Genomic DNA, 72,089 nt, shown 5'->3' with positions numbered 1-72,089 from the left:
GGGCTCTATCAGGATGAAGAGAAAGGAGAAATGAAGGATAAAGGGAAGGGCAGGTTCCAAAGAGAGTATGTAAGCTGCCTACCAAGACCCTTAGACAGGCAATTTAATTAAACAACTTTTTAGTATTAACTAAGGCACTGATGTAGTTTTAAAAAGTGACTTTAAAAGGCAACGATGTAGCAAACCTCAAAGAACACAGAATGTAAATATGTAAAAAGAGTTGGGTGTGTTGACACACTCCTGTAATCCCAATAACTTGGGAGGCTAAGATAGGCAGACTGCAGGTCCAAAAACAGCTATGATTTAGCAGAACTCTTATCTACCTAATAAGACCTTTTATCAAAACAAAAAATAAAAAAGGGCTGAGGGTGTAGGTCAGAGGCAGAATGTTTCTGGGATCAATCCCTAGTAATACACACACACACACACACACACACACACACACACACACAGAGTAAAAAGTAAGAATATCATTTAGTAAATTAGGTTCAAATTGGTAATGAAGACCATAACAGCTGTGGATGTGGACAGCTGTGCAAAGAAGTATATGGGACTTCTCAGAAAAGATAGGTTCAGGGACTGCGAGTAAAGCACAGTGATAGAGATCATGCCAAAGGCCCTGGCTAGCCAGTCTCCAGAAGAGGAGGAAGAAGAGGAGAAGGAAAAATAGATTTTGAGATGACTGCTTAAAATTGGGCAATATTTGGCCCAGTGTGTTTGTATATGCCTTTCATCCCAGTAACTTGGGAGGTCGAGACAGGAAAATCATGGGTTCACAGCCAGTCCCAACAACTTGGCAAAACCCTCCACAGCTCAGTGAGACCCTATTTCAAAATAAAAATTAAAATAGGGCTGAGGTTGTAGCTCAGAGGTAGAATGTCCCTGGGTTCAATTTCCAGTAAAACACACACACACACACACACACACACACACACACACACACACACCCCACAGAGGGCAATATTTGATGCATGTAGGCAAAAGAGTGAGGAAGTACAACCAGTAATAGGCTCCTACAGCTTGACCAGAAGAGAATGCAGAAGATGTTTCAGAATAATAAGAAGCAACCATCAGAAGATGGTTTAGAGTAAAACTGTTAAAAAATTTGGAATAATAACAAATATATTTTTCTTTAATAAATTCTTTAAGACATAATTGTAATGATAAGAATTTTTTGTTAGAGTTTTTCTTCTGTTCTCGGGCAGTTTTGTATTCCTGTGGATTTTAATAATTTCCTATTCACACAGACTTTTCTTGCAACCAACTCACATATATTGTTACATTTGGTGAAAGTGTATTAAAAAGCTTAGTCTGATTTCATAGATATGTAGAGCACAAACAACTCTATTCTAGGACCACATATACGTACCTGCGTAAGAGGAGTTTCAGGTGAGACAGGCTTCAGAAGCTGCAGGGAAGAACTTGCATCTGGGTGAATATATAAGAACACCTCCATCCTACACTATTTTTGTCACAATGCCTGAGTTGGCACCATCACTTGGATTTGAGGGCCCTTCCAAAGATTCTTTGTGGCTGGGCATGGTGGCACACGCTTGTAATCCCCGCGCTTGGGAGGCGGAGACAGGAGGATCACGCAGGTTCGAAGTCAGATGCGCTGGCTTAAGAGACCCTGTTTCCAAAAATAAAAAGTATAAAATAGGTCTGGGAGTGTAGCCCAGAAGTAGAAGGGCTTCCAGGAACCCCAGTACCACCAAAAAAAAAAAAAAAAAGACTGTGCAACTGGAGCTTTGGAAACCTACAAGTTGTTGCAATTTCTTGGCCTTATGACCAAAACTTTGGGAGATGTGTCAGGTCAGAGCTATTTGCTGGACATCTTTCTCACCTGACAACAGCTACCTGCCCATTGAGAATGAGTGGAGTTTTAGGAATCCTTCAACTGCTCACTGTAGATAGTGGGCCGCCCCCACCTGAGCAAACCCCAAGGCTTTGCAAAAGGGTCTGCCTTTCTTACCAAAAAATGAAAATTTTGTTTCTAACTAGCAGAATTGATATAGAATTTCTCTTTTATTCAACTTAATTTAAGTAAGTAAATTGTTTTCTACCACAATTTTTTTTTTTTTTTTTTTTTTTTTTTTTTTTTTTTGCGGTACTAGGGATGGAACCCAGAGGCATTCTACCTCCGACCTACACCCCCAGCCCTATTTTTTATTCTTTATTTTGAAACAGGGTTTCACTGAGTTGCAAAGGGCCTCACTAAGTAGCTGAGGCTGGCCATGAACCATGATTCTTTAGTCTCAGCCTCCCAAATGGTGGGATTACAAGTGAGCACCAGCACACCTGGCTCCATTAGTGTGTTTGTTTGATTGTTTGTGCTACTGGGGATGGGACGCAGGAGCATTCTACCTCCAAGCTGCATCCTCATTCCTATTTTTTATTCATTCTTTATTTTGAAACCAGGTCTCACTGAGTTGTAGAGGGCCTCACTAAGTAGCTGAGGCTGTCCGCGAACTGCGATCCTCCGGTCTCTGCCTCCCAAATGCTGGGATTACAAGCATGCACCACCATGCCTGGCTCTCTATTAATGTTGTTTAATATGATTTTATCGGTGTATTATAGTCTCACATGGTAATGTAAATCGTGTTGAAAGTGACATACATGCACACATCTCTGTGTTTTCCCTTCCTCCTACCCCACTCCCCTTCTCCACATGAATAAGAAAGATAGGTCGTTGTTTTCTTTTAGAAAATAAAGAGGAAGTGAGGAATGGAGAAATACCACAACAGGCATTAGAGGGGATTTGGCTTTGGATGTCCATGTAGTCGTATGCTAGCACGGTAAGAAGGGACAGAGCTTTAGCACTGCACCTCAACTAAGTGATGAGTACTGCCCAACTCTTGCTAATGTGCTTGTAGTTAACTAGGCTGAACACTTATTCCAGCTCAGACAAAGGTTATGTATGGGTTGGACTAAGTCAGATGCCAACTTCTTGACTTTCCTGTTGACATGATTTAAGCCTGAGCAAATCATTCAATATAAATGCAAATAAATGAAAATGTAGGTGGATAATAGAAAAACTGAACTCTGTTTTCTGACAAATGTTTATTGAGCATCCAATTCCATGCCAGTGCTACGCTACACTCAAAGGTTATTGCAGAAAATAAGAGAGACCATGACCCTGCCCTGGCAAACTACTCCCTTGGGTGGGGCCGGAGGCATTTAGCAAGACTCCTTGTCGAGTACAGTAGATGAAATGATGAGAAAGGTTTTTGTGCTGTTCAGTAGATATCTCCCAGGTCCCTTCTGTGTCCAAAGTGCTGGCGCATGTGCTGAAAATACTGCCATGAATCCTACTGGTCAGTATCCCCACTCTAAAAGAGTGAAGAAAGAGAGAATACTAAACAAATCAACAAATAAAATGCAAGATTGATTAAATGGTGATAAGTTCAAAGGAAAAATGCAGTAGAAAGGTGGATGGGACATGCTAAGCAACTGCAATTAGCTAAAGAGTACAGGAAGCCTGACATAGAATACTGGAGGAAATAGCTAATGGAGAGAAGAGAATGAGCCATGTCAATATTTAGGGGAGGATCATTTTCAAAGAGGGAAAGGAAGAGGAAGGAGAGAGAAGCAGAAGCAGAGGGCCCAGTAAGGGTGAAGGCTCCCAGGGGAGAGCATGTCCAGTGCTTCCAGGAATGGTGAGCAGTCCCGGTGATTAGATGTAGTGAAGGAGAGGATCTACTCACCAACGGTATCAGAGAAGCGACAGTAACCCAGACCCTAAATGACCTTACAGATAAATGTTTTATTTTGAAGTCATTACAGCATTCTGAGCATAGAAATAAAGAGATGTCTATTTATAAACGATTACCCAGTAGTTTTCTTGAGTGTAACTTCAAGGATTGCAATTATAGAATCAGGGATATCAATCGTAATACATCGCGATAGTTCAGGGGAATGATGGGAGTCTCATGGAACAGGTTGGTGGTGAGGAAGGAGGTGAGGAGGTGCTGGATTGGGGGTACACCTTGGGAGCAGAAAACAAGAGTTTGTTAACTGGTTGGACATAAGATATCACAGGAAAGGAGAAATACAAAGTGACTACTATTTCTAAAATATGATCAAGAGAATTAAGGAGCCAATAAGGTGACCTAACTAAGGGGAATGGGAGGGGGAAATTCCCTAATGTATACAATATACAATAACAAACATATCAAAGTCAATCACTAAGCCAAACATGAGGAGGAGGGAGGGGAAGGGAATGGGATGGGAACTGGATAAGGGCTAATTGGGTAATTGCATGGATGCTTCTACCATCTTGTACTACACTAAGGTGTATGACTACACTGAACCAATAAAAAAATTTTAAAAAAGAATTAACATAGCCGGGCGTGGTGGCACACGCTTGTAATCCCCGCGCTTGGGAGGCTGTGACAGGAGGATCACACAGGTTCAAAGCCAGCCTCAGCTACTTAGCGAGGCTTTCAGCAACTTAGTGAGACCCTGTTTCCAAATAAAATATAAAAAGGTCTGGGAGTATAGCCTGGAGGTAGAAAGCCTCTGGGTTCCATCTCTAGTACCACCAAAAAAAAAAAAAAAAAAAAAGAATTAACATAGAAAAGCAAGGTTCATAGTAGGGAGGGAGCCAGAGGAAAACTTACCAAGTTCACTATCACTGTGAACTACATTTTGATGCGAGGCTATAATGCACCAATAAAAGCATAAAAATAAAAAAGAGAAAAATGGAGTTGTCATTAAATGGAACAGCCACAGGAGGAGCAACTTTTGGTCAGGAAGGATGGGGAGTTCAGTGTTTGGAATGTAAAGTTCAAAATGCCTAATGGACACTGAAAGAAAGAAGTCAAAGAGAAGGATAGGAAAAGTTCAGGGGAGAGTTGAGGGCTGGGATACAGACACGAGACTCACCAGCACTTAGATGCTATTTAAGGTCATGAATCAAGATAATACTTATAGAGTGGGGAGAGTAATACATATGAGGTTTAATTAAGACTGAGCCCAGCAACTCTCATGTGAAGACACTGTGCATATAAGGTGGGACCATCAAAGGAGGGTGAGAAGAACAAACCATTGAGGGAGGAGGAAAACCAAGAAAATATCTCAGAAGCCAAGAGAGGAAAACGGCTTACAGGAGCATGATGGACTGTCTGTCAAGTGCTGCTGGTAGGTGGGGGAAAGCTAATACAGAGGGGTGACCACTAGCTGTGGAGACATCGGAGTCGGAGGTGTCCACCACAGATGTACTTTTAGAGAAGAGGGGCATGTGGAAGCCTGCTGGGAGTGGGCTCATGAGAGCATAGGAGGCATGGAGTTCCATGCAGCTCTTCGAAGAGTTTTGTGGCTTGAAAAATAGAAAAAGAAACGAGAAGAAAAATGGAGCCGATGGAGAAGGAAACGGCATCCAGATGCCATCCAGATTTTTATTTTTAATATGAGAAACAGCAACGGTCTCTATCCTTAAAAGGAAATGCAAGAACACAGGGACACACTGATTACAGCAGAGAGGGAGATTACTGGAGAAGTGTCCTTAAGTAGAAGAGAGGCTCAAGCGCTCAGGCCGAGGATGTCTTAGTGTAGCTTCCCAAGAAAAATCAAAATCAAGCCTATGTGGTAGCATTTATCATAAGGGCAAAAATCCAGGGAAGCTGTAGTGAAGATAAAGGGAATGTGGTGGGAAAGGAAGGAAAACAGATATAAGAGAATGTTACCAATTTGATTGTAATTTTGTGACAAGCTGCTGTTTCTTGTAGCACAACTTCAGAGAAATGTCAGTAAGTCCCCTAATAGTCCACCATCAAAAGAGGGAGAAAAATTTGTTCATACTCTCATGCTTCCCAACTGTCCAAGTTGTCTCATGAACAGGAGCTAAGGGGAAGGAGGCAGGCGGTGTGCGTGCATAGCAAGGTACAAGAAAGCTGCCACTGACTCAGTCCCCTAGTGGGTGGCTTCTCGAGTGGCAACATCAGGACGAGTGTAGGTCTTTGATTCTGTGAACTGTTTGTTGGTAGGCTGCCTCAGGTAGATGAGAAGAAAAGCGTGCAGACCTGAGAATGGTGCGTAAACTAGAAACAGAACAGAAGGCTCAAGCCTTGGGTAGAAGAATTGATAGTTGATCCAAGATAGCAAGAAAGATGGCAAGATAGTTGGGGATGCAGGTAGGTGGGTGGGAGTGGAATTTGTGAAAATTCTCTTTTGTTTCCTTCTATTTTATGAACAGAATTATCTGAACAGAATTATCTGAGAGTGAGAACAAGGGATGGAGAGGGTTGGAGAATTTACAGAGTGTGGAAGTTAAAATGACTCTATAGGGAAAAGGAGCCATAAGAAGCCCAGAGATCTCAGGAGCACATGTCTAGGGATGCTGTAAAAGTGTGACCGGGAAAGGGATCTTTAATCTGAGACCTTAAGAATTGGCTGGGACTGTTGAATAGGCCCCTTCTTAGTTGCATTCCTTTTTGGAAGAGGGAATAGCTCATGTCCTAAGACCTGAGGACTAGGAAAAGCACAGCACCTCTGAGAATATCTCTGAGGGTAGTGCATATTGAACCAAGAGTAGAAAACTGAGATTATAGGAATGGGTGGGTAAGAAACTTGATCTTATATTTCATAGATTGTATACTTTGTATCTGTAATAAGAAATAAATATTTAAAATATAACAACAAAAATAAATGAACGCTCAGCTAATTATTTTTCATTATTGTTTATTAAGTAGGGGTTTGGTCTTATCTGACAACACTGATAAACAAAATATCGGGTGGATTGGTGTTATTAAAGTGCAAGTCAGTCAAGAGTTAAGACACTGATCAATGTTTGTGAAAATCAGATGCACTGGAAATTATTGATGTCTCTAATGAAAGTCACAATTAGATCTGTGAACAGAAAAGTAAGCATAACTGCGATTCACAAATATGAGAAGTATTCATCATTTTGCCGATAATAGACCCTATTATCTTCCTCTGTAACAGCTTTAAAGCTATTACATCAGAGACGAGCTTAATGATATACTTATAATGCTTAGTGTCCTTAGTAGAAGTATCCTAAGAGCATACTCAGAACTGCACAAACACACATCTATGCACATACATAGATATTCATAACTTTTGCCGAGAAGCTAGATAATGTGAAATGGAAAAGCATAAAAATAAAACCAATTACACTCTTGGCAATATGAGCTCTTTGACTCTACTTAGGCATCTCTCTGAAAATAAGAGCACACATTAGCATCAATTCAGACAGTACTGTGCTTCAATACTTATATCTCAAAAAGGTTTTATTCTTTCCATAAATAATCACTACACACATGGACATAACTGCATCTGAAATTTTAAAGAGTTAAGAGCACATTAAACAGAATAATAAGACTTTATTTTTAAGTATATTCAAAGTTCAGGTATATTAAAATTTTCGGTTGAATTCTCTTCTGTGTATCTCCCATGTCCTGAAATGCATCATTGACACAAATTTTTTTATTTTGTTTAATATTTAGGATGGTATCAGTATGTCTGCCATATTCTCAGAGTTATGCTAAAAGCTGTGGAAAACACAAAAGGTTGCACAGTGCTTGCAGTTGTGGAGATTCCCAGAGTAAACTTGTAAAAACCCATTTTCCCTCCATTCCCCAAGGAAGGTAACTGGCTGGAGCCCATGAGGCTCCTCCAAATGGAGGGGGGTCTTGGAGAACAACCCGTGTCCCGAGCTCATGGCTTTCATCACAAGCCATGAAAATACAGTGGAAAATTTCAGTCACTGCTTGCGCGAGATGCTGCGGTCCATGGAGGGGGCAGGGAAGTGGCGTGCCTCTGTTAATTACTCCCATGGAACTGAGCACATGTCTAGCCAGGGTCTTTTCTTTTACTATTTTCCAAATAACGAGTCGTCTAATTGCTTCAGCTGGAGCAGCCTGGGCTCACGGGCTCCTGGAGTAGTTGGCTGCCAGTGGTCTTTCCCTTTCTTCCCGCCATTTTCCACACCCCGCTCCACTCACCCCTCTTTTTTTTTTTTTTTTTTGTCTAAACTTGATGAAGGTCTGGTTTTCACTCCCTGAGAGTTTAAGTGGTTGAATTAAATCACAACTTGCTTTGGTCAATCATCTAGGGAGCTCTTTGGGAATTGGGGAAACATTTTATTTACGACTCAGCTTTCCACCTGTGCTGACATGGCATGGAATTTACAGCTATATTGAAAGCGTTATAACCAGCACCTCAGAAATTCCACATTCTCTTGAGCTGCATTATTATGGAACATTTGTCAGGCGGCCAATTGCTGTGTCAGCCCCTAATTGATTTATATTAGCATCTGTAGGAACGAGGTGGGGGAGGTGAACCTGGGCCCACTTCTGAGGACCCAATCGCTGCATTTCCTATAGACCCGGGAGGTTTGCAAACAGAATGGAACACAGATATCATGGGTTTTATTTTTTTTTCTGTTTTATTTTTATGCAATATATTTAAAATTATAGATGTTAACAAAGCCAGTATAAACTTTTATTATTTTGTGAAAAGTGAGCTTAAACTTCCCTTGCCACTATCATTTACCTCTGAAGAACACCTGGCTCTAAGAGGTGGGCTTCATTTTTCCCTGGGGCAGAGTGGGTAATAAAATCAAGAAACCCCTTCGAAATTTTCTCTTTTGACAGCCTTCTTTTTTTTTTTTAGAAAAAAAGTAGTTAATTTTAATACCTCATTTTCATGCTTAGACCCCACTCTTGGTGGATTAGAAATAAAAATCTATATTATTTATTTTGGAACACCTGGTCTGAGGTTAGGGCCAAGCTGTGGGAGGCTGGGGAAATCAGCAGAAGGGGCGCATGGTGAGAAGGCACAAGATGCTTATTCACTACAATTTTGGTTCCTGGCACAAACAATCTTGCAAAGCTCTCAGACTAGTAGAGGAGCCCCTAGGGCATCTTGCCCAATGTGCTGTGCCTGTTGGCATCCCTGAGGGACACTATGGTCCTTGCCTCTCCCTAATGCATCTTTTCAGGCCCAATTCACACAGTTACATTGCCAGTCTGGCCTCAGTTGTGGGGCGGGGGGTGGTGTGCAATGATTTTCACCTCACAATTTTGAGTTTGTTATAAGAAGTACAGAGCAGAGATCTGCAGTGATAGGAGACAGGCATGATGCAAATGTGGAGACTCCAGTTCTGCAGAAAGATGCGGGCTGTTCTAGGCCTCTGCCCATAGGGCAACCATAGCCAATGGAAGGAGGAGCCGATCTGTAAAGATCTACTGGCTTGGCAACTGAGGGCTTGGAAGCATCCCTGGGGAAGAGTATTCCAGCATTCCCAGATCCCCATGCATGTTGTTTGCAGTACACACTGTCCATAACACTCCTGTGTCATAGGGCTCCAGGGGGGCATGTGCTTTGGTTAAAACTTGCCTCAGTTATAGGCATTTCAGACTCAGTGTGCCTTGGTCAGCGTGGACATTGATCACACCATGCTTCGACCATAGCTCTCCTTGTTGCCCCTGTGGCTTGGTCTCACCATCTTCTTTGTGTCCCTTTGATAGGACATAGTTTTCTCATGGCACAAAGCCATGATTGCCTTGTCCACGGGGTGCTTCGGTCTTAGTCTTGGCTGCAGTATGCGTTTATTCTCATGCCAGTGTGTGTGTGGATGAACGACAACAGCCCTTGGTCACTGTGGGCCTCTAACTCCAAATGGTTGGTCAGAGAGTACCCAGGCTGTATTTGTCACTACATATATGAGAGTCACCACATTCTTGGCTACTATATACCTTTCCTGGTACATCTAGAACTCGCCCCAACATCACTCAAACAGTATCAGCCCAGTCACAAAAAGAACATGGGCACTGTGGTGCATGCCTGTAATCCTTCCACTGGGGAGGCTGAAACAGGAGTATCACAGGTTCAAAGCCAGCCTCAGAAATTTAGTGAGATCATTCAGCAATATAGTGAGAGCTTGTTTCAAAATAAAAAGTAAATAGGACTGGAGACGTAGCTCAGATATGATAGAATATCCCTGGGTTCAATCCCCAGTATGAAAAAAAAAACAAAAACTAAAGACACGAAAATGAGAATTCACCTATGGATTCCACCTAGCCTATACAGAACATTGCCTATTTTTTCAAATATATTCATTTTCCTTGATCTTCACAACATTGCTGATACAAAGACTATACTAATTTTGTTTACTAATTTATTAATTTTTAAAAAGTGTAGCTTCAAGTAAAATAAAGAACTCAGGTCTTTGTCTTTTAACATATGACCATAAATTCGGCTTTTCACTTACATGAACAATATCAGAGTAAAATAAATGAGGCACGTGTGGGAGCAGGTCTTATTCTATAACAAATAATTTGTTCAAGACTTATACTGGCAGAAAAAGATTTAGGCTTCTTATATCTTCTGTTATTTAATAATAATAAAAAAATAAGAAAAAATTATGGTGGTATCTCTCTGTATTTAACACAGGTGCTAGAATCCATAATTTGACTGTTTTTACCAGTAGGTATTAAGCTGGTCAAAAAGTGGTAATTTAATCATCTAACACATCATTAAAGCATTAGCTTATCTCCTCATACATTAATCTTTTAAATGTGGTCAGGAGAAACCCTGAGTTTACAAGCCATCTTTTTGAGTTCTCAGAAAGCACTGTGTTATAGAAACGCATTGTCTGAGATTTTTCCAGGAATAGGATGGGGATCTTGTGTACAAAGAGAAACGATGCTAGAATCCATAAGCTTAAACTCTAAAAATTACTCAATTGAGAATTAGAAATTATAGCTTCCAGTCACTACATACCTACCATGACCTAAGTCTCCTAAATAGGCCTTTATTTTACTCACTTGTAAAATCCATATGAGATAATATGGTTCTTAGTTATTAAGGTGCAAATATGTTCGTAAAAATGGTTTTTCAATAGCTCATTTTTGCTGGTCTGGGGATGGAACCCAGGGGCATTCAACCTCCACGCTACACCACCTGCCCTATTTTTTTATTCTTTATTTTGAAATAGGGTCTCACTAAGTTGCAGAGGGCCTCACTAGGTAGCTGAGGCGGTCTGCAAACTGCGATTACAAATGTATACCATCATGCCCGGCTAATAGCTCCTTCTTCTAAGCATATAAATTCACTCAATTCTACCTCGCTCCTTTTTTTGAAACATCGTCTTACTAAGTTTCTGAGGGTCTTGCTAAGGTGCTGAGGCTGGTCTCAAACCCGCAGTTTCCCTGTCTCAGCTTCCCATGTACTGGGATTACGGGCATGTGCCACCACCCCTGGTTTCAAGTAATTTCTTTAAATATTGCTCCTGCTTCAACCTATGAATTCATCTTTCAATTTCCCTTCGCTGCTAGACTCCTTGGCAACACCGTCTGCGTTTGTGTCTTCAATTCAGAGTTCGTCTCACTGTAGCCTAGGTTGTTCTACCCCACTGCTTGTCTGACATTGGTGGTAGGCGCAAATGAAGGCTCAAAATGAAGCCTGTTTCTGGCCTGCATTCTGTTAGAGCTTTCCATAATAATGGGCAATGAAAAAAAATATATCTTTGACCTTAAAATCAGGATGATGCGTTTAAATCATGGATCTTCTGACATTCACTGGCCCAGGAGAAGATATTCAGTTCTTTGAGTCTCAGACTTCTCATCTGTGAAATGGGGAAAATATCATCAACACTGAATAATTATCAACTTTGAATAGCATGGCATGTTAATGCTTTTAGAGCCATGCAGGACATTACTTGTAAGACTTCTACTCCAGGAACACTTTGAACATAATAAGATCTTGAGGGTGAAATTATTGTTCTCATCTCTTCTGCCTCCTTGATTCCATGGTCAACTATCATAAGCATCCCATATTTCCTCATTACACCTTTGTTTCACTGGACTTGTATGATGTAACTATAGTCCATCTGTATGTCTGTAACTGCACATTTTGAGTAAACAAAAATATATCATGAGTATGTTCCATGCTCAAGTGCCCCAGACACACCACAGTCTATATTTTATTACTATAACTCTTCTACCCTTCTCTTTCTTTCCTTCATTTCTTTTTTCTTTCCTTCCTTCTTCCTTTATTCCTCCTTCTCCTCCTACTTCCATATCTCTCTCTCTCTCTCTCTCTCTCTCTCTCTCTCTCTCTCTCTCTCTCTCTCTCTCTGTCTCTCTCTTCCTACCTCCCTCTTCCTTTTTTATTTTGTGGTACTAGAGATTGAACCCAGGGGGCATTCTACCTCTGAGCTACACACCAGCCCTATTTTATTTTTCAGTTTTAAACAGGACTTAACTAAATTGCTGAAGGCCTCACTATATTGCTGAGGCTGGCATAAACCTGCGATCCTCCCAAGTATTAGGATTACAGGTGGGTACCACCGTGCCTGGCTGCTCTTTCATTCTTTTAGTATCAAATTGCTAACAATTCTTCCTTTATTGCCAATCAGTTGGCTCCTAATCCACTGAAAAACTAGAATATAGCAGAAGAGAACTTGAACAATGTCACATGTATGTGTACTCACTCTCTTATCAGTATCCTATATGGTCCATTCTCTCTCCTAATACCAGAATAGAACTATTACTCATGTTCACTGTTAAGGCCGCCCACCGGTTCACCGGACCCTGGCTCTGAAACTTCCTTGACTTTGACTCTTTCTCGTACATCAGCAGTTTTTTTTTTTATTATCTAATGAATCTTTCTCATTAACATACATGCTGGGCTTTAATCTATCATCTTACAAAAGAAAACTAAAAAACAAAGCTTTCTTTACCTGGCTTTTATGTTACAGTGACTGCCCCATTTCTCTTTTCTGTTGCACAAGAATGCCTTGAAAGGATTATTTATACTTTTTCTTCTAATGTATTTCTTTATGCTTTCTCTTGAACCCATCCTAATAAAATTTTTGCGCCCATGACTCTGTCAAATGCACTTATTATCAAGGTCACTAATGATCTCCACATTGCTAAACCCACTGACAAGTTCTCAGTCCTCATCTTTCTTAACCTGTTAGCAGATTTGATAGTGTCAGCTATTCCCTTTTCCTTTACACATTTTCTTTTTTCTTCCTCTTATTTTTTTTTAAACTGAGGCCTGAACCCAGAGCATTTTACCTCCAAGCTATACCCCTCGGTATTTTTATTTTGTGGTTTGAAACAGGATATTGTTAAGTTACTGAAGGTCTTGCTAAGTAACCTGCAATCCTCTGTGTCAACCTTCTAACTACTGGGACTAAAAGTGTGAACTACTGTATTCAGCTCTGTTGACACATTTTTAAATTTGGTTTCCAAGAATACTACCTACGTTTATCCTCCTTTCTAACTGGTGGTTCTTCAGTCACGTTAGATGGATTCTCCTCGTCTCCCAGGCCTCCTTCTGTTCGGGGGCCTGCAGCTCAGTCTTGGACCTCCATTTTTTTTTTTGTCTCTGTCCACTTCCTAGGCAAACCGGTATGGTCCAAAGACTTTAAATGCTATCTCTATGCTGATGACTCCTGAGTTTGTAAACTCATCCCAGAATCATACATTCCATTGCCAACTTGACATTTCCGTTTGAAAATTGCTCAGAATTCATGCATCTGTCCAAAACTGAGCTGACATTTTCTACTACAAACCTGATCATCTCACAATGTTCCCCATCTGAGATTAGACATCTGAGAATAATTTTATCCTCAGGAAATACTTTTATGGTCACCAATGACTCTATGTTCTGTCATACCTCACATCCAACGCACCGCAAAGCCTGTTGACTAGAAATTGAAAATATTTAAGTAATGTAATCCTATAATCTCCACTGTCTTCAAAGCTGAAGTGACTATCATATCTTTCCTAGATAATGAAAATAGTCACATAATTAGCCTCCATGATTTTAACCTTGCCCTCTTCAGTCCATTATCAACATAGCCATAATATAAACCTGTTAAGAGACTGGAGGTATAGCGTGCATGCTTAGCTGAGGATCGAACACAGCACTAAAATAGATAATTTGATAAATAAATACATGAAATTTTGATCAGAGGAAAGATCAAAAGCTTTCAAGGCCTCTGCTTGTCCCATAGAAAAAAAGGTCAGAGTCTATGGCCATACCACTCTGAACACACCTGATCTCATCTGATCTTGGAAGCTTAGAAGGGTCAGGCCTGGTTAGCACTTCGATGGGAGAATACAGGTCAGAATCGTTTCCTTATGGCTCTGTTATCTGACCCCTGTGTTACCTGTCTGACTTCCTCTACTCATTTCTGCCTTGGCCACTCCTTCTAGCCCACACTCCTGCAACACCACCTATGTGCCTGCAGCTGTTCACCTGCACCTGTGCACCCGCAGGGCTCTGCACCTGTGGGAAGTAATGAAAAGAGCAGTAACTGTGGGCCAGGGCGATAGCATATCCTGATCTGGGTGCTTAGTGTTTGAAGGAGGCAAAATGAACTTGAACTTCCTGCTGCCAGCTCGGTGACTACAGGTGACAACGATCAAGTCATGTCTAGCTTCTAATAAAAACCTGGTTCTGGACCAGTGGTACCACAAGACAGTCATTAAGTCACTAAAAGAAAGAAGTGCTTTAAAAAGAATAAAAGAGGAAAGGTCAACCTGAAAACAAAAATTCCGAAGCACATGACCAAAACTAACACTAAGAGGCGGTCAGCAAGATTGAATAGTTAAGAGCGATTATTTTAAGATTCTTAAAGATACAAGAAAGTAGCATCTACAGACAACTCTGTGAAACACAAGTTGGCAAATATAACTCAAGAAGAAATGGCTAAAACAAGAAGTATGTAGAGCCCTTGAATATATATAAAATACAGTTAATGAATAAAAAGAGACCCTCTGAAATGCAAATAAAAGAATTTAAGCATTCAGATACTCCTGAGAATCACATAGAACACAGGGAATAAATAAAAAAAATAAAAGATTATTTGAAGCTCTAAAACACATCTTAAAGGGATTTGAGATTTCAAAACCCAGATATATATATATATATATATATATATATATATATATATATAATCAAGGTAAGAATTTTCCAGAATTGAACACATGGGTTTTGGACTAACCGTACATCCTGTATATCAGATATGTTAAATAAAAACAAACCCACATCTAGACCCATCACAGTGAAATTGGAAAGCTTGAAAGATGTGAAAGCCCTTAAAAGCACCAGAGAGAAGAGATGGATCAATAGCAAAGAAATGACAACTAGTGAGTGAATTTCAACAAATGATACTGGAAGACCATGAAGTACTCTCTTTCAAATACCAAGGAAAAACTATCTCAGTTTAATACTTTTTACTACACTAAACCATAATTCAAGTGTGTGGATGAGATAAAGGTACTTTTAGCCCCACAAAAACCATTAGAATGTAGTTTTTGATAGGTTAAAATAACTCCCCCCATATATAGTTCATCAAGAAGAAAAATAGGGGTGGCATGGTGGTGCACTCCTGTAATCCCAGTACTTGGGAGGCTGAGATAGGTTCACAGGTTTAAATTCAGCCTCAGTAATTTAGCCAGACTCTCAGCAGTTTACTGTGAGACATTGTTTCCAAATAAGAAATTAAGGCTGAGAGTGTAGCTTGGATGTAGAATGCTTCTGGGTTCAATATCCTAGCACCAAAAGAAAAAAAAAAAAGAAAAAGGAGAAAAATAAAACACATATATATTTAAGGATATGCCCTTTATATATCCTTAAAATTAGCAAAGAAAAAGATAAGTGAATAAGAAAATTTCAGCAATCTAACAGAGGGGGAAAGTGAAGAAAGCAAAACAAACCAACAAAAAAGTGGGTGACAAGCAGATGTAAAAAATATTTGGCAGAAATAATTCCAATATAAATGATAGTAGCATAAATTCACCGTGATGTTTAATTTTACACGTGAACTTGATCGGGTTAAGGGATACCCAGATAATAGGCAAAACGTTATTTCTGGGTGTGTCTGAGAGGGTGTTTCCAGGAGACATCAGCATTTGAATTTGTGGACAGAGTAAAGATCTAGGCTGGCCAAGGTGGGCAGGCATCACCCAATGCATGGGGGACCAGGCAGACAGAATTAAAAGGTGGAAGAAAATGTATTTTCTGTCTCCTTTGGAGTTGGGACACCCACCTGCTCCTGCTCTTGGGCCTCAGAGCTCCAAGTTTTCAGGCTGTCAGTTATACCTCAGTCTTTAGGCCTTAAGAGTTAAAGTGCCTTTTGACATCTGCTTTCTTTGTTCTCCAGTTGATAGATGATGTAGTATAGGGCTTCTCAGGCTCCATAATTGTGTGAGCCAATTCCCATAGTAAATTCCTCCCTACCCTCCCTCCACTTGGTCTGTTTCTCTGGAGAACTCTGACAATGAACATGGAGATTCCTAAAGGGATGTGCAACAACAGTAAAATAAAGCAAAATAAAGATCAGAAGTGTATTACCAAGTCTGGAAGTTAGAAATATTGGTGATTTTACCAAAGCAGTTTCCATTGAATTAAAGCAAATTCTTATCTCCTGAAGTTGGAAAAGAACTATGCTTCTAAGAAGTTTGAATGAGACAAATAAGACAGAGAAAGGATAATCTAAACATGAGGCTAAGGAAGGTCAATCATTGCTTTATAGAACCCTGATAACCATATTTATAAGACGAAGACATTAGACATCAAAGATGGTGGGGCAGCAACCTCTCTTTCTAGTGACACCTGCAGTCCCTGAATAAACCCTGTACTTTTTAATGTGAAGCCACTCCCTTTTCCTACAGAAATAAAGACCTCTTGACATACCTGGCTACCTGTTTACTTTTAGACCACTGCATATAAATAGAGTTCTCTACCAAGTCCTAGAGGTCATTTGGTGATTTTATTTAAAAACAACCCAGAAGTCTTAAATTCTATTTTGTTTTACATTGCTGCAATAAAATAAGGTATTTATAAGGAAAAGTATAGTGATCACAGTTATGGAAAATCAAGGGCACTGAGCCAGTGGCTCTGGTGAGGACCATATTGCAATAGGAGAGACCACACCCAGACATACAGAGGGGCTACGCTGGCTTTTACAACTCATCCTGAACAGGTATCCAACAACTACTTTAAGTCTTTCTGAGAACGACACCTCCAGTGACACAATCACCTTACACTAGGCCCTGCCTCCATAGGTACAACCACCACTTAACATCACCACCTGGGGCCAAGCCTCCAACACAGGGACCCTGGGCCTTCAGACTCTCTCCACATCATAGCAACTTCCTTTCTTTCTAGAAAAATGTCCTACAGGGTAACTACTTTTAGCGTGTCATTCAATTACATCCTAGCTGACTTTGTAACCAACTATTTCCCTGATTTTCTCACAGTAGTTCATATAGAGTTCTATGGAAAAGTAGCGGCTATGCTTGGTATGAAAGCAAAGGCTTGGTTTTAGAAGAGGAGCTGGATTGTGACAGGTGACAGACCAGAAACAACATTTCAGGGCAATCTCTGTGTTGTCTTGGAGTCACCTGAAGAAAGAATACTTAATGTTATCACATCCATAGCATTATAAGTCAGCACCAAGCCCAAGAGCCACTGGATAAATGTTTGCTGAGCTAAGGATGAGATAATATCATGCACAGAGATATTTAGCACAGGGATACTCAGCTTGCATAGGGCTGATAAGGAGCACTGTATGGTTGAAGGTTGGGAGTGGGGGGTGGGAGAGGGTTAGGATAAGCCTTGAAGGGTGAGCGAGGATCAGTGTGCTGAAGGTCTCAGGTGCTGTCACTAGGATTTACAGTTAGCCATTTAAGGCTTTTAGACAGGGAGGTGACCCATTCAGATCTCTTTCGAAAAGTATTTCTGGCAATAGTGAAGACAATGAATTGAATCAGACACGGGTTGAGAAGACCAGTTAACACACTGCTGCAAGAGACAGATAAGGGACTGGATTTCAACTGGAGCGCTAGGATATAAAAGAAGGCATGAACCGCCTTGAGAAAACTCAGGTGCAAAATAAACGGATGGTGATTACTGATGATTAAACAAGGAAGTATCAGAACTGGAATTGTTTTGGGAAGCGGGTGGAATAAACCGATAATCAGCTTAAGTCAGGGACGTGCTGAGGTGACTATAACACTTCTAGGCAGTCTGGTTAGGAAGCAAACATTTTAGACAAAAAATTAGTGCCAGTTACAGGGGCCTACTAAGCTACAGCATTAAACACACAGCATCATCAGTTATTTAATTATGAGCCTGCTTCTTGTCCCATTGATGATTAGGACAAAGGATCATTTTACTCATTTTCATATTACCTGGGCAAAATACACAACCAAGGATATAAAAAATATTTGACAGCTGTTAACAAGTTTTTACTTGAGTTGTAGATAAGTCAAAAAGAGCTATATGCAGAAATTTCAAAATAATTTCTAATGAGACTGAGATGTAGCCCAGTGGTAGAGTGCTGGCCCAGCATGCCTAAGGCCCTCAGTTTGATCCCCAACAAAAATATTATAATAATCTCATGAAAGTATTTGGTCTTGTGTTCAAATCTAACTTTGGGAAAAAATTTTTTCTTAAAGAAAGTCAAACTCAGCCATGAAACACAATAAAATTTTGTGAAAGAGAAAAAACTGTAGGAAAAAAAAAACCTAAGAATAAAATCCTAAGTTATAAACTGCCCCACTTTATTCTTTAAAATATATTCTTAAAATCTTTTAATTAAAAATGCAATTCTAATAAAATGCTAAGTAGAATACTAAACTTTTCTTGTGTTCATGGATATCTAACATGCAGAAGGATATGCATCAGGATTTGGGATTCAGATTCTTTTTTAAAGAGTTGGAATGGATAATAAACTTAGAATTCTGCAATAAGAATGGAACAGCTGGTGGCGCACACTTGTAATTCCAGCATTCAGGAGGCTGAGACTGGAGGATCGCGGTTCGCGAACAGCCTCAAGTACTTAGTGAGGCCCTCCACAACTCAGAAAGACCCTGTTTTAAAAAAAATAAAGAATAAAAAAAGTAGGGCAGGGAGCCGGGCGTGGTGGCACACGCTTGTAATCCCTGCGCTTGGGAGGCTGAGACAGGAGGATCACGCAGGTTCGAAGCCAGCCTCAGCTACTTAGTGAGGCTCTCAGCAACTTAGTGAGACCGTTTCCAAATAAAATAAATGGGTCTGGGAGTATAGCCCGGAGGTAGAAAGCCTCTGGGTTCCACCCCCAGTACCACCAAAAAAAAAAAAAAAAAAATAGGGCAGGGGGTGTAGCTTGGAGGTCAAATGCCCCTGGGTTCCATCCCCAGACCTGAAAAAAAAAAAAAAAAAAAGAATGGACCAGCTGGGCTTAATGATGTACACCTGCACCTGTAATCCCAGATACTTAGGAGACTGATAGAGGACTACAAAGGCCAGTCTGGGCAAAATAAAATAAAGAGGCTGGGATGTACCACAGTAGTAGAGTGCTTTCCTAACATGTTCAAGTCCTGGGTTCGATATTCAGTACCACAAAACAAATAAACAAACACCAAAAAAATCGACCTTGATAAAATTGTGTTAAAACAAACATATTTGACATTTTCATCAAAAGTTATCCCACCTGATTTCTTTAAAAAAAAAAAAAAAAAAAAAGCTCAGCTGGGCGTGGTGGCACATGCCTGTAATCCCCACACTTGGGAGGCGGAGACAGGAGGATCATGCAGGTTCGAAGCCAACTGTGCTAGCTTTAAGAGACCCTGTTTCCAAATAAAAATATAAAATAGGTCTGGGAGATAGAAGGGCTCTGGGAGGTAGAATAGCCCGGAGGTAGAAGGGCTTCCAGGAACCTCAGTACCACCAATAAAAAAAAAAAAAAAGCTCAAAATATTGGGGTAATTCCATGAATAATGTGGACAAACTCTTTATTAAAATATCAACTAAAATACCTCTGTGTCATTTTAGGTCAAATCTGAAATCTTAAGATTTTCTTATTATACATTAGCTTAAGCAATGTCTCATGGAAAAGATAAGTTCTGGTAACGGGATATTTCTGGAGCATTGGAATTACTCAATTCAAAAGAAACTGTACCCTTCTTTGAAGACTAATAGTTTTTTTGGCAGGACATTATGTAACCCAACGTGTTAATAGAATGCTGTCTTAAAAAACCAGTAAGTTCTAAATTATCCTCTTACACAAGTCCAATCACTGCAGATTCTGAGTAGGAAAGACAGAGTGGGCATTTTACTATAACATTAGTTCTTATTCTCTTTGAAAAATTATCAGTGTAGCATGTCTCATGTAATAGCGGTTATAAATTCACTTTTATTACATTATCAGCAGAACTAAATGCCTCCAGTGTATCCAAATACTAAGCCACTTTCTTTTCTTCTATCAATATTTAGAAAGTACTATGATTGGCTCTATTCAGGAAGTAATTTTTGGTTTCCTTCTGTAGAATGGCTATGAAAATTTAATCATTATGTCCCATAGATTTTTATAAAATATTTCCACAATTAAGGAATGTTTCTTCTCCAATGTCTTAAACAGGTAAATTTATATCTAATAACTACATTGTCATTAGTATCAATAATGGATTTTTAAAAACGTAGAAGGCATAACGCCGGGTGTGGTGGCACACACTTGTAATCCCCGTGCTTGAGAGGCGGAGACAGGAGGATCATGCAGGTTAAAAGACAGCCTTGCTGGCTTAAGAGACCTTGTTTCCAAATAAAAATATAAAATAGGTCTGGGAGTGTAGCCCCGAGGTAGAAGGGTTTCCAGGAACCCCAGTACCACCAAACAAACAAACAAACAAACAAAAAAACATAGAGGGCATAAACATCTACTAAGATATATTATACATAGTGTGGTCTTCTATCAGGCACTGTAGAAAAATTAAACCGAAAATTTTAAGCACTTTCTCAAAAATAAAGCAAGTGAATGTAAGTTTGGTGGTGTACCTTGGTGCTAAATGCTTACTAAGCATGTGTGAAACACAGGGTTCAACCCTCAACACCACAAAAATAAAACATATAAAATATATAAGTGATTTGGTATATAAAATATATAAGTAATTTAACATTTATCTTCTTTTACCTTTTTCTCTTAATTTTATGTTACTTCAGGACATCTTAGCACCTCTAGTGCCTTCCCTAACTTAATAAGAAGTCGCATAGTGAAGTCTCATATGTTATTTTCCCACAAATGTCAAAGAGAAGTCAAGTTCCTCTTCTCCCCCCGGACAACTGAGAATGGACTTAAGTGCCAACAAGGGTACAATCATATTGGTGAATCTAATTTTTTAATTTCAGGCATTGATTTAAACTTTTGTGCTCGGAAAAACTAAATCCTTTAAAAGAACTTCATACTCATTGTAAACCCCAACCGATGTTTGCATCACATCTGGCAATAATGAAGACAAATTAACAATAAGATTTTGAAAATCTGGCAGTATGATAAAGCCAAAGCATACAAAATCACTTCTCTGTTCTTAGTCACTGGTGGTCCAAGGAAGGATCAACTTCCTGTCTTGGGCTCTGGTGTCTAAATTAAAGGAGGAAAATCTTACTGCAATCTGGGTTCAGGCTCTTGGCTCACAATCAACAAAGGTCTAAACCCACTAAGCAGAAAAACTTTACCTCCAACACATCCTCTGAGAAGAATCTGTTTTTTTGCATAGCTGCTTTCAATTTAGTTCAAAGAACTAACAATGGCATACATTCACACCTTCCAGTTTAGTAGACTTTTTAAAGCTTAACATCCCATATTGGATCCTTTCATGCCATTTTGTCTTGGGCAAGAGGGTTTTCTTTAAACTACACATATAAACAAGAATTTACTAAAGAAAAAAGCCCACCTTTATCTCACTTCAATTATTAAAATCAGTACACTCATCCCACTTCATTAAAGTAGGTCGCCTCGTTTTGGAAATATGATTATGCTCATTCTTCTGTGTATAAAGGCCTATCGTGCAACTATATTTTCACTTAATATTATTTAAAACAAATGTTTTATATGTTTCAGTAACAGATTTGAGACTTAGATTTGACAAGTAAGAGCAGCAATGACAAAATTAGGAAAATGTTTCGTTAATTCTTAAGGGATGTTGAAGAATAGCTTAGAAGTACCATTTATATACAAACTGTTCATCCAGCAGAAAATTAAGAAGAACAAAAAAGGATTCTACCAGCCGGGTGTAGTGGCTCATACTTGTAATCCCAGCATCTGGGAGGCTGAGACAGGAGGATCGTGGTTTGCGGACAGCCTCAGCTACTTAGGCCATTTGCAATTCAGTGAGACCCTGTTTCAAAATAAAGAATAATGAAATAGGGCTGGGGGTGTCGCTCAGAGGTAGAATGTCCCTCAGTTCCATCCCCAGTACGGGAAAAAAAAAAAAAAAAAGAATTCTACCAGCATCCTCTTATAACTTGGAGCAGTAGCTAAAAATTCACTCCTACTACAGCCCTTTTAGCAGAAGAAATGGGCAATCAACTACTCCCTGGTTATAATCAATGGATGGTGAATATAAAAGTATTTGGAAAAGGATAAGGCATTAAACCACATAAAGCATTATTATAATTAAGAAAATATGGATTTAGAGTACTGTAAGCGAAGATTATTGTACTAGACTACACCAGACTGTAACATATCATTTTCGTTTGCTTATAGAGCTAGATATAAATTAATGTATCTCAAATCTCTGTAGTTCCTTCTCATTTATAGCGAGCTTTCACATGCACCAACGTGATTTAAATCTGTATTACCACAATCCAGGGAGACAGGCAGAATGGTCATTTTTGCTTTTACTTTAATGGGCTAAATATAATTTTCATCAATCTGAGACATGATAATATGAACTAAGTAAGTTTAAAATGTGTTAAAACTATAAAAATTATTACTGTAAAAATGGGGCGTGGCATCAAAATGACACATTTTATTAAATGTAATGTGCAAAATAAAACGAAGTGACCTCTATTCAAAAAAGGTACAAGATGGGAATTATTTAAAAGGCTTTAGTACTCATTTTCAATAAAAAGAAATCTGGCATTATAAAAATACATAAAATAGTGATGGATTTATACCATTAATTTACATAAGATACTTTTTGAATAAAACACAGTTATAAAATACTTTAAAAGGTATTTTTATATGAAAGTTACTCCCAGTATAAAATTTTTATAACATTTTGTAGTTTGGGTTCATCTATATAAATAAGGCATTCTATCCTTTAAAATTCACAACTCCATTTAGAAACATAGGATTTTTTCTCTTTTAAATAAAAGTCCACTTGAGGTAGTATGTTAGAGCTTTTCTTTGGTCCCATACAGTCTATGTGTCCAAGTCATAGGACTGAAACTTTGGAGTCCTGTAGTTTTCTAAGGTCTGTTTATAGGTACATGTGTGATTTTCCTCCTGAAAATCTGTCCTTTCTTTCTCCTCTTCCTCTGAATCAGAGTCCAAGTCAGGGGAAGAAGGAACCTTCAACTGTAAGGCTGTTGGCTGACAGTCTGATGGCTGTCCAAAGCTTGAAAAGGCATCTAGGTGAGGTCTTCTCAGAGGCTTTCCAAATGTACCTGAAAGAAAAAGAATCCCTTGAGCAGACAAGACCTTTTGCTAGCATGGAAATCAGTAAGATGTATGAAAAATGAAGAAGCATCTTGCCCCTTAGACATAAACCCCCTTTTCCTACAAGTCCACATAATGGAACTCAGGTATATGCACATTGGACTATGGACAGAGAATTTACAGAACGCAGCAGAGGAAGTGTACATCTGCTGGCTGCATCTGTTCTTTAGCTCTTCTCTGTCCTATCCTATTAATCGCCGCACAGTGCTGCTCCTCAAGGTCACTGATACCACTTCCCTGAATCCTCTCTTCTGTACTTGGGAGCCCACAATACTCCATGAAGGGCATTTGGATGATAACATGGAAGTGAACGGTGTTTGAATATAGCAAGTATCTTTCAAGATAATCATCTTGCCCTTTCTTCCTTTTCATTTTTTTTTTACGAATGAATAGAAATAATTACACTATGACCAAACATAAGTTTCTTAAAAGCTGGGAAAAAATTTAAAAATTCTACATAAAGAAAAGGAAAAAAAAAAAAAAAGGCAAACTGTAGCTCATGTTCCCAAATGTGAAAAGAGCATCACAGTTCTTTTGTCCCACTGTTCCCATGCACTAGACCTAAAAAAAAAAAAAAAAATTTCCATGTAATCTTGGTGTCAGTGGGTGTCCACCACCACCAACCGGGGCTTCAAGGCTCTGATGGCCTCCTTTGCCAAAGGTATTCTGACTTGTCTGACTGAGCAGCTGTTGCTAGGTAGGATGTTGTTTTCCACCCTTCTACCACGGGTTCAGTTAGGAGCCACCAGACATACCAAACCACAATCACGCAGAGCACACGGCTCCACCCCAAGGGCTGCCGGAGCCCAAAACCACTTTTTCCACATGGCTGACAAGCTCAGCTCCTAAGTCATTCCCCAAACTCTTGTCTTTGTGATGCCACACACAGTGTTACCCAGGGAGCTGCCAAGGCTTAGTTATAGATTAAGCACATAATCAAGTAAGATCCCCTCCTCTGACTTGGCATTTAGAAACAGACACCGGCTAGTCACATATCATGGGACGCGCATTAGGAAAAACCCACTTCTCACTGGTTTGGCATTCAAAGGCCTCGCCGCTCTCCCACATGTAACTTGGACCAGAGGGCTGGAAATAGGGCACCTCGTCATTTAATAAACTCACCCATGAAAGAATTACTTGAAGAAACTGATGCTGGCTCTGGACTTGTACTAAAATCTACAGAGGACTTGTTCAGACACAAACTTTTCAGGGTGGCTCCTTCATACTGGGAGTGGCCGGGGTTCACTGGTTTTCTTGCATGAGATGGCCAGCCTAGATCGCTGAAGTTCCGCTCACAGGACTCTTCTGAGGGATGAGAACAGGGGTAGCACTCCTTTTTCTTTATATAACTGGGCTCATAGTGGTCCATCAGAGCTGCTCTTGGGTCAGGATTACAACCTTTTAAATTTGGGATTCGCATCAGGAGATACAGTTAGAAATTTGTAGAAATTTCTCTAAGATAACAGAATAGTACTCAAGTAAGAAAACCACACACCTGTATGATAGGCTTCAAAAGGATCTGGGCCATACACATTTCCCTTCAAATACACGGGGCCTGAAGGTCCCAGAAAGGGACAGAGAAACGGATCCATGGCAGCTTCCACGTCGGCTTCACTGCTATTGTCAATAGGGCAGGTCCCTTTAAAACACAAACCTGAGTCACTGAACCGATTCTCCTACAGCTTTTCTGTATTTTTAGGAGAAGTTTGGCTAGAACATGGTATAAAAGGAAAACATACATACATTTATAGTTTTTCCCCTCATTTTATCAAGGCCTACGGATCAGTAACTGAGAAAACCTAGGGCGGCTCACTAAGAGGCAATGATTAACCACTGAGCTGGAGTGTCAGCTTTGTCTTTGGCCCCATTTGGTTTCCAAGGGAAACTGATCTGTGTGTGGCTCCTGTAGTCACAGCAGTGAAGGTTTAGACCATATCCATCAGCACTGTTCCCTTCGCCTACAAAACCAAGGATTGGCACTTGACCAATGATCTGCTAGTGCCCAGCTCAAAGATGAGCTCAGTAAAAAAAAAAAAAAAAAAAAAAAAAAAATCACCTCATGGGTAGTTGAACCAAACAAAATGGAAAGGACCTGCTGGGTAGTAGTGGACACAGCAGTCCAAAGATAAGCAATATGGTCAAGGTGAGGACTGCCTTGAGGGACTGCAGGCCTGGGAGACAGAAAATGAGCAGAGGGAAGTTGGCTGGTTGGGTCTGAGGGAGAAGCAGACATGACGAATGTGACAAGGCTGGGCTTCAGATGCACGTTGGGAGCAGACCCACCTCCGGGCCCAGCATCCCAGAGGCTTGCCACTCTGCTCCCAACCCATCCCTTTAGGCTTCAGAAGTGTCCTCTAGCCCTACTATTTTGGATACCTGCCCTTCACCACCAGAGGGTCTAACCAGAATGCTCACAGTAATGTGAGATCTTCTCTTCTACCTCTATACCCTCTGTCACTGTCTTGCCGAGCACTTTGGTAAGTTTTCTGTAATTGTTTGTCTCCCCTTGGCTAAACTGCAAAATTGAAAACAAAAATACTTCCCTCCCAACGAGGAAGTCTGGCATAGAACAAATACTCAATAAATGCCTGTGGTAAAAGATGGTAAAACGTCTGAAAATAACATCAACAGCTTCCACTTACTGAGCCTCTGGTATGCGCCGAGTACTGTGTAGTTTTCCATTTTTTAAAATTGCCCGGGCAGGAAGTACTGGGACTACCCAGTACTAGGACTACATTGACAGGTCTTGTACCAAACCCGATCCTGTATTACACTGTCTCTATCACTACACTCCAAAGCATAGCACATCTAAAGCAAGGGTCAGAATTAGACATCTCTCACAGAATAAATCGTTTGGCTTTTGAGATCATACACGAAACTACTTTATTGACATTCAGATCCAAAGGACATCTGCAATGTAAAGAAAACATTATATTTCATGGGGCAATTAAATTTGACTTAACTTACTCATCTTTTGTCAGAAACAAAGTCTCTTTCTAACATTTAAAAGGAGGACATAAAACTACATAATTTCAGCTTGCTAGTGATCTTGGGCCAGGACCTAACCACCAGTGTATCAATTTTTCTGTGAAAATTACTGTTACATCTAAGTAATATGATCCATATGATTTCATATTATCCATATGATTTCCAAACTGCTACTATGCACAGTCATTTTAAACACTTACCAGTACTGTCATGCTGTGGTAGAAAGAATCCACCTCCTGAAGAAGTCACAAACTGGTGATGGCTTCCACTTTCGGAGGAGATGTACCCATCCTGTCTGTCGGCTAACGTTCCCTGAGATGACAAATAACTAGGGATATCTGCTGGCAGGTTGGTCTCATCTGTAAATAACAGCATTTCATTAGCCAAGAATAATCATCATTGTCTCACAGGTACCCTGATGAACAGTATAGACTGCTTTCACCTCTATACACATCACACGTGGGAAGATCTACATTAGCTAAACCACCCTGATGTGTAGTATTCAGCAAAAGCTAATCAGGGCTTTGCTATTCTTGAAGTGTGAGTCGATTTCCTACTTTGTAACCCACTGGATGTTACAGGATACCCTGATGAGGCTTTAACAAAAAGTATTAATCTATAAACATCAGTTTTATTTCAGGCCGAGTGTTATTTTTAGCTAACCATATTTCTGCAGCTTGAAACAAATGAATCACCCTGCCGAGATGGGCTCCGAGTGGAAGACACATTCTAGAAGAAAATGACTACAGTACCACAGACACACATGAGCACCGCATGCCATGCCAAGCTTCTGTTTACACACCTGTGTTGGTAATGCTGCAATCCTCGTTTCTGCGCCTTGTGTGGTATATGATGACCACCCACACGAGCGACGTGCCCACCACACAGCAAACCACGGCTATGATCACAACGCCCACGGTGGCCCATCCATCATCGTCCAAGGACGGGGCGGTCATCTGAGGGGAGTCGCAGGTAGGAGCAGGGATCACACTGAGACGCACGTTGCCCCTCTCGGTGCCAAGGGTGTTGGACATTTCACATGTGTATTTCCCAGCATCACTGACATCTGAGTCCACAATAATCAGCAGCTGATTGCCTGCTGCAAAAAAGTGCCTTTCGGTGACCACCAAAGGGCTGTCATCCTTGGTCCAGTTCAGCCTGGGGGGAGGGCTGCCCCCGGCGATGCACTGCAGGACGGCTGTTTCTCCCTTGGTCACAGTTCGGTCTAACAAAGGCCGCAAGAAGGATGGTGTCTCTGAAAAGACACGTTATGTTTTCAATTTCCTAAATAAAACCTAGTTTTTATACCATAAGACCTAGCACTTTTTTGAAGTGTTAGCCTAAAATCTCATATTCCCACAATGTACTAGATATACTTCTTTAAGAGCCGAGAAACAACACACCCTTGGGGCTTTCATTATTACTCATAACACCCGTTAAGGATAATAATTGTATTTTTCTTATCTCAATTTCCCTCAATTTTGCCAAGGTTAGAGAATTGGTGGTGGGGATAAAACATTTTTAACAATATTAAATGTATTTTTAAAAAAGCATAAGAGTGTGTTGGTAGATGAAAAAATCAGAATGCTTATTTTTTATTTATTTTTTTGGCAGTACCAGGGATGGGACCCAGGGGCATTCTACCTCTAAGCTACACCCCCAGCCCTATGTTTTATTATTTATTTTCAAACGGTCTCACTGAGTTGCAAAGGGCCTCACTAAGTAGTAGCTGAGGCTGGCCACAAACCTGGATCCTCCTGTCTCAGCCTCCTAAATGCTGGGATTACAAGCATGTGCCACCATGCCTGGCCAGAATGGTTTTATTTTTAAAGTGAGACTTTCTAGTGCCAGATGTCATATCAATATTGAAACTCATACAATTTATTTTCTTGTTCAATACTTTATAGGTATCTTAGTAGGCTACTTTAACTTGACTTTTGAAGATATATGAATAATAAATGAAGTCACAATTCTCAAAAAATCATTTGTTTAGGTAAAAGATAAAAAGAACCCAGATTTCCAGAATGGTATGGGAAGCTGAGTAGAGAAAGTAGGTTCTTCCCAAATTCCTTCTACATTTGTTTTCTTTTATGATTCTTAAAGTGTTAAGACTGGTTAGACTACATGATGTGCAGAGTAGAGGGTGGAGTCCTTGCAGCAAGGGAAGGCAAGGTACTTTAGCTTTCCCCCTCTCCTAGTAAGGAAGAAGGGGATTCATCTCCCTGGCCGCTGACTTGCAGGTATAATGCACTTCAGTGATTCCAAGAAGCCACCTGTTCTTTCCAGCAAAGGGCAGTGCCTTGTGGATTCTCATTTCTCCCCCTCAGGACTCTGACACTTAAGGGCTTCTGGGTGAGCCAGTATCTTTAAGGCTTACCAATACTGAAGAGCCTTAGGAAACCCTCTTACCTAGAACAGTCAGAGTTGCGTTTGCAGAAATACTTCCTGCGCTGTTTTGAGCCGTGCAGCTGTACACCCCGATGTCCTCTACCTTCACGCCCACGATGAAGAACACGTCGTCCTCGGGCATCACGTGCATGCGCCTCTCCCTTGCGGCTGGGAAGTCTGTGCCCCCATCCTTTTGCCAGGCTATCTGCGGGGCAGGGTGTCCCAGGGCGGCACACTCCAAGCGTGCCATGGCCCCAGCGCGGATGGTGAGGTCCATGGGGGTCTTGGTGAACGAGGGAAGCACTGAAATAAAAATGCAATGCAGGCATCTGTGCAACAGTGTTTCCAGGGTTTGCTTCCATCCCCACCCGCCTTAATTGTTAAAAATGATCCTGAAAATTGTGAGATAGGGGTAATTTCTAATTTCAAGACAAAATTGAAATAGAGAAATGAAATACCTCATTCAGAGTTTCACAGGTACAGAGATGATGGCATCAGGGTGAAACGCGGGTCTCTGACCCTCTGACTGAAAGTCTGCCTGCTAGCTTTTGCTCACTTTTCAGTTGACTCAAGAATTAACTATGAGATCTTGGGTGAATCAATTCACCTTTTCAGACTCTGACCATTCACTTCATCTACATTTTTCTGAAGTTCCTCCCAAAGGCCCTAATATTTTATTTTATTAATTAATTAATTTGTGTGTGTGTGGTACTGGGGGTGGAACCCAGAGGCTTTTTACCTCTGGGCTATACTCCCAGCCCTATTTTATATTTTACTTGGAAACAGGGTCTCACTTAGTTGCTGAGAGCCTCACTAAAAAGCTGAGGCTGGCTTCGAACCTGTGCGACCCTCCTGTCTCAGCCTCCCAAGTGCGATGACTACAACCGTGAGCCACCATGCCAGAACCCTAATATTTTATTCTGGCTTTGGTTATGTGTCCTGTTCTACAATTTAAACTCAAAATGAACTATGTGCCAGGCCTGAGTCATAATTAGCTGAGTGAATATATTAGTGAATCATATCAAAATCTCTACCATACAGATACAAATGGTAAAATGATAAAGTGGTAAGGATCCTATTGTGAAACTGTATTCCTGATCCCCAAAGCAAATGATGATACAGGGGTTTTGTGTGCATGTGTATGGGACTGGAGGATTAAACCCAGGAGCATCCTACCTCTGAGCTACATCCCCAGGCATATTTTATTTTTTATTTTGAAACAGGATTGCACTAAGTTTTGGAGGGTCTCATTAAATTGCTGAGGCTGACCACGAACCCGCGATCCTTCTGTCTCAGCCTCCAAAGTACTAGAATCACAGGCATGCACCACCACGCCTGGCTGATATGTTTTTATTAATAATAGCTAACATTGATTGTATCTCCTGAGCACTCCCTGGATACTAAGACATTCTGCTAAGTCTTTCACACACACATTATTTTATTTAATGACCATGCAATTTTTTAGGTGCTATTATCCTTAATTTTTAAAAAACTAGCAACAGAGGTGGAAAGCGGCTAAGCAACTTGCTGAGTTCCATAGCTACATGCAGGACTGGCGGGATTCACACTGGGGTCTCTGAGTTGAAGGCAGCATGCTTTAACAGCATACTTTGTGGCCTTCCACATCAGAATAGTAGATTGTAAACCCCCAGAGTAGTAAATCATGTCTGGTTCATCCCACCAACTGAGTGGTGTGTCTTCGATATGGGAATCGCTGACTTAAGTGCAAATAACAAAGAATCTTCATTTTCTAGCCTAAGAAGTTCAAAAAAGAAGGATCAAGTGTGAAGCTATGAGACAGAGCACACAGGGTGAGGAATGAGGGAGGAAAGGAGAAAATCAGCACTTTCTGTTTCTAAAAGTTGTCTCCAAATGCAAAAGGAAAAGTCGGATCACGTACTATTCACTGTAAGCTTGGCCTTGACTGAGTAGGAGGATCCGAAGTGATTGGAGATGACACACTGGTATTTCCCTTCACTGGCAAATTCCACATTGCGCAGCCGAAGAATGGTGGTATACTCCATCACCTCACCACCCTGGGCCCGGAGGTGTGCATAATTTTCCATCTCGGCATCGTGCAGGAGTTCATTGTCTTTTTTCCAAGCAAAAGTCATTGGGGAATCACTGCTGCTAGCAGCTGAGCAGATAAAACTCAAATTGGAGCCTTTTATTGCCGACTGTGTTTCTGGCTGAACCGTGATCTGGGGTTTGGGAAAATCATCTGTTGGAAATGGAGAGAAGAAAACAATATTATGTGAAGGCTCCAGAGTCCAAATGCTGCTCAGATGTGAACACCAAGAAACGCAGAACAAACAGCAGCTTAGGTTTGACCCTGTGTGTATGTTTTGAAGACAGCAGAGCGGTCCCAGTGCTGAAGAACGAGCCTGGGAGAGTGTTTATAGAGCAATCCATTCACGTCACATGGAGACGGAGGCTGATGTGCTGGTTATTAGTACCTGAGAGAAGACTGTCATCCTGAAACTGTTAGAAAACCCAGTTTATTCCAGATGCCTTATGCTCTAAGTGTAAAGAAAGCCATTAAGAAGGCACATTACAGTGGCAATCATCAAGAAGTCAAACAACAATAAATGCTGGTGAGAATGTGGCAAGATAGGAATTCTACACTGTTGGTGGGACTGCAAATTAGTGCAGCTGTAATGGAGACTACTAAGGAGGCTCCTCAGAAGACTGGGAATGTATCCACCATATGATCCAGCTATACCACTCCTGGGTATCTTTTTCTAAAAGAACTGAAATCAGAATATTATAGTTATACATGTGTATCCATGCTTATAGCAGCACAATTCACAACAGCCAAATGATGGACACAGCCTAGGTATCCATCAAAAGATGAATGGATTACAAAATTATGTGACATACACACAATAGAATTCTACTCAGCAATGGAGAAGAATAAAATTATGAGAGGGTAATTGAGATTCAAGAAGGACTTCAGATAAAGGAAGAGAAACTCCAGTGGAGTGATGAAGGTGGTCTAGGGGAAGAAGGTGAGAGGGGAGAATCAATAAGGGAACCACTTCCTTTGACATTACATACATACATGCAATTATCAATGCCGATCTCAGTGTCATGTATGGGGAAGAGAAGGAGGGGAGAGAGCCAGGGGGAGGCGCTCTAAGTGCTCTGTGCATGTATGTTCCTGTCACGCTGAACTTCAATGCAAATAAAAGTATTTTTATTTAAAAAAAAAAGATGTCACAAGGGAAATTAGACAATGGTTAAAAACTGTTATAAAACTGATGCAGCAGGATCACTATGGTTGATAGTAATTAAGTGATTATTTCCAAAAAAAACAGTGGAGAGGATGTTTTAGTGTTCCCTATACAAAGAAAGGATGTATGTCTAAGTTGATAAATCTGCCAGTTACTCTAATAGGATCGTTACATGGTGGATTAATATATTGAGGTGTCACACTGCACCCTGTAAATATGTATAATTACTCTGTAACAATTAAAATATACTCATTTTAAAAAGAAAGAAGGGAAGGAAAGAGAAAGTGTGTGTGTGTGTGTGTGTGTGAGAGAGAGAGAGAGAGAGAGAGAGAGAGAGAGAGAGAGAGACAGAGAGAGAGAGAGAGAGAGAGAGAGAGAGAGACAGACAGACAGACAGACAGACAGACAGACAGACTGAGATTGAGCAATAAAAAACTTCCAGGCCCATGGACCATCATTGAATGCTACTATCAGGAACTGTAATTTTTCTGATGCTCTCCACAAATAAGAAACAACAAAAATTAAAAAATCAAAGATCAACTATAATCAATCAGTATCATGGAAGACATTAGCACCCGTCTACTAAAAACAGTCAATATTAAAAGCAGTAATTTAGCCGGGCTTGGTGGTGCATGCTTGTGATCCTAGTACTTAAGAAACTGAGACCAGAGGATCACAGGTTTGCAGCCAACCTTTGCTACTTAGTGAGGACCTCTGCAACTTATTGAGACTGTTTCAAAATAAAGAATAAAAAATAGGGCTGGGAGTGTAGTTTATTAGAAGTAAAATTCCCTGGGTTCAATCCCTATTACCTCAAAAAATAAAAATTTAAAAAGAAATAATTTAAATAAAAAAGAAAGGGAGAAAAGAAGAAAACAAGAGAAAAGAAAAGAGAAAATTCTATGGCAAATGAAAAAGTATGTCCAAGTGTAAACGGTAAAGCCCCGGCTCTGGCCTGAGTTGGGCTCAGCCAATCAATCACACTGCTGCGCTGCTCTGTCAAAGCTACATTATAATTAGAGCTGAGCGACTCTTTCATTCTAAGCAGCTATTTTTAGCTCTCTCTTACTTTTTGGAAGTTACCTTTTTTGAACTTCAGCTTCTCAGAGATGGTCTAAACCCAGAAGGAAACGTCTCAAATCTACTAACGTTTATTATTTGAACAAAATAACCTTGTATGTTTGTGAACTGAGAGCTGGAGTAACTCGGAGAACTCCCAAGCTGCTAATTTTCAATGCTAGGTCTACATATTGTAAACAAGATAGTTTCTTCCTTTGCACGACTACTTGAAATGCTCATCTGATGAATCAGTGTTCAGATTCATAACAGAGGGAGTTTAAAAACTAGAAATAATATATACATATTTGTTTCAAAGTAATAGAGAGTTTATATCTTGGGACTAGAGGACTGTGAAGTAAGAACCATGGGAAAGGAGTAGCTCAGGCCTTTATAGATTGATGCCAAAAGCTTATTCAGATCCAAAAGCTACAGCAGAGGTTTTATTTCCAGAAACTGCTGGCACTGTTTAATACTGCAACCTAAAAAATATATTGTAGGCAAAGCAATGTTGAATAGATTTTCAAATGCCACTGTAAAATACAGTTCTGTAGTATCTTCACACAGATGCTTAAATTTAAGCAAATTTTGATTTCGTGTTTTATATACACATTTATTTTTTAAAGGTTTCCCTGGTAGCTAACAGTAAACAGCAGTACAAAAAACTGTATCAGAGATGGAAACATTTTTTTTTTTTTTTTAGCTGAGATCTCTTACTAACTAGCTATATAAACTTTGGGTAGGCAAACTTCTAATGCTGAGATGCTTGGGTACAGAAACAACTGACTTTAGATTCCAATTTGCTATTACTTATAATGCTTTATCCACCAATATTTAATTTCTCAGCAGCCCATCAAGCCTCAGCTACTTAATTTTCTTCTTCCTACACACTTCTCAGTAAGTCTCAGATTTGAGAACAGCAGAGAACAATTAAGAAACTTCCAGACTCATGGACCATATTTGAACACTACTATCAGGAACTATAATATTTCCCATGTTCTCCACAATTAAGAATAGCCAAACTAAAAAAGCAATCATTAATTGTAATAATCAATGCCACCAAAGACAGCAAAAAAAAAAAAAATTCATCTCCCAAAAACAGAATCAATATTAAACAGCAGTAATGGAGACTCTACCTCATGGTTGTAGACACTAAGATTTTGGGAATTTGAGTGAAACAGAAGGGCTGGAACTCAATTCCCTCAAGATCCAATTTCATCCCCTTTCTACCCAAAAACGCCAATGCCAAAACAAAGATGAAGAAATTTTAGAAAACTCTTTCCCATCTGTAAAATTTGAACCATCAGCGAACTATAGCTGCATTTTTGTCTACCTTATGAGAAATAAAAGCTTTATTAAGAGGACATAAATCTACTCAAATTTGTTATTTAGACAAATGGGGGGGGAGGAAGAAGAATGAATAAAAATCAAGGGCCATCCTCATACTCACCACACACAAAGCCATCTGGGCTAACAGCAAAAATACTTCTTCCTTTTAGTGGCTGAGGATGGGCGCAACTGGCATTTACAAAGCTCTGAAAGTGGTTCTCCGCCACCCACTGTGGCAGCCATTTTAGTTGGCAATCACACAAAAGGCTTGATGTATTTAGATGCCTGAGGAGAGTAATTACATTCAATTTGTTTTGTATGAAATGCAGATTTCTACAAGCAAATTAAAGTTAAGTAAATATTAACAAAGCAATGAATTTGGAAACCAATACATACATCCCATGTTATAAATATTCTATAGCCCACCTTAAAATGCAAGAAGTGTACCCAGCCTGTTTTTATTTTTTTGTCATTGTTCTTATTGTCTTAACTAAAACAGAAGTGCTGATATAACAAAATTCCCCGACCAAAAAATAAAAAATAAAAAGAAAGAAAAAGCTACTATATTTAGGCACCATACTATATTGGTCCCAGGAATTTAAGTTGCAAATTCAAAACAGAAAGAAAAAGAAATTCCTCATTGCCACAGCAGGAACAAATAACCAATTCCTTTTGTTTTCTGGTATACAAGTTAAGTGATGTTACAGATGTGCTGGACACTTCTTACTGACACTTAGTCTAGGATGGCACCAATATGAGAGTTCTCCCTCTATGCTTTATTCACAGCTCTTGCAAGGAAAAGAAAAGCTTACAGTTGCTGGAGCTTCTTCATTTGTGAAAACGCATTGCCTTGTAGAGACATGATTGCATTGTCGCTTAGGTCTCTGAAAAACAGGCAAATAGAACACATCAGAACAAACTGTGGTCATTCTGTGTCTTCAGGCCCACTCTAGGTCACACTGCCCACCCCATTCACCAAGCAAACACTCTGTGCCTTGAAATGCACGAGCTGGGCCAGAATACCAGAGTCTATCACAAAGCCTGGCATAGGGATATCTGTACCAGAGACAGGTTCTATTTTAGTAAGAAAAGGTCACTTTCCATCACCACTTACAAGTTACCTCCTAAGGGCCTGAGCTGTTCTATCATACTATTGTATTTCTCATTATTTAGTAACTATTAGATCACATTAATTTAGTATTTTGTGATACTGGGGACTGAACCTAGGGGTACTCTATCCCTGAGATACACACCTAGCCCTATTTTATTTTTTATTTTAAAAGGGGGTCTTACTAAGCTGCTGAGGGCTAAGTTGCTGAGGCTGGCCTCAAACCTGCAACTATCCTGTCTTAGCCTCCCAAAGTACTGGAATTACAAGAGTGTGCCACTGAGTACAGCTGTTAATTAACTTAAATAAACACAAAAATTTTCCTCATAACTATGCATTTAAGAAACATAATTTATAGAACACTTCTATGACATGTACTCTGTTAAATGATTTACATATATTATTATTGTATTTATTCCTAAAGCAACCCACAAGGAGATGGCATTACCCCTAACCAGCTCAATTCTGTTACTCACAACTCACTAATGTAAAGGCAGTAAGATGTTCAGACAAGATGTACTCACTGAAACCAACACTGTAGGTAGGACATTGTTGTGGGCTGGTTTTATTTTTAACTAGTACTTATAAGCAGCTTGAATTAAAGTATTAGCTACACTGATTTTTACTGTTTTTCTTTACAGGAATCAAAACATACAAAAAGCATTTTGAACGAGACAAGTGGTCACAGAAGACAAAGACCGAAGGTGCCAGAAACAGCTAGGGAAAGCGGCTGAGAGTCGAAGAAGGTTAAAGAAAACTGAAGCCGAGGTTAATACTCCAGTGATCCACTAATTCCACTTTCCCAGAAATGGACTGGGCTAGATGACAAATGCTTTTGGCTAGTTTTCCTTTGAAAATAATCTGTTTCAGTAAGTCCAGCAATTCTGACCCGCCCTTACAAAACTCAGCTTAGTAAAATCATTCTACAGTTTTTGCTGTCGCCCTGTCAGCTGGGCTAGCAATCCAAATCTCTCTTAGACTAACTGGTACAGTCAAAAGATGGTAACAAGGCAGTTTAGAGATAACACAGAAATCTTTCCTTTCAATATGCAGTCCAGATGAGAGTACAAACCAAAGATGTATTTTAAATGATCACATCTGTATCCAAGTTCATAGATATTAAAACTTTTGACTATGTACCTTCCTTAATAGAGAAGATACATCATATATCTCATTGGCATTTTACTGTAAAGGTATACCCACAGGTAAAAGAAGCTGGTTGGTTCAGTTAGTTGAAACTAAGTCACAGGCAGGTTAGAATTCTTCTCCTGCCTGGCTAGCTTTCCTCTTCTAGTGGCTGAAAATCTTGAACCCCTAAATCTCATTTCAGAAATATGTGCCAAAGAATTTCTGAATAGGGACAGAAACTGGGCAGGCGGGGAATAGAGGAGTACAGAGATTTCGTTATCTCATAAGTGGCCCTGCCCTGAGCAAGTTCTCCTCTGTGAGTCACCAATCCATAGTCAGTAACAAAGGGGAATGGGGGAAGCATTATACATTTTATATATTAGCAACTGTAACAACAAAAGTTCTCAAAATGGTGTTAATACCCTCCAGTAGGATTGTCCTTTTGATCTTTAAAATCCAACTGAACTGTTCAGTGGGATCAATTAACCATTAGGACCTTTATTCAAAAATAAAATAACAGCTACTGAATAATATCCTTGCAAGAATTAAATGACTATATATATATATATAATACTATAATATATATTATAATATATAATATTAAATGACTATACATAAATACCTGGCACAATACCCAGCATGTGGTAAATACACAAATGTGGTATTTTTTTTAATTAGCTATATCATTACTTGAAGTATAAAAATATTCTTAATGTTTAAGGAAATATACCCATATAAATTAGTGATAGATAAATAGGCAAACAGGCAGACAGTCATATAAATGGATGGGTGGATGATCTGTAGGTATAAATACATTTTATAGTAGTGGGAGAATGTCAACCAAATTGCATTCCAGTTTATCTTTCAAGAGACATGAATAGATAAATACCTTAAGGATAACTTTAGGGTAACTAAATTCAAGCTACTTACAGATGTTCTAATGCATCCAAACCAGTGAAGGCTTTCTTGGTAATAGATCGAATTCGGTTTCCCTGGAGTATTCTAGGAAGAAAAATAACATTGGAATAGTTAATGCAAAAAGTCACTGGGGATGAAGACTCTCATAAAAAGAATTGCTTTTTAAATCTTTATGAACAGTTCTATTTTCTTCCATTAAGATATATATCTTGTAAAAATATCCATATTTCATGTATTTCAATAATAGAGATCAACATGGTTTCAAAGCATTCAACAAAGAACTCTACCAAAACAGGTATTTAACAGGTCACATCGTGATAGTGATACCGAATTGTTGGTTTTTAAAGTCTTCAGAAATTGGTAGAAACTTTATTTCAAGGAAATTATTTCAGATAAGGCAACCAATAGTAGAGATTTTTCTCCTTCCCCTCATCTCTGTGGATAGCTTCATTGTCAGCTTCAAATGGAATTTGGTCATCTATAAGACCATTTTATAGCTAAATATAGAAAGGTTTTTTTCCTGTATCTTTGGAACCTACTGCAGTCTTATCAATAGATACTGGATTACTTCTCTGGAAAATTTCCGTGAGTTTGCCCTTAAGGATTTCAAATGTTAAAGTTGGTATGCGTACTCACTTTCCGCAACGGTAACCCCAAAAGTCTAAGTACTCAAAGTAATTTAAAGCTTTAATCTACATATTGCAATGAGTTACACAAACTAAAGTGCTTAATCTCCTGCCCTTTATCCAAGGAAGAAAAGCTAATTAATATACGCACATCTTGTACAACAGCACTCATTTGGAGAAAATGATAAAGGGTGGTAACCAGATGACACACCTAATACAAATCTCCTTATGGTGTCAATTTATAGAGCTGACAATTCAGAAACAAATTTAAGTCAGAGAGTCAGCCAAATTATGAGGCACATTATACTCACAGCTGTCTCAGTTTGTCAAGCCCAGAAAAAGCACCATTCATGTCTTCGATGGTCCATGAAATTTCATTGTTCTTCAGATCCCTAATTTAAAAAAGAATTCTCTTTAGAGGTATGCTTCAGCAACCCCAAGATCCCCACCCAGGTGGCATGTCATTTATAACAAATTCCTACTTAATTCTTCCTCTCATCTCCACCCATTTCAAAATAACAAACAGCTCTCCGAGACACCTCTCACAACGTACACTCTTCCCAACAACATTTTAAATTCTTGTCCAAAATCAAGACAGTAGACTCTGCTTTGTTAATTCCTCTATCAAGATAACTACATTAAACTTTAAAACTGCTATTCTAGCCATACAAGCAGGGGACTGCCAAAGCGTACTCCATGTCTTTCAATTATGTGATGCTTCAAACAGGGGACACAGCACACATTTCTAACAGTGCAAATATGCAAAGCCCATTATACAAGGTTAAATTAGCATCCAAGAGATTCCTCAAAGATCAATTAATTCAACTCTCTCTCTTTCTCTTAGGCCAGAGATCAGACTGTGGATATAACTAGCATGATAAACAGATATCTTACTCCACTGCCCATTGTGTATGTATCCTTGTGCTCAGGGTAATTTTTAATCTCTACCTTTGCTTTTTATTTATAACTGTGGCCCTCTTCAGCAGGTACCAACTTCCTGGAGATCCCGAGAAGGCTAACTGTAATAATCATTCCCACAATCTGATCCATGTTCTTTTTAATCCCTTTAAGAAACACATATGGATGAAATGGATCCATCTTAATCAAACTGTTCTGGGAAAGATTAAGACACTACTTTTGAGGCTGTACACATTTCCTTGACAACAAAGAAAATCTGCTGGGAGAAAAGTGGGCACATTTAGGAACCAATTAGGTTCGTGTACTGAGAGAAAAATGTGTAACTTACAAAGTCTTTAAACTGGAGAGCCCCCGGAAGGCACAATCAGCAATGTAGCTGACTTTGTTGTTGCCAATGTGCAGTGTATTTAGTAAGCTCAGGCCAAGGAAGCTCGAATCATCTAACCTTGATAGGTGGTTGAAAGTTAGGTCCCTGCAAACAAAAGAAATTTAAAAATTGCTTTTATTTTTCCATTCAGCCCAATGATTTGTTTCCTGAAAGACAGGTAATATATAACCATAATAATCTTTAGCATTTTTACTTGACAATACTCAGGCAAACATTATTTCTAATCTCAGTAATTAAAGAAAAAAAAATAATAAGAGTGATTGCTTTTGTCAATGTGCCACAGAATCGAAAAGGCAGAACTGGCTTCAACTTATCACAACAAAAATGTAACGAGGCTGCAGGTGAAAAAAGCTGTCACCTTGGAAACTTTGTTATGAAAATTTCACAGATCAGTGGTAAGAAGCTCATGCTCTGGCATGATCCCTGCTCTCGAACCTGAGAATAAAAGGCAACTCACAGCTCACTGAGTTTCTGGCAGAACTCCCAGGCGTCCGGGCTGATCCTGTTGATGGCATTCTGGCTGAGATGAAGTTCCTGCAGCATCAGCAAGCCATAAAGCCAGCCTTTGGTAATCTCTGTTAGGTTGTTATGGTCCAGCTGCCTACATTTACAGTAAGAATCAAAGGCAGGATCCAAAGTTCAGTATCTAGTCTTTTCAAAGGACATATGATTACAACCTCTTACAAATTCTTACTGGTACTAGATATTTAACTTTTGTTAAATAAAGACACCAGCAAAAAAAAAAAAAAATACTATACATTCTTGCTTACAGACATAAATGCTTATATATTCTCAACCAGATTACCTGAAACAAACTGAATACTAACTGTAAATAAGAGTGTGCCTTCTTTCTGAGGTTTTAACATAGGATTTCCAGTAAGAGCTGAGCAGTCTGTGATCGTACTCCTCGAGTGAGAACCACACTTACAAGATTTCCATGTTGCTCAGACCCCAGAAAGCTCCATCCATAAGTTTTGTTACTCCATTTCTTTGCATCTTCAGAGACTTCAGAGCTCCAAGCCTTTGGAATGTCAGTCCATCGACACTTTTAATCTTATTTCGGTTCAGTTCACTGCATTGGATATGATAAAATTAGACAGTTAGCAAACAGGACAATTAAATTCTGGAGAAAGTAATAAAATATATCATTGTTACAACCTATTTAACCCAGTCGGTGTTAAATTGCATAGACTGTTTTAAATTTCTAAACATTGTTATTGAGAAGAACTTCGGCTTACTAGCAGTGAGCGAATTTCTACCTGAAACGTGTGATGTATTTTTGGAATAATAACTGAAACAAGCACACCTCTGAATTTCTAAGGTAGTGTCCACTCGGTACAGAAGCAAACAAATTACTACTTGTTTTTAAATAATCCAGCGTGAACACATTAAACATTATACTAAAACATGAGGTCTTTTCAGGAGCACGTCCTCTGAGGGTATCCTGCTCCATCTGCTTACAAAACTGGCGACTATCTTCCACAATTCTTTTTAGTCTTGATAATTTCTTTGAGGCAGTCGTTCTTAACCTTGGCTGCACACAGGAACCACCTGGGGAGTTTTAAAAATTACTGCAGCTTGGATCTTACCCCCAGAGGTTTTTTAGTGTAATTGGTCTGAGGTGTGGCCTGGGTGCTGGGATTTTTAAAAGCTCCCCAAGTCTCTGTAATGTGCAGCCAAGGCTAAAACCCACGATTGCAGGAGCCTGTTTGCAGATCATTCTCCCATTATTAACAAGATAGTTCTTTACAGCCACTTAAGCTATTGGGCCTCCTGGAGTTGTTGGTATTATTCTCATAAACCACAGCTGTTGAGAGTTTCCCTGATTTATCCGGGGCCACAATGGCACCTTTGTAAAGGAGCCGTTCAATGACTATACCGTTCGCTCTTTCAGGAACAATCTAACGTGTCTTGTCAAGCAGCAGCTGGCACGAGGTGACAGTGAAGGCTCTTTCCAATTCAGAGATTCTACGATTCCAGCTGTCTCAGCAAAAGCGGCCACATGTTTGCCTCCCAACTACTTTCACCACATTGTGGACTTCACAATAGAGACACTAAGGGCTTAAAGAAGTGGGGAAACAGACTCTAAGAGGACACTTGACTTACAGGTGCTGTAGCTGGGGCAGTTTAAACATCTTGGGTGGGATAACAGAGATGCGGTTCCTGTTCAGCTTCAGCACCAGGAGTGTGTTGGCCAAATTGTCAAAATACCCCGGTTCCATGGAGATCACTCGGTTGCTGTTGATATACCTGTTGAAAGTTTAAGACGAGTTGCTCTTTCTGGTTTCTTTGGGAAGTTAGAGTGCATGCAATCTCTGAATTAGCAAACAATCTCCAGTGAACCTAACAATCAATGGACACTTAAAATAATTGCTGTTTAGGTCCTTGTGATTCCCATATAAAAGCTGGGCTTGTAACTCAGTGGTAAGGCATGGAGGTTAGTTCAATCTCCAGCCCCCAAATAAATAAAATCTCACAAACGGCTGGGGAAAGAGCAATTGGGATATTTAAAGGTTAGAAAAATGTGTTACAGATGTGAGTCTTTTTGTGAAATTCATTTATTAATAAAACATAGCAAGATTTAATTTAGATTTTTTATTGGTGTATTGTAGTCATATATCTTAATGGGGTACAAGATAATAGAGGCATACATGCACAAATCACTCTTTTAACCCTCAGACCATATAATAAAGTTTTTGGACAGTCAAGGGATATTTGTTTGTAAATCACAAGAATAAAATGAAGACTGTGGTTATTCAGGCTTATTGCAAATTTTAAGTCAATAACAACGCTACACTTTTGATCCATCAATAATAAGACAGGCAGAGTTTGATATAACTTAAAAGATTTTTTTCATTATAACCTTATACTTTCATTAAAGGCAAAAACTTCTGGTGAAGAAAATTTTACTTACAGATATTTGAGTTGTAGGGGTGGAAATGCAGCTTTAAGCTCTGAAATATTGTTGTTGCTTAGATCCAAAGTTTCAAGGGATTGAAATTGTTTCAGATGTTCAGGTACTATCTCAGCAATCCTGTTTCCAGCTCTGGAATAAAAAAAACAAAACAGATAACAGATTTAATGGTACAAACAACCTGAAAGGAGAAAAATATTTCTTATTCCCAAATTTCTCTTCAGAAATATGGGAACCTAACTAATTTAGACACTACTTTTAAAAGCCAAACAGTAATATCATAGCTTCTTTATTAGTTGAACCACAAATCATATCAGAATGTACTGACATTATGTGGCAGCTGCCTAAATCTATATACTTAGAGACAACTGTTTGATTTTTTTTAAGCTATTTTTCTTAATAACTCTTATTTACATTGAATGGTAAGTTAAGTGCCTAGTACTAAGCTGGTATACCTGGCACTGATGAAATAACTCCCCATTTCTCCTTCTTGATTGCTAATCAAATTTTTCTCTCAAAAAATACTCACACCATAGGTGCCACTGGATTTTAAATACTCATCAAGCTTTTGTACAGTCATAGTAGAGACACGGGTTTTTTTGTTTGTTTGTTTGTTTTTTGTTTTTAACAATAGCAAGTTTCCGTGCATTGCTAGAGGCTTCAATATCAGTGGAGATGCTCCGGGGCTTTTAGTATCATAAAAGTATTATTACATAGAGCACAACAGTCTCAGTAATTCCTGGGCAGCTACAATAAGACACATTTGACACTCACAGTGTGAACCACTAAACCAAGATGTCCAGTAGGGTAACCAGTAGCCGCATACAGCTCCTTGAATTTAAAGTACTTAAATTTAAATGTTAGAATTAAATTCTTTAGTTAGAGTAGCTGCATTGCAAGAGCTCAACAGCCACGTGTACCTGGTAGCTATCAAGCAGGACAACCCACATGGAGAACATTTCCATCACCGTGGGTAGCTCTTTTGGTGTTACTTGACTTTAAATGTGGGGGTTGGGGGAAGAAGGAATACAAACCAAAAAATAAGCCAAGTCAAAACTCCTAAGAGGATATTAATACTACAGATCCCAGGGAGAAATTTAGCATTAAGTGATAATTTTGTTAAAAAAAAAAACAGGTATCAAATGGACACGCAAGCCATCTCAATTGTCTTATTAGATCAAACAGCTTTGTCTTTTTTTTTAATTTTTATTTTTTATAAGTGGAACATAATGAGAGTGGTGTACATTTACATTGTGCTTCATGCCCTTCCCCCTCCATTCCCCCCCCAACAAAAAGTGTCCAGGTTAATCACGTTGTATTTATGCTATTACACATATTCATATGTAGCTCCTCCATTGAACAACCTCAGCTTTCTTCCTCTCCTATCCTTCCATTCAAGCTTTGCTGAGATTTCCCCTCAATCATCTGGAGTCCCTCTGGTATTACCACTACTCCCTAGCTTGGACATATTAGAGAAAACATATGTCCCTTCTCTTTCTGTGCTTGACTAATCTCACTTAACATAATGTTCTCTAGTTCCTTCCATCTTCTTGCAAATGCTATTATTTTATTTTTCTTTACAGCTTAGTCTTTTTAGACCATCAGTTGGCAGGGAAAATAACATGTCAAAGGATAAAAACAAGGAAAATAACAGTCTATCTACAAACCATTAGTAGATCTCTTTACAACCCAAGGCACAATGAAACCATCTGCATGTTCCAAGAACTCTATCTGATAAAAACTGCATAGTATGTTTCAATAGTCTACTGTTAATAAGAAAACTTAAGAAATATATCTCATATATGTATCTCTTACCAATAGCTGGCTTTCTATAGTGCTTTGAGTTCTTTGCATTAGTATATCTCATGGGTCTCTCAACATCTCAGAAGGCTCCTGAGTTAAGTGTACCTCTCATATTTCACAAAATCCTATGCTGTGTTCTGACAGGTTGCACACTGCTGGTCTTCTCAGCCATATCATAAGCTTCTTAGAAGAAGGGATGTGTCTTTATCTCTGTCTTGGAATGTGTATAAAAATCTAATAATGTCGAGCACATATTAGGTGTCAAGCTCCATGCTAAACACTTGTCATCTATTATGCCACTTAATCATAAGACAACTTTTCAGATCAAGTTATAAGAGATATTCTTAATATTAGGAAACTAGAACTTTTCACATAACAAGCCCAAGTGCTTCTGAGCTACCTCACAGAATAAGCCTGGATCAGTCCCAAAGCAAACCCTAGAGGCTTGTTTCGCAGACACAGTTATCAAAGATTATTTTGGTAATCAAAATTCTTACTGGAGCTGTACTTCTAGAAAAGTCTACAATTTCTTACCTCACAAAAATGCTGAACTTCTGGTTTCAAGCTAATATGGGAATCCACCTGGCCCACTGAGCCATCACCATGCCTGGAACACTAAGAATCCCCCAAACAGGGTGGCTCCCATCTGTCTGTGGGTAAGAGGGGTGGCTCAGCGGTTTGCATGTGCTTAGCACCCACCGGAGTTAGAAAATCACCTCCCTATGCACATGTCAGGTGCTGTTTTCTCCACAAGAAAGAAAAACAAGAAGGAGAAAGTGGAGTATGTATTCTGTAATTAAATAAAAACCTAAGATTTTGTGGTGGCACAAGCTTGTAATCCCAGTATCTGGGAGACTTGAGACAAAAGGATCGCAGGTTTCACTAGCCTCGGCTACTTAATGAGGCCCTCCACAACTTAGTGAGACCCTCACTCAAAATAAATAAATAAATAAATAAATAAACAAACAAACAAACAGGGATGGGGGTGTAGGTTAGAGGTAGAATGCCCCTAGGTTTAATCCCCAGTACCACTAAATAAATAAATAAATAAATAAATAAACTTTTCAAAATATTATTAAAACCCACTGCAAATGGCTTTAAAGTGGGGGGTTGTCTTTTTTTTTTAACTTTAAGTCATCAGAAAATCTAACTCAATTTTTAAAAGTAATCCTATACCAGCATAGGCAATGTATATCTTAAGAGCTGAACCTTGTGATAAGAGTAAAGATAAAAACAAAAAGGATTAGCAGTCCTATGTCCAAGTCACAAATGACCAAACCCCTCAGATTCTCATAGTCTTACAGACTTTGTTTAGAATCAAGTCAGCCATGACCTCTGATTTTGACCATTTCCCACATGTGGATTCACCAGTGTATAAACTCCTTGATCTAGCTGTGAGGTACAAAGTCACACAAGTGAGACAATTAGTCAATCTGTAGGTCCTGGAGATGGAAACAATCCAAAGGACAAGCCACAGGGCCTCAGGGTCAGGGTATGTGGGTTAAACTAAACCACGCTTTGGGGGACAAGCGTTTTTTCTTAAATACTCAGCCCGATGTTTGCATTACCAGGGCGTCCTCCCACAAACACTGGAGTAACCGAAAAGCCCCAAGCGCCCCCTCTCCTCAGACCCTGCCTGTTTCTAGCCACATCTCCTTTCAAACTCTACATCTGGTTTTGACCCCCAGGCTGTCTGAGACCTATACAGCTCCACTTACACAGTGTTTAGGAACAACAAAAAGAAAACTCAGCTATAGATTTTTGCAATAAAAGGAGCAAATTAGTGTTTCAATGGAGGGAGTGGGAGACCCACAGGTGTCTATCATGTTGGTCAAACAAGGCTACAAGTTAGATAACAGACCAAACAATCTTTGGTTTATATATGCGTTTGTTTATAAGGTAATTATGAACAAGGTATTAAAACTGCCAATTACTTGAGTGACGAATAAAATTTTCCTTGCAGTAAAAGTACGCTCCAGCCAAAGCCAGCAATTTCCTGAGCTGCACACCTCCTAAATTGCAGCGTGAAAGTGCTCAGTTATGGATGGAGCATGCACAGTGCAGTCTTTGTCAGCTCTGCTTCCCAGCACAAAAATCTCTTGCAACTGCCAGGATAATGGCCCCTGTATCACAAAAATTTAAATCTGTCCTAATGGAACTGAATTAAATCCAAATGCCAGTTTCTTATTAGCTCTTAGACTAACTGGCAAACAACCACCTGATATGTACCAGTTTCAAACAAAAAACAAAACCCCAAAAATCTTGCTTTGTATTTTAAAAGAAGGATAAAAAAAGAAAGAAGGCAAAAAATAGATGAAAAAAGTCTCTTTTACCATCTGAAACTTTCAAAATACATGCATTTCACAGAGTGGGTCACAAATAGCCACTTCTAGAAGACAAAGAGTCAATTCAGCTCCAGCTTTCATTTTTCTCCAAATATACACCAAATAAATGCCAAAATTGATCAACACATTTAAAAGCTCTGCATCTAATTAATATTTTTGGCAGAAAATGTGCAACACTTGAACAAAAATAAAACCATGTCAATACCTTTTCCATTACTTAAGTTACTTGGAAATACTATCTTGCCATTGTTTAAAAATTAGAATATGGTAGCACAAGCACTGGAAGATGTTTCGGCCTCATGCAAATCCATTTGAGAGACTAGGAATAATTTGACCTTCCGTGTTTGTCGATAGTACAGGGAGTTCCACAGTCAAATCACTGCTGAGGTAAAGTATAATTAGTCCCTGTGGACAAACAGACCTGGAGGCATGGTTGGTGGGGAATGCGGATGGTTCCTCGGACTTCTGAGAGGCCACAGGAAAAACACGAGTCCCAAGTATTTCATCGTTGGCTTTTTAGGTCCACTGATAATGGCTTTTCTTGCCAATTTCATCTTTCAGCCAAATTTGCCAAACACCTTCAAATGAAGAGACCAAGGTGGCTTACCATGGTCGTCTGATGTTTACTCTGCATGCTGGAGGGGCAGCTGACCATAACCAGCATGGAGAGGCCACTGATCTCCCTGAGCCTGAAGTCTGGTGGGGAGAACAGCAGCCACAGCCAGTCGATAGTGTGCTGAAGTGCTCTGAGGAGGGAGGAGGAGGGAGCAGAGGACAGAAAGGGCAGCCTGCTGGAGGGTGGTGTGAAGAGTGCAGAGAGTATGGCAATGCTTGTCATGGGAAGTAACGGCTATGCTAAGACCCTAGGGATGAGGAGTCAGCTTGACAGCAGGAGTGGCTAGCATTGCTCCATGCAGGCGCAAAGGCAAGCATCAAGACTCAGGTAAGAAAGGGGGCAAGCAAGGTCTTTCCTTCGAGGAAATGAAAGGCTAGCTTGAGGGCTGGGCAAACCTGAAGCTCAAGAATGAGGTGGCTATAAGAATGGAGAGTTTATCAAGGGAAGCCCTGCAAACCATGGTTAGCAATTGAACTTCATCTCAAAATCGTCTGTGAGGAGGCCAGAGTATTTCTAATGGTGGGGGACAATATCCCAGGAGCGCTATATCATACAGGGGCTGCTCTAGCAGCAGTGGATAGAAAGGCTGGGTGGAAAACAGATAAAAACAGGCCCAGGGCCACCATGCAGGAGGCTCCTAATCTGATGCATAGGACAGAAGACAGTATGCTGGCACCATGATGATGGCCTGCTTAGACCCTGGTTCCTGACTTGAGGAACCACTCTTCTTCAGAGCACAGGCTGAGCTCTTCTCCTCCCTGCACGAAGTTCCAAAGTTTTCCAGCTCTAAAGCTCTTAACCCGGGGACCAAGTTCAGCTCAACGGGAGTCCCCATTCACTCTGTTCATTACTACTGTGATCTGTCTTTTAAATATGGTAAACCTTCTCAGGCATGGGGTGCGGTCTAGGGTCCTCTCTTGCTCAGGTGTGAGATGCTACTGATCAGAACAGCCCCAAACTGGCATTTTATTTATTTATTTATTTATTTATTTATTTATACTTATTTATTTTGGTAGCACTGGGTATAGAACCCAGGAGCTTTTCTACCTGTGGGCTATACTCCCAGACCTATTTTATACTTTATTTGGAAACAGGGTCTCACTAAGTTGCCGAGAGCCTCACTAAGTAGCTGAGGCTGGCTTCGAACCTCTGTAATCCTCCTGTCTCAGCCTCCCAAGCGATGGGATTACAAATGTGTGCCATCACGCTGGGCCCAAACTGGCATTTTAATGTGACTATAATCACTATGAAAATGCATACCTGTGCTATTCTCACATATTGGAAAGGTGCTCATTTGTTCTGATATTCTGAACACCTGCCCTGAATGTAAGCCTGGACTAAATTAATAACAGTAAAATGTAACTGATGAGGTTAGTGATAATGACCACTTGATGTGAGGATGATTGGTTATACTTTTGAACTCAGTATGATCTCCAAAAAGCATAAGTGTCTCAATAGTACTCTTGCTCGCTTAAGTGGATATAAATGGTGTTAGTTTATTTCCAGAGTCTAAGAGGAAGACCACAGAGTGAGATATTCTTTGTTAGTGAGGAACCAGAATATCAGGTTTTTTCATGCTGGAATTCCTCCCAATCGAGCCCTAGCTTCTTGGCAAATAAGAAACATCTGCCGATAGTTTCATCTGTCTCCAACCTATTGCACAAGATAGCAGGCAGCTCAAGGCCCTGCAGTTGAGAGGTGTGAAGACATGTAATCTTGAATGTTTAGAGAAGATATGTATGCACAGCATTTTCCTTCTAAAGAGGATGCGTGCACAGAAATTTAATTTATATCCACTTTGTTTTTAAGGCCTTCTTACAATGTGTCACTCCAACAACATCCCTTAAGTCCAATTCGGTTACTGTGACTAAGAATTGCTGAATCTTTGTTCATCCCACACAAACAACCATCAAGCAAACATATTAAGTGAACAGACTTGGATAGTATAGCTTGTCCCCAAGGAAACACCGATTTCTAAATATAATTTGCACGCCACCAGCTTATCACAATTTATAAAGAAATTACAAGTTGTTAAAGAAAATACTACATTTTGCAAACACATGAAAGGTTACTTATTTTCAATAATATAACCTCCTGCCACTGCTCCTACCCCCCAAAAAATGTTTTCCCTTGAGCCTCTTTGAAACTACTTTGGCTGGAATACCTAACACCCTATAATACCAGACTTCTTTTAACAGAGAGATTTGGCAAGCAAAGAACCTCTCCTGTACAGATAAAAAAAAAAAAAAAGTCTCTGCTCATCTCTTTTCTAAAAAGATAATTAAGAAGTTTCATTAAAAGAACACATGTTTGGACTGGTTGACTGGTAGTGTGGCATCAAAGAATAGAGCGAACCGAGGAAGCTTCTGCAAGGAGACAGATTCCTGATTAAGAACTAATGAGAACTAACCATCAACCGAGCCAAGGGGTAGGGAGCAAAGAGTTGGTTCTTTCAGCTAAAAGTCAGGTCAACACAAAATATAATTATCTTTTGGATTACACACAGGATGAGGATGGCTACAACACCATATTTTAATACCGAGGTCCTACAATAATCAGGGCCCTATTTATGTGCCAGTTATAACACATGTTAAAAATGAAAAAACAAATATGGGTCAAAGGCCCATTCACATCACATACAAAACAACCCTTCTTTTATCCCCAAGTGTAAATTCAACTTAGTTCTCTATGCAAACAGAAATTTTCTGGCTTTTTGTACTTTTATTACTGCATTGTAATTATATATCATAGTGAGGTTCAAAGTGACACGTGCATGCGCGCACGTGCGTGCACACACACACACACACACACACACACACACGAACTTGGTGTATTTCCTTCCGCCTCTCACCAATCCACCCTCCTCCCTCCCCATACATGGGAGCAAGATTAGTAATAATACCTTCATATATGAACAGAGCATTATTCGAACTGTCTCCTTCCTCATTTCTTCCCTTCCTAAATTCTCTTCCACTATTCAACTGATCCTTCACTTCATTTATATAAAGTCCCTTAGCTTTCCTATTGTCTCTCCAGCTTCCATTTGAGAGAAAACACATACAACTCGACTTTGAGACTGGCTGAGCTCACTTAGCACAATATTCTCTATTTCTACCCATTTTCCTGCAAGAGCCATAATTCTGCTCTTCTTCATGGCTGAGTAAAATTCTACTGTGCATATACACCATGTTATCTTTATCCATTCATCAGTTGATGGACACCTAGTTTGGTTCCATAATCTGACTAAATTGTGCTGCTATCAACAGAAATATGCACGCAAACAGAAATTTAAAAGCAACTCAGACAATAGACTTATACAGAAACTTAAATTAAAAATATTTAAATCTTAAATAATTTACACATAATACAAATTATCTTCCCTTTGATTTAATAACATTTAAAAATTCTTCCTACTTCTTCTGAGGCAGCTATTTTCACATGTCAGACCACGGTTATGGTTAAGCTATGAGTCTGAGTCTCCCTGCTAGTCTTACATTTGAGTGGGGAGAACCACTAATTCATCTTTTGTTTCTCCAGAATTTAGTTTTAAATAAATAGGTTCAAGATACTAAAGTGAACAATCTTGACTACTTCAGAAACTACAATCAGCTTTAGAGTGGCCCATAAGAATTTAATCTGAACAGCTGTTCAAGATGTTTAATATGCCTATCAGAAAATAGTATCCTAATTATAGGTGCCAGCCAGAAAACTAAACATCAAACTGTGGTCCTTGACATGATGCTAATAGTAAGATCTCTGTAAGAATTCAAAGTCCAGTTCTCCAGGGAGGACATGTGGACCCTATTTCTGCCCCATGTCTCAATCTTCTATACTTTGTGAACCTTCATTTTCTCTTCTGGAAATGAAAGAAAATGGTCTGGAATGATCTCTTCTGGCCCTAATGAGCTGGGATTCTGGACTTGGGTTATAAGTACTACATATGACTACATTGATTACAGAGGCTTAACACAACAGCATCATGGAAAGACTAGCTTCTCCTACAGAGTCCAGCCTCCCTTTGGGATGCATTCTTTCCCCTCTCCCTGCATTGGAGCTCTATTGCCTGGATGCCCAATCCTGTCTTTCCTGGTTTACTCCCCCATTTTCCGCGACATATCTTCCTTCCATTAGCTTTCCCAGAAACCAACCATGCATAAATGGCGCTGGGGGTTTCAACGTGTGGAAATGTCTTTATTGGCTGACTACTGGATGTGCACAGAGTTCAGGTTAAAGACCATTTCCCTTGGGACTGGGAACACGTTAGACTCCATCACAGCACTTATGGATATAGTGTGAGGAGTCAGGGGCTTCTTCAGCCAGCAGCCAGGTGATTCTTCACTCCAATGTTGCTCAAACTTCAGCGTACATCAGAATTAAAGGAGGGCTTCCTTTAAACACAGTGTGTTGAGCCCCACACCTCTGGGGTTTCTGTTTCAGTGAGTATGTTGTGGGGCCTGAGAATCTCCATATCTATCAATTGTCCACTTGACACAGATGCTACTGGGGGTACACCCGGAGAATCACTGCCGGTAGTTCCAGGTACCAGCATTGTTTTATCCTTGCCTTATCCTCCCCTCAAGTCAGAGCTCCTATTTACCTCCAGTATTCTGAAGTTACACAGTAATATATTTATTATCTTAATGTAGGTTTTCTTCTTTGTTCATAGTGCTGGCACTTTCTGGGTTGTTTTTGTTTGTTTTGTGGGGGGGGGGACTGAAGATTGAATCCAGGGACATTCTACCTATGAGTTACATCCCCAGCCCTATTTTTTTTTTTTTTTTTTTTTGGTGGTACTGGGGGTGAGACCCAGAGGCTTTTCTACCTCTGGGCTATACTCCCAGACCTTTTTTTAAAATATATTTTATTTGGAAACAGAGTCTCACTAAGTTGCTGAGAGCCTCACCAAGTAGCCGAGGCTGGCTTCGAACCCATGCGATCCTCCTGTTTCAGCCTCCTAAGCGCGGGGATTACAAGCGTGTGCCACCACGCCCGGCTTTTTTTTTTTTTTTTTTTTTTATAGGATCTCTGTAAGTTGCCAAGGGCCTTGCTAACTTGTTAAGGTTGTCCTCAAACCTGTGATCCTCCTCCCAAATACTGGGATTACAGGCATGTGGCACATCTGGCTATGCTGGCACTTTCCATCTGGAAACAAGTTACTCCTCAGGTGTCAGAAAGTGTTTTGCATCTTTAAGCATGTCTTCCCTTCTAGCTGGATCAATGGCTTCATGTGGAAGTTGACGAGGAGGTGTTAAACTTCCTGGCCCAGCTTTCTGTTCTCACTTTTCTTCTGGTTTGCATCTTTTATCTTTTGTTTCTTCTTTCAGTCAAAGATTCAACTTCCTCCCAACACTTCTATTCCTTTGCTAAATTGTTTTTTATTGTACTGGCAACCTCTGTTTTCAACTGCCTTTCTGAATATTCTATTTTCTTACATTTTTGTCATGCTTTTTTGGGTTTTTATGGACTGAACATCTTTCCTTTTTGCTCCAAAGAGATTACATTTGTTTTGAAGTTCTCTTCTTCTCCCATTGTCTCCAATTCCTTCTTTTCAATTGGTTCAGACTCTGATATTACTGGCTGAAACCACTTGAGAAGTCTGCTGCCCAATAGCTATTCATTCACATTTAGTAAAAGCAGCACTGAAAAGCTCCCTGAGGCTGCATGGGACACATGGTTGGTGGACAGTGAAGACCTGTTTCATGATGGGATGGATGGCCATGTGTCAGTTTCTGTGGGTCTTCCCTCTCAAGTCCTCAATCTCCCATGTCAGGGGCAGAAGTATGTCTGTTATCAGCTGGTAAGGCTAAGAGGAAAATAAGCTGAGAGGAGGGGTGTCTCCTTCAGGATTCAGATGTGACTTAATTTCCCTGGTTTCAGAAGGTGGCGTATACTGTTTATGCTCTTCTAAAAGTAAACTTCTACTCTTCTGTGTCTGAAGAAGGGCAAACACTAGGCTTTGAGTTTTGGAGTAGCAATGTAAAGGTCCGATTACTTCATATAAAAGTTTTAACTAATTCCCTGTTTTCATTCCTATTCTGTGCCCCCATCTTTATACATTCTGAATTTCTGAACCAATCTGAGGATCTGCAGCCCACACACCAAAATAAGCTTGCATTTTTCAGTACTTTCTCCCTCTTTTAAGTCAGTTACAACTTATCCATTGGCTTGCAAAAAAATTATAGCACCTTTCATTTGGACTGTATCCTCTCTTAATTTTCTATTTGTTTCTATTAGTATACACTATTTTTATTCCCTTACTTTCATCTTAACAGGGTTTAGGAAGAAGCAGAAGAAAATGAACATGCTCAGCCTTCTATGCTTAATATGAATCTGTAGCAATTCAATCCAGTGACAATAACCACTTTTTCCTTAAAACTCAAAACAAGCAAAACCCCTCAAAAAGTTGACAGTAATTAGTTCCTTACTGAAAAGTCATTCATCATAGATTTATATATACGTTAGCAAAAAGTTAGCCTATATAAAAAATTTTCACCTAAAATGATGATACAAACCAAAAACATGGCCTCATTACTCTGAACTTAATTAATAAAGTCATTACAGAGCATTAACTCTATATAAACACAACAGGCTAAATTAATTTCACTTTATTTTCTGATACAGTTTATAGAACAATGAACTTGGATACCACAGACACAGAATATTTTGATTTCACACACATATTTAACGTGTACTTGTGAAAAAGACATAGAAAATGTGGTGGTAGCTGGGCATGGTGCTCTACGCCTGTAAGCTCAGTACTTAAGAGGTTGAGGCAGGAGGACTGCAGGTTTGAGACCCGCCTCAGCAACTCAGTGAGACCCTCATCAACTTAGCGAGACCCTGGTTCAAAGTAAAATAAATAAATAAAAGAGCTGGGGTTGTAGCTCAGAGGGTAGTAAATGCCCCTGGGTTCAATGCCCAGTACCAAAAAAAGAAGGCAAAGATGGTGGTGATGGTCATACAGGCAGGGTGTGCCTCTCTTATTTTACTTTTATTCAAAGATTGGCGGGAAGCTTTAGGACTCTGCATTACACAAAAACTGCTACTGGACAGGACTGGTCAAAACGCCCAGTCCAGGCAAGAAATGGACATGAGTATTTGAGCTTTGAGCTAGGAGGAGGCTTTGAGACATGTGGGCACTATGATGCGGGGGCGGGGGGAGCAAGAAGTCAGCTCCCCAGTGCAGAGAGCTAGGGTAACAGGTAAAAGCTGCGGAAGGGCAGCGCTCAGCTTAGTCACCGAGGAAGGATCCTCACCGAGAAGGAGCTTTTGTCCCTGGTAGTGCTTAAGGAGAGGGAGGTCAGATAACACGTCTTCCTGGAATCTCTCCAGAGAGGACAATACCTGTTCTAACTTTGATTTACTAGACTGCCCATAGACACTCAAAACTGAGGCAAGTGAGGTTATAACATTTGTATACCTCAACAGACGGTTTCTAACCCTTTCACCTTTTCTTTGACACTGATTTGGGCATGGAAATAAGAAAATGAGAGATCAACACAATTATTTCTTCTAGTTTGCAAATATCCACTCATCTTTATAACTGTCCTGTATTCCAGGCCAATGACTTGTGTGGGATCATGCAGCAAGTGACCTAATTCAAAGGCATCTTATTTTTTGGTCCTAGAGACAGGTACTAGACCCAGGAACTATTTAGGGGGACTATTTTTTGGTGCTAGACCCAGGGACATTCTGCCTCATAGCTACACTCCCAGCCCCTTTTATTTATTTATTTTTTTAATTTTGCAACAGAGTCCTACTAAATTAATGAGTATCTCATTAAGTTGCTGAGGCTAGCCTCAAACCCACAGTCCTCCTGTCTTGGCCTACCGACTACTGAGATTTTAAGTGTGTGCCACCATGTCTGACTGTATCTTACTTTAAAAAAGAAAATTATGCTCATTTTTACTCTACTGTGTAATGTTCACCTTGCTAGAAAAAGGATCAAAACTGCTCATGCATTGTAAAGTTGACTGTCCACAAAAGTATACATGTTTATCCTGTGCTGTGTGATACTTACAGCACGAATATTCCCTTACTACTTGACTTTGCTTTCAACTTAGAAACTGCTCTGTCTTCCTGTTAAAGCCATACACAGAGAGAGGAGACAGCCAGGCAGGTGATGTTAAGTGCTGGAAAGGAGGTGTTTATATTTATAATTGCCTTTCCTTTCATGTTTTAAATTTAGTACTTAAGGAATTTTCAGCCAAAGAAAGTAGAGATGGCATTGGTTAGAACTCTGCTTCATTGTTTTGGTCTCTATAAAACTAGAGCCCTACACCTCTAGTCTATGGAGGCCATCGGAGAAACTAAAATAAGGAAGAGAAGAAGGAAAAGTTACTAGACCAGAAGAGAGGCACATGTTGAATCTTGCCACCCCAATCATGAAGAGCTTCTGGCTGTAACTTTATTGTTTGTCTGTCTTGGCAGAACAAGCCTCACTTGGCATACAGAAGTCTCTTGGTAGGAGCTATACCTGACACTTCAAAGCAGTAATCAAAATGGCTAGTAGAAAGTTTGGAGAAAGAATGAGAAATTATGTAGGTCCAGGACACTGGAAATATAAGAGTTCTTGTGGCAAGCTATACTAGAAGGTTAAGTTCAAGGAAGTGGGGATCAACTTTATGGACTTCAAAAAATTCCACTAAGTAGAGCATGGTGGCTTATATCTATAATTCCAGTACTCGAGAGGCTGAGGCAGAAGGATCACAGGCTCAAGGCCAGCCTCAGCAACTTAGCAAGATTCTCAGCAACCCAGCAAGACCTTATTTCATAAAAAGGACTGAGGGTGTGGGTCAGAGGTAGAAGGCCCCTAGGTTCAATTTAGAGAAAGGGTGGTAGGGAGGAAGAACCAACCGACTAACTGACCCCATTCTGTCATAATGGGGGCAAAGGAAGGAAAGAAGGAAGGATGGATGACTGGAAGAAATTGCCTGGTGGGTCACTCTGTCAAATCTGGAATTGTTGTTAATTTGGAAAAACCAAGTTTATGAGTGAAAACAATTTTTGTACATGGAAAGGCAGAAATATGAAAGTTAACTACATATATTAACATGAACCAAGCCATCCATTCATGTATCCAACAAACATGTACTGAGTACCTCTTTGTGCCAGACTCTGTGCTTCATGACAAAGTCATAATGAGGAAACAGGTAATCTCAACTGGTATGAAGTTCCATTTGGTGGAGGAAAGGCATTGAGGAATCATAAATATATAACAGAAAAATGTGATTCCTTTCACAACAATAAAGGAGATTAATATAATAGAGATTAAGAAAATATAAAAGCGAAAAGTAAGTCTGATTTAGAGAGGGTATTGGGGGAGGGGGAGTACCCTAGCAGAAAAATATCACATGCAGAAGAACCTGGGGCAGGACCAACCTGGAACTAAGGAATGATTCTAGAGAAGTTTCAATGGGGAAAGAGGATACAGAGTATTTTATGTCTTGAGGAGGATTTTGCTCCTGACCTAAAGCTATGGGAACCACTGACAGTGTAAAGAACCATGTCCTGACCCTTCATTTCAAATTTCAATTTCAAATACATTCATTTTAAACTGCAAATTAAAAAATCGCATTAGTATGTATTCTGGGAACCAGTTTAAGATTAAATGTGAAGATAAACTTACAGAATGTTTGTCACAAATGCCGCTCTGTGTACAGTAAACTCTGTTATGTGCAAGTCATACATAAACACTTTCAAATCCAATAAAAGAATACTACTTATCGTATTACGATGTTTATGTGTTGACTTTGTAAGACTTATACTCTAAGAGCTTATTTCCATGAAGCACAACTCTACCTGGCTCAAATACACTAGTGAATGCTGTTGCCCTCTAATGCAAAGCTCTTCCGTGAAAAGACGACAGGGCTTGTTCATCCTCAGTATGACACACACATCTGGAAATAAATTCTGCAGTTAAGGTGGTCAAATTCCATGAGTTCCTTTATGCCCAGATGTGGGGAAGGATGGGGTAAGGTTTGTACACACTTAAAAAGAAAGTCTTTGATTCACCTCAGAAACCTAATTTTTAATTTTGACTGACGTTGTCCTCTAATTTACTGAATTAATATGACAAACTGGTGATTTCTTTTCAAGTAATTACTTATAAAATAATTACTTATAAAGGTTTTGCTTGGATAAAACAAGTATGTGGGTCCTACCATCTTGTTGAAAAAGTATTCACATACACCATTACTTGAAAATGTTGTAAAGTGTACCTTCCCTATAGGCAACATTATGGCTGAGCTATGAACCTATTAAAATAATCAATATTGTTTTTAGAGTTATAAAGTCAAGTTGATGATTAATTTAAATAAACTCAGTGCCATACAATCAAGCAATTTTTTAAGTCAGTGTCTCCCAAACTGATTTAACAGTCTGATGTTTACAATGTAACGAGAAATGCATGTTTACTGATAAATATGTATTTATGGATGAAATTCCCACTTATTATGGTGCTGAGTTTAGCACATAACTAACAGAATATAGATGTTTCTCAACCTAAGATGGGGTTATGTCCTGACAAGAACATCCTTAAGTTGAAAATATCTTAATTTAAAAATGCATTTAATACACCTAACCTTTTGAGCCTCGTATCTTGGCCTGGCCTGCCCTAAATGTGTGTAGAACACTTTATTAGCCTTACAAATGGATAAAATGACCTCACACAAAACTTATTGTATAATCAAGTATTATCTCATATAATTTCCTATACCTCACTGAAAGTGAAACACAGAATCATTGTATGAATATGCTTTCACATAATCACAAAGTGAAAGATTGAAAAAATCCTGAGTTGAGCCATTCTAAGTCAGAGATGGTCTACACTGCAATCTGACTCCTCCTCATTCTTTCAACTCTACCCTGTTCTTCATCCAGAAGTGAATACTCACATGATTCAAACCTACAACCAATTTCCTTTTGTGGGGAAAAAAAGAGAGAGAGAGAAAAGAAAAGATGTGGCCTAACAGACCCCAGGGCTCAGAGTACAGAATAGCACTGGGGATCCAGGGATGACCAGTACTCGGCACATCATAATTTGTTAATTCTCAAAGCCACATTATGGCACTTAGTTTGGGAAAAAAAATGAACGCTACTTAATGATTATCTGAAAAAAGGGAGAAAAGCAGATTTTATGCTAGACGGTATAATTTTAGTCCCTTGCTAAGAATAAAAAAAATAAATAAAGCTCTAATGTCTCCCCCAAAGCTGCAAGCACTTCAGCATGGCATGTGGAAGTCTCACGAGCTGATCCTACCGACCTCCAGGTTTCCCTTCTTGTCCAGCCCTTTCCTTATATTCTGAAACCTGGGCATCAGCACAGCCCTGGATACCTGCATCACCCTGGGCTTTGCCTCACTTCGACTATACTATCTGTCTTTCTTACCATTCAGACCCTTGAGAGCAGAGGCTGAGTCCTATTTCTCTTTGTTTGCTAGTGCTTGGGTACCTGAGCAGCTCAAAATTCACCTTATGGATAGATGCCCAAGCCTACAGACAATGAATGTTGTTTAGTTGTTAATTGTAATTGTGTGACCAGCTTTTTCTTTTTTCTTTTTTCTTTCTTTTTAACCAATTAAAGAAAGCAAAAAATTTTTTTAATTCGTCCATGGCTGTCAGGATGGTTTCTAAAGCCTGACTTCCTCCTGTGACCCTCCTGCTCACGAATCCACTTTGGCCCACTGCCTCAAGCCTTTGCTCCTCTCCTAAGCCCACCACCCTGCAACTGCAGCAGCTGTGGCTGCTCACACCCTCAGAGCCCTTTCATGTCCGGTATGCCATTTGATCCTCTGCCGGAACCATGGGAGATAGATGGGCAGACCTCTCAGACTGTTTGTACAGATAAACAAAGAAGAGTTAATTAAGTCTGCCTAAGGTCAGACAGGTCATTCCATTCCTGTGAGACAAGACAAAACTCTGTGCACCCAGTCTCTAACTCAGGTCTCTCTCCTATTGCACAAGGGCCCACCATTGCTTTGGTCTATTTTCTTAATGAAGCACATTCTCACTTTTAATGAACGCCTTCCATGGGCCTGGGACTGTACTGTGCTGCCACGAGGACTGAGAGCTCAGGAAGGTGAGCTGGAAGCAGTGTCAAATGCCACTGGAGTCTACACATACCCCATGTGGAGGAGCCCCAAAACTGAGAAAAAGAGAAACCACCATCCTGCCTGAATTCCATAGTGACAACAGTTCATGCCACACTCACTGCCAATGCTCCCCAACGCCCAGTACTGTAGAAGTGGCTTGGAACCGTGAGGGAGGGGTGGCTCCTCTGCCTCTCTGATACAGAGAAGATACATGTGATATGAGGAAACCCTCTCCACATGCATTAGGTTCCAAGATCAGCTGTGGGGAAACTGTCTGGTCTATCACCAATACACCCTTGCAGATCCTCACAACACACACAAGGACTTGACAAAGATGCCCTCTTTCCCTGGCTCCATGAATCTCCATGGCCAGTCTCCATCAGAGTGGGAGCAGATTGATTTTGTGGGCAAGGATATGTGTTCTGTCACTGTTATTTTGCATTTTGAATTTTTAGTTCAGGACCAGATAAAGTAGTTCACAAGCATGAAGGGCACAGACGCTGGGAAAAGATCTGTATTTCTGAATGCCAAAGTCACCCTTGGTGACCTGAGAAATTCAGAATTTCAAAGACAAATGAGAAAAGGCATTTTGATTTCTTTTTCCCAAGCACTCCAGGGCAGGTTCTCACTGGCTAGAACAGTGAGCTGAATGAATCCTTGAGCCCTTAAATTACTTCTCTTGTTCTTTTTTTTTTTTTTTCCTGTTCTTTCAATTAGTAGTATTATTGCTGTTGTAATTTTATCAGTATTATTATTTTATCAGGCATGTATAGTTGAACACTGTCTCTACTGTAAATCTTTAGTCACAGTTTGAAAATAAGTATATATGAGATCTGTCTGAATTCTGCTAAGCACATATGACTCTTCCATAAATATCCCTTAATTCATACACTAATTAAGTGCTAACTATATACCCTCACCTGCATTAAGTGCTAAAGGAAGGAAAGTCAGACACTGAGGCCTCAAAATACAGTAGAGGAGAAAAGCACCAATCAGATCACTTCATGACTGTGGACAACAGCTGGACACACAAGGCAAGATGGACCTAGACAGGGCAGGAGAAGATGACCTCAGCCCAGACACACACTGTCAGACCCTTCAGACAGATCACGCTCCCAGTGACCCTGGCATCCCCTCTCAACAGTCCAGCCCTTCTGTGACCACAGAGACTCACATGTTCTTCTCAGATTTATTTTTCTCCCCAGCACTTACCTGCTTCTGACAATATCTCTTACTCATTTTCTGCCTTCCTTCTTCCCCGAGAAGGGCAGTGATCTGGGTCTGTTTCACTTGCTGTTGATGCTTGAGCCTACAATTCTACCTAGTACACAGTGGAACTTTGTCAGTGCTCGCCTTTGCTGATGGCACTAAAGTACAACTGGCACACCTCTCTAATCCCTTTATCCTCTTTCTCTTCCTTCATAGCCTTTACCATTGAAGTCACCTTTCCTTTGAAAGTCTGTTTACTTAGCTGGGCTTTTGTCTCTCCCCTCATTTGAATGGAAGTTTCAGGGTAAAAGGAAGTTTATCTTCTTTTTCACTACTGTTACCCACTCAAAACAGAGCCTGGCACATAACAGGTATTTATGTTATTTATTTATGTTACCACCACCACCACCATCACCATCTCCACCTCGGCTCCCAGTCACTGAGTGCTCCACATATGCCAGACGGCTTTACACACAGTAACCCTGTAAGATGGGTGCCATCATTTCCATTTTAAGATGGAGAAAACATAGAAAGGCGGTAACTTGTCCATGGCCACAACCCTAACGACTCACCTGTGGTCCCAAACATAGCAAAGGGTGGAACCAGCAATTAATCCCAAGCCACCTACCTGCGCCAGTCACTCTCCTGTTGACATGACTGACACTGCTCTGTAGACAGGGCCACACTGCTCCAGGACTCCTGCAGCGGTTCATTGTCTGTCCCCTCTGACCCCTCTCCTATCACCTCCAGGCCACAGGAAAGTCAGAGCGATATTGTCAAACTCCAGAACTGATGGTCTCGCTCTGTTCAAAATTTCTTCAATGGTTTTCCACTGGCAGGGCACATATTTTGGAGTGCTCCCAGAAAAGAGAATCAGGTTTTATAACAACCTCTCTGGAAGCGTGATAATGCCATCTTTGGAAAAATGAAAAACTAAGACAATCATGGACTTAGGAGAAAATTTAAGCCTTTAAGATGGATGGATAGAAAAATGAATGGGTGGGTGGGTATATATGGGTGGGTTAGTTGATTATGATACTGACACTCCTGTAATTCTACAAATATTTATAGAATAGATCAGAATCCACAAGGTAGATGCATTAAAATGGATACTTATGGGCCCCACCCAAACTCACTAAATTAGAATCTTTACAGATTCTAATTTATTACAGATTCTTTTTTATTTTGAGACAGGGTCTTGCTAAATTGTTAGCCTTAAAATTGTGGTCCTCCTGCCGCAGCCTTCAGGTACCTGGATGACAAGTGTGCACCACCACACCTGGCTACATTTTTAACAAGAACTTCAGATGCCCCTTTAACATCTACCAGCCTAACACTTTTCCGCTCCAGGACACCTGCAAGTTGGACAGTACTGTAGAAACCACCAGCATCAAGCCTAAGACCCAACTAGATCTGTTTATTAACTAACAAAGCCTTTTTTGTTCAACAATAATGTTGCATAAGTCATAGATTCAAACTTCTCTAACCCAGGTCATAGATTTCAAAAGCGCTCCACACTTGAGCAGGTCAGGTCATATCACAGAACCCAAACCATCATGTCAGCAAAACCAACTCACTTGAGACAGGTCAACAGTTTCACTCTATGTTCATGCCAAAGATTATTCTATTTCTTTCCTTAAAAAAAAAAAAAATCCTGCCACAACTATGAAACTTTGAGAGAAAAATAAAAAGCACATACATACAAGCCATGCCTTCCTTTTAGCACAACAACTGACGTCTGGGCTAGTACTTTGTGGCATTCAAAGGAAAGCGGTTCTACTTAGTCCTTTTACATTCTCAAAGCTCCCTGAAAAGGTTAATGATGGATTTGGTTCATGAGATGTTCAATGAATATCCAACTGGCATTCCCGGTCCCTGGCATTACTACACCTCCTGGAGGTTATCAGAACCAGTCCCTACCAGAATCTGTCTCTGGGCATGGTATGCCATTTGACTCAGTAATAAATTCTGGCTATTACAGCTACAAGAAAAGGAAGGTCTTACCAGGTTCTGTCTTTTCTATCTCTGGGCAGCAATAGTAAAAAGTGAATATTAAATCTTATGCTAAAGATTCAAATTGATTTTTTCTTTTCTTTTAAGATTTTTTTTTAAGTTTTCCAATGATTTAACCTGTGTAAATACACAGAAAAAAATGCTTTTCTCTACAAAATTTAAAATAAAAAATAAAATACTTGATAATATAGAGATCAAATGGTCCTGGAAACCACTTTGAAAAATATGGGATTTAATTGTAGTGCTACAGTAAGTTTCTAATCTGAGTCATATCATGTGGCTTAGTAGATTTTAATTTCAGAAATATATTTAAGTACTAAAATCTGATTATTGTCAAGTGATTCTATAAAAGAAATCATTCCACCCTACACAACACAGAAGCTCCCGCTGTTTCAGAAATAATGACCATGTTCTAAAAGAGCCTGCAAAGAAAAAAAAAAACCACTTGTAGAAGAAAACAGCCAGAGAGGTGAATATTTCAAGATATTTTACAGGTCTGAAAACAATTTTCACCTTCCATATTGCATGAGCAAGCCCATCATAAAATTAACTCTTCACAGAGTCTACGTAATCTCGGCAGTAATTGCTCCTATCATTATCTGAGATGAACAAAGCAATGACTGGTCAGATGTACTGAGGCAGATTAAGAAGAAAGTGAGGTCACGGAGAGTGATTTGACACACGGCACTTACTGGAGCAAATCGCATACAAAAACGGAATGAAGAAGAGCCCCAATTTTGAAGGCTCCTAACTCTTCAGATGCCATGCCATCTTCCTATTTACAAGCTACAGCTTTAAAGAGCACAATCACTTTTACTAATGCCCAACAGAACTTTAAAATTTCATCAAAGTTCTTATGCTTCCAAGTCTGTGCCAGGCCAAAGTCCAATCCTGTCTCCCTCACCACACCCAGATTACAAAAGGGGCATGTCCCTCAGCCATCAAGAGTGCCAGGACCCTTAAGTTCCTCTTGAACATGCTGACGGGATCTGCCAAAACACAGGGCGAGGAGAGCACGGCAGAGCGGGACCGTAAAAGCCTCCCTTGGTCAAACATGAATAGCTACAGCTGGCGTTAAGATACCAAAACCAGCACACCATTTAGACTCCAGTAGTTTTTAACTGTGAAAGACAAAGCAAAAGGGTATTAGTGCTAGCATAAAAATATTTTCTAAACTCCGTGTTTATTTGTCAAATACCAACTGCTTTTTCTTCCATTTCTTTCTGTTTCTGATCTTTGGAAAAACCACATCAGTATCAGATGTCACTTAGTTCTTATTCAAACAGAAGAAAGCAGACACAGCGGCTGCACCGTGACTTGGCTGACCTGGGCCCTCAGTAAAAACAAACCTCTATAAATCACCAGATGTAAGCAATTGGGTAGTGATCACTTTAATTAATTGAACAGCTCTCCTGAAATTTACTGTATAATTTCAACCTTCCCAACACCTTTACAAGAAGCAGCTAACAATGGTGGGTTTTTTCTTCAGTTGTTTAAAGGAAGAACATGTTTTTAACTTTGTTGACTTAAGTACATTGTTTAATTATTCAAGATTAAAATGGTAAATTACTTAATTTTAAAAATTAAACCAGGGGCATTCTAAATCCTACCTTTAAATTCTAGGAAGTCAAAATAATTTCAAAATCTGTCTTACTACATAGATGTAAGCATGTTTACAATAGCCCTATAAATATAGAAAACTTAACAATTTTAATTGTATTTGAAAACTCTTACTTGCAAAACAAAATGCAACAGTATTTATTACTTCTATTATATTTTGTAATTTCAACTGCACAGTGTGATATTTTGAGTTGAGGTTTTAAATCCTGATTTCCACTGAAGGCATCATACTTAAAAAAGGTACCCAATGGCTGACTACCGACTCCCATTTATCCTCACAAAATAACTCTGATGATCTCCACTAGAAGCTATGTAACACACAATCCAGAGCCCATGACATCTACTGGGCAACTTCAAAATCAAAGTCCTGGTCTACTGACTATCATCAAACACACACTCTGATGGGTTAAAGGGGCTTCTTGGAAACCAGCTGGCAATGGTGGCAAAGTGTCAAGTGTGTTGTAAGTTATAAGGACACTTGGAATTTAGGAAAGACAGCAATAGGCTAGAAAGCAAGTTAACCCATTCAAAGAGCCCTCCTTTAGCATAATCTGTACTGCTTGTAAGATCTTTATATTAATCCAAATGAAACAGCGACTACCCATGACCCCTGCAAACACACGTGTGAAATTCTACTAATATTCACTTACAAGGAAAGAAGTGTAATATTTGTTGAGACTGGTCCCAGATTTGGAATGGTCTCCAATTCATTGTTGTTCAGTTTCCTATAAATGCCAAAAGGGGAGAGGGGATAAAAGCTAATTAGGTAACTTGTAATTCAGAGGTGAAAACTTTATAAATTACTTAAAGATTCCTCCCCAGTTAAAAGTTTTAAGTAGTTTATTATAATCCAAATGCTCATACAGTGAAGCAGCCTGAATATATTTTATGCAAACCTCAAACAGAAAGTAACTTGAACTCACACTTCTCGAAGGCTTGGAAGGTGGCTCATGGAACTTGCCTCAATGAAAGATAATTTGTTGTGACTTAGGTCCCTATAAGAAAACAAAAATAAAATTATAAGTAGTTGCTAAAACATCATGAATGGTGATTAATGATATTCGAGACAGGGTGGGCTTATGAACACTAGTGACACTATCAACACTTGTGACAAATGAAGAAATAACCGGTCCGTTCTGTCTACACACTAGCTGGCAACCAAAACACCAAACTCAAAAATGCAAACTCTGAGGACAAAATTAGTTTAAGAGCTGGCACATTCAAACGCTTTCAGCCCACAAACGTTTTAAGAGATGTTTTTTTGGCACATGGTGAACAGATCTTTTGTGAACTGGTAGTTATGCTTCACCCTCCCATCTCCCCACTCCCAACTTGATATGATGACATCATGGCTTATGAAAAATGGTTAATTAGGCAGGTTGCTGAAACTACAGCCCCATAGAAGCATTTCCATATCACAAAATTAAGCAGCAATGTTCTATTTGAAGCAGATGAGATAGAAATTGCTCTTTACATATATTTGTTTCTCTAGGTTAAGGCACCAAATTATGTTAAAGTAGTGTGTGTATGTGTGTTCAAAAGGGTACAAAAACAATCTAAACCCTCTGCCTTCCTGAATTCCCCAAATCTCAGTATCTGACAGTTTAACATATAATTTAAACTACATCGACCATCTAAAAAGGTAAGCAGACTTTACAGACATCTGTAAACAGATTCCAATCATTAAAATAAATGTATTTCTTATGGCTAACTTAGTAACAATTTCTACCAGACATCAGTATTATCACAAAAACAATGAACTCCCACCCTCACACTAATCCAGGTTAGGAAATCAGCTCAGTGTGTTTTAAGAGTCAAAATACGTACCAAAATCTGGCAAATAAGCTGAGTTACGCGCCCCATATGATGATACGCTGCACTGACTATGTGCCTTCAAAATGGTGTCATGAGAATGAAATGCTGGGCCCCGTGGTAACCATTAAAGCTCCCCACCGTCAGAAGTAAACTAAGCCTTACTAAAGGGTTTATTTTGGCGTTTTGAAAATGAGGAGAGAAAGAAAGACAGAGAGACAGACAGACTAGGGACTGAACCCAGAGCCATTCTACATCTGAGCTACACCTCCAGCCTTATTTTATTAATTTTGAAACTGGAGGCTGGCCTGGAACCTATGATCCTCCTGCCTTGGCCTCCCAAGTACCTGGGATTCCACCCGTGCAAAATGAAGACGTCTAAACAACCAAAGCTTTAGACAACTAAAGTTGACCGAGCAAAAGCACAAACACACAGATGCATAAGTAAAGTCCTCCCAACATAACTAAAGCGAAGTGGAGCCAAATCCCACCAGGAAAGCAGAGTTACTGAGCGCTCAGGTAACAATGAGAAATCGGAGATCTTTTCAGTCTTTGAGCTTTTGTTTTGAGAGTAAACCTAGATTTTTCTATTTCACCTAAAAAAAAAAAAAAAAATCTGCAAAGGTTTTATTTGAAATATGTTTGCCTAAAGACCTACCAGACAGTAACAGACATGAGTAGATTTGTTCTGGTAGAGTTATAACATGAAAAAAAAAAATCTGGCACAGTGTTTAAACTATAAAAATCCTGCAATTACAACCACTGCTGTGCACGCTCACCACTCAAGCTAGAGCCAGACACTTTCCCTCACAGTCCAGCTCAAGTCCATCTGGAGTTCATCAAGGAAACCGTGATCCCAACAACTCACGTTAGGATTCCAACAAAACCGGTGTGCTTTTTGCACCCCAGACGGTCACAGATTCCCCACATGGTTTAAAAAACAAGGAAAAGAGCTCCTCACCTGCGAGGTAGCCTGAGTCCACACAGGGTTTCCTGTGGATTCACTTAACTCGGGAATGTTGAATCTCCACCCCCCATTGTCCCCAGTTTAAAAGCAAAGGGGGAACCAATCTGGCATTTACAGGTGATTTTCCTTAAAAAAAAAAAAAACTACATTCCCCAATTCATTGTAAGGATTATTTCACGGAGCGATCCTACAAATCCTTCAGCAAATGAGATTGAGTACTTAACGTTTTTTTGCACCAGTAATGGGATGAGATCTCCCAACAAAAGACCTTTAAAATGAGAAACTGCCTTCAGAGACCAGGGCCCATGCTGGGGACCGCTCATTTCTGATCCAGAAGCAGGAGCTGGCGACCTTAAATATTTCAGTTATTGCAACACACTTGCATGCCTAAGTTTTGTGTGCTATTAAAACCACATTATATGTGGGAGAAGAAAAAAAAATCACCCCTTAAGTGACTTTTACTGCTAAATACTTAAAGCCATGAAACTTTTAATATACCTAAATTTAGATTTAATATAGTTTACATTTCAGAAATGATTACTTTCCAGTTAAAGGATGTCACATTTTCCTAAATCTACCATACACACACACACACACACACACACACACACACACACACACACACACACAGTTTTTTTTTTTAATGGCTATATCACTAATGAGATTCAAGTTGTATAGTGCTGATGTTTTGTCAAACCCAGAAACTATAGTTTAAGGACAGAACAGATTTTTTATTTTTAGAGTTCCATTATTGTACATGTTGGCCCAGGAAACATTTTTAAAAACCTATAGGGAGATTAACAAATGGGAAAAGTGGTGAGGTAGAAAAGTGTTAACTATTTACCCAGACACAGCTGGCCAAATCTTCAGAAATCAAATTCTTTCTACATGGTAGAGAGAAGACACTCTTCCTGCCTATTAGCAAGCGAATGAGTATATATGAAAATAATTAATTTTCAACATTTGGTTCCGGCTATCATTTTCTTCCTTCTAGTCTTTGGAAATCTGACTTCCAAGACAAATTTTAAAATGCAAATACAGCACAGCTTCTTAATCAATCCCAGTGGGGCCTGCAGAGCTGCTAATTCAGCAGAAATCTGGAAGGCTGAAAAACAAAAAGCCAGGCTGTAGCTGTTTTAAGACACTGATCCAAAGTGACTCATAAATCAGCCTGCTATGTTCGAGTTTTAGTCTGGAAAATATAGAAAAACAGCTGTGAAAACCATAAGGACTATTACCTTCACCCCACCCCCAATTCTGGTAAGGACCAGAAGATTTATAACAGGCTAGCACTAAAGAAGTCGCAGCAGAAACCACCTTTCTGACTCTTGCCTGAGCCCTGTTGATAAACATTTCTACGTGATAAAAATAAATAATTCCAAAATTCCAGCGAGAAATTAATAATACTTGAAGCTCTCGTTGGCAATTCAGCAACTTTTCCCTCTTTTGGATAAATAACATATTCTAACAAGCACTCTCCTCTTTAAGTTCAGAACTGTGTAAGCACAAACTCTAGAGCAAGTTTCCAAATAGTTACTGTTTTAAGAGCCACTTTCATTAAAGCCTTAGAGGTTACTTTTTAAAAGAAAAACTGAGTACAGTGCTATTATTTTATAGCTCAAACTATTCAACTTTTCACATATGGGGCTCCTATGGTAATAAATTACAGATGAATAAAGTGGGGAAAATAACATACACACATGCATAGCTTTTTTCTTGTAAATTAAAAAAATAGACATTGTACTTTTTCTGAATCGTGCTTTCATAAACTAGTCCAAAGACAAAATTTTATTGTTCCAATTACCGACAGAAAGAGAAGATATGTAGAACAGTGTGCATATTTCTACGTCTTTCTACAATCTCAAGAGCTTTTCTAATTATGAAAAATTAAATAGCATCTTCTTACACCTCTTATTCCAAAAGGCCAAATAACAGGAAAGGTAAACTAAATTTCATGTGTGTGGGGGAAAGGTTAGTTTTGTTGGTTTTTTTTTTTGTGTGTGTGTGTGTGTGTGTGTATGTGCGCGCGCATGCTTTGTTTTATCCTTTTCAACAGTGGAGAAGAGACCTGGAGAGGTTTAGGCACAAACAAAAGGTACATTTAGAATAAACAATCTAGACCACATGGTTGGGTGACACCTACAGAGATAGTTAGAAGTCACAGAAGTCCAAGAATGACAGGCCATTCAATGAGTGATCGCAGCGGGGCTTCTGACAGCAGACTGAGTGCTTATTTATACAAGTGGAACTTATTTTCACATACATTTAAGGAATGTGGACTTGTATTGAGACAATTTACTGCTGGCGGAAATGTAATTAAAGACTGTGCTAACCAAATAAACTGTAATTTGTTTTTAGTGTGCCACCAAATTATCTGCAAAACAAAATCCTAATTAGGCCAGCTACTTTTAAGACAATGTTTAAATAGGTATCGAACTCCTTTTGGATCCACTCATCTCGAATCAAAGTCAAAAAAGTTGTTTTTTTAATGACATCTAAGTTCACGCACACACAAATAGATTGCACTCTGATGTGCTCCAAGGGGTCACTTGTCCTTGAGAAGCTACAGAATAAAGTTAGGCTCAGGGCATAATCTAAGCACTTTTAAACACACTTCAAGAAGCAGCCTCTCTTTTCTTTGCCATCCCTCTGTTATCTATAGGTGTTCACCTCCAGTCATTCAAATGTTCAGTTCCATATGTTGTCAATAGAGCCATTCACATTTCATGAATGCGACAGCATGACCTCCACAAGAAGCAATTGAATAGAATTAGCCACAACTAATTGAAAGTCTTCCTGCGTTAGGTTAAAGCCCTTATCTCCTTCTCCACTTGTAATAAAAAACTACTAAGTAAGACATCCCATGATAAGCGATTAAATATCAATCCAATACTCTCCGATTCTACTTCTTTATTAAACCCTTTTATTAAATGCACAAAGCACATGATGTTTGATGTCAGCAATCCTACAATTCACAAATAAAAGGACTTAGACAAGTACAATAATGTAAAAACCTAATTCCTTAAACTGGCCAACCAAACCTCTGACTAATATTATGATGTTAAGACAGTCTACCACAACTGTTTAAGAACTCAGAATTCCCATTGTAGTTCTGCTAGGCCCAGATCTAAGAGTAAGAGTGAACTGCACTTTTCTTTCAACAGGACATTTACTTTAAAAAATAAATGCGAGTTTTGATTTTTTGTTTACATTTCACAGCACGCCTCTAGTTTTAACAGAACTAGGGCCTGGGAAAGAATGGAGAGCGCTGACTTCTGGAAAGGACCAGCATTTCCAACTAAATTTCATTTTCTTCCTGCTGCTTTCACTGGGACGGCCCTGATTTCAAGTTTCCAGGCTTCATAGGGACAATCCCCAAACTTGCCTAACAGTGCTCTGAGCCGCTGCCTATAAGCTTTCTGGGTGAGCTACAGAAAACCTCGTCCTAGGTTCCTCGCTTTCCAAGTCTACGCATCAGTCTTACCACCCAACTTCAGACGGGAACTAGGACACCGTGTGCCACCGTGGTCCAGGTGGGAGATTCAGTCTGCGAACGCAGAATTAAGCACAGGAGAAAGAACCCACGTAAGTCTACCGGAGCTTGAACCCCAACTGTTTTGAGGGGGGCTAAGTGAAAGGCGCATGTGCAGTGAAGGGGGGCCTGGCACCATCAGAAACTGAAGCTGGGCCACTCTCCCACTTAGACACCGAGGGAAAACGACAAACTCCGCTGCAACCGCTCCGGCCTGGGCCTGGAAGGAGCGCGGTGTAGACAAGCCGGGTCGCCCCGGTCGCCCGCGTCCCCTCCCCTGCTCTGTGTGCAGCGGGGTCGGTCGCGCCAGGCGCCCACCTGTGCCGCGCGCAGGAGGGAAACTGAGGCCCGGGCGCTCTTTCCCACCGCCTGGGGGAGCGGCCAGGGCCGGCTCCCCGGGAAGGCGCCGCAGCGCAACGAGCACCCGCGGCCTGGGCGGCTCGGGCTCGGCGCGTCCCCAGCGGCCCCCCCGGTCCCCTTCGGCGCGGGAAGGGAGGATACTCACAGTCGAGCGACCCAGGACGGGAGCGGCTCGGGCGGGCGCGCCAGGCGCTGGCGACTGCAGTCCAGCAGGTCCCCCAGGCAGCGGCAGGGCGCGGGGCAGGGGCGCGGGCCGGGGCCCCCCGAGGCCCCCAGCGCCGCGCACAGGAGCAGCCCCAGCGCCGCGGCGGGCGCCCGGAGGCTCGGCGCGCCCATCGCGCCCATCGCGCCCATCGCGCCCTTCGCACCCCGCGGCCTCGAGCCCGGCCCGGCTCCGACGTCCAGCCGCGAGCGGACGCGCGGATGCTCCTCCCGCGAGCTGCTCGGCAAACTCCTCTTACTCCCGGCAGCGAAGCCCTTTCATGCCCCTGAGCAGCAACACAGACTCCGAAAAGCACGGCCGACCGCGGCGCAGCGGCAGCCCGAGCGCAGCCCGCAAGCCTGCCCGCCAAGAAACTTTTTCGCCTTCTCCCCCCCACCCCCCCGCGGAGCGCGAGGTCCCCGCGCGTCCCGGGCCAGCGGGGCGGGGCCGGCGGGGCGCGCCCATTGGCTCGCGGCGCCGCGGGCCGGCGGGGCGGGGACAACGAAGAACGCCCATTGGCTCGCGGCGCCCCGGGCCGGCGGGGCGGGGCCTGCGGCGCGAGCCCATTGGCCCGCCGCGCCCGAGGCCGCCCCGCGCCCACGTGACAATAACAAGACTCAGGCTGGGGGCCGAAATCGGGAGAAAGTGGGGCCCAGAGTGTAGGATATTCGGAGTTACATTTTCCAGCCTCTCGGGCCAGGAGTCTCCACGATGTCCTGGGAAACATATATCAACTGGAGTTGAAGGGCAAATGGGAGCCAGCGAGCAAACCAGAGAGCAAATTCTAGACACTTTCTCAAAGTTAGAGAAATTGGGCGAACTTCAGGGAGTGACATTAACTCTGTTATCAAGAAACCTTCTCATACCAAATTAAAGAAATGTATAAATCATCTCTCCGTGTATAGATGAAGCAGTGGTGTCGAGGAAAATACAATTCGTTTAACTCTAATAGTAATGTCTCCCCCCGTCAATCAATCGACATTAAAAAATAAAAATAATAAAACGTAGAAACCATGGCTTTTAGAAATGGTATGTTGAGTTACAGATAGCCAATCTTAGTGCT

At 40.2% G+C, this 72,089-nt stretch overlaps 1 protein-coding gene across 1 annotated transcript; it reads right to left on the bottom strand.

Moving 5' to 3' along the window:
• Window positions 1–23,164: 23,164 nt before the first annotated feature.
• Window positions 23,165–71,160, bottom strand: LRIG3 (leucine rich repeats and immunoglobulin like domains 3; the record flags this gene model as incomplete). The annotated part of the gene is made up of 19 exons (XM_080705785.1): window positions 23,165–23,409; window positions 24,584–24,859; window positions 24,957–25,100; window positions 26,650–26,808; window positions 27,252–27,704; window positions 28,859–29,140; window positions 30,738–31,058; window positions 34,577–34,740; window positions 35,268–35,339; window positions 37,622–37,693; window positions 38,547–38,627; window positions 39,482–39,625; window positions 39,999–40,142; window positions 40,470–40,613; window positions 41,648–41,791; window positions 42,456–42,587; window positions 64,804–64,878; window positions 65,077–65,148; window positions 70,970–71,160. 19 exons carry the CDS (start codon window positions 71,158–71,160, stop codon window positions 23,165–23,167), a joined length of 3,315 nt encoding a protein of 1,104 aa, XP_080561911.1.
• Between the last annotated feature and the right edge of the window lie 929 nt (window positions 71,161–72,089).

Source organism: Muscardinus avellanarius (assembly GCF_963383645.1).
Source record: "Muscardinus avellanarius genome assembly, chromosome: 11".
Taxonomy (NCBI): Eukaryota; Metazoa; Chordata; class Mammalia; order Rodentia; family Gliridae; genus Muscardinus; species Muscardinus avellanarius.
This window is presented reverse-complemented; position numbering and strand designations above follow the sequence as displayed.